At 35.0% G+C, this 71,500-nt stretch overlaps 5 protein-coding genes across 11 annotated transcripts in view; 2 read left to right on the top strand and 3 right to left on the bottom strand.

Moving 5' to 3' along the window:
* Positions 1–29,317: 29,317 nt before the first annotated feature.
* LOC116137286 (probable acyl-activating enzyme 18, peroxisomal) lies at positions 29,318–33,690 on the bottom strand. The gene is made up of 13 exons (XM_031422973.1): positions 33,545–33,690; positions 33,162–33,421; positions 32,849–33,050; positions 32,716–32,756; positions 32,377–32,505; positions 32,136–32,209; positions 31,831–32,051; positions 31,613–31,707; positions 31,319–31,535; positions 30,998–31,123; positions 30,157–30,255; positions 29,739–29,945; positions 29,318–29,431 (listed from the first exon to the last, which is right to left on the bottom strand). The coding sequence occupies exons 1-13, from the start codon at positions 33,638–33,640 to the stop codon at positions 29,318–29,320; spliced, it is 1,881 nt and encodes a 626-aa protein (XP_031278833.1). The 5' UTR covers positions 33,641–33,690.
* Positions 33,691–34,947: 1,257 nt separating this feature from the next.
* Positions 34,948–41,266, bottom strand: LOC116137304 (histone-lysine N-methyltransferase ASHH3). 4 transcript variants are annotated; one of them, XM_031422989.1, is made up of 14 exons: positions 41,134–41,266; positions 40,949–40,974; positions 40,719–40,845; positions 40,099–40,210; positions 39,230–39,329; positions 38,776–38,854; positions 38,499–38,670; positions 38,332–38,412; positions 38,011–38,137; positions 37,127–37,154; positions 36,955–37,036; positions 36,136–36,184; positions 35,973–36,058; positions 34,948–35,419 (listed from the first exon to the last, which is right to left on the bottom strand). In XM_031422989.1, the coding sequence occupies exons 2-13, from the start codon at positions 40,964–40,966 to the stop codon at positions 35,987–35,989; spliced, it is 1,047 nt and encodes a 348-aa protein (XP_031278849.1). In that variant the 5' UTR covers positions 40,967–40,974; positions 41,134–41,266; the 3' UTR covers positions 34,948–35,419; positions 35,973–35,986. The 4 variants fall into 4 exon arrangements, with proteins under 4 accessions (XP_031278849.1, XP_031278852.1, XP_031278850.1 ...); XM_031422992.1 differs by having other exon boundaries at positions 38,011–38,117; positions 38,387–38,412; XM_031422990.1 differs by having other exon boundaries at positions 40,719–40,797.
* Positions 41,267–42,004: 738 nt separating this feature from the next.
* Positions 42,005–47,964, top strand: LOC116137284 (cysteine protease ATG4-like). Of its 3 annotated transcripts, none has more exons than XM_031422967.1 (9): positions 42,005–42,136; positions 42,537–43,070; positions 43,162–43,247; positions 43,352–43,402; positions 43,563–43,945; positions 44,870–45,008; positions 47,096–47,151; positions 47,289–47,359; positions 47,458–47,963. In XM_031422967.1, the coding sequence occupies exons 2-9, from the start codon at positions 42,608–42,610 to the stop codon at positions 47,670–47,672; spliced, it is 1,464 nt and encodes a 487-aa protein (XP_031278827.1). In that variant the 5' UTR covers positions 42,005–42,136; positions 42,537–42,607; the 3' UTR covers positions 47,673–47,963. The 3 variants fall into 3 exon arrangements, with proteins under 3 accessions (XP_031278827.1, XP_031278829.1, XP_031278828.1); XM_031422969.1 differs by having other exon boundaries at positions 43,566–43,945; positions 47,458–47,962; XM_031422968.1 differs by having other exon boundaries at positions 42,039–42,098; positions 47,458–47,964.
* Positions 47,965–48,516: 552 nt separating this feature from the next.
* LOC116137289 (F-box/kelch-repeat protein SKIP20-like) lies at positions 48,517–50,404 on the bottom strand. Its single transcript, XM_031422976.1, has one exon. It carries the CDS (start codon positions 50,212–50,214, stop codon positions 48,784–48,786), a length of 1,431 nt encoding a protein of 476 aa, XP_031278836.1. The 5' UTR covers positions 50,215–50,404; the 3' UTR covers positions 48,517–48,783.
* Positions 50,405–68,270: 17,866 nt separating this feature from the next.
* Positions 68,271–71,500, top strand: part of LOC116137285 (MLO-like protein 1) — a 4,378-nt gene continuing 1,148 nt past the window's right edge. Inside the window, exons 1-10 of one of the 2 annotated variants that reach the window (XM_031422972.1) lie at positions 68,271–68,510; positions 68,642–68,699; positions 68,851–69,089; positions 70,144–70,260; positions 70,341–70,401; positions 70,496–70,587; positions 70,679–70,753; positions 70,849–70,937; positions 71,040–71,089; positions 71,203–71,243. In XM_031422972.1, coding sequence (XP_031278832.1) covers positions 68,394–68,510; positions 68,642–68,699; positions 68,851–69,089; positions 70,144–70,260; positions 70,341–70,401; positions 70,496–70,587; positions 70,679–70,753; positions 70,849–70,937; positions 71,040–71,089; positions 71,203–71,243 — 939 coding nt within the window. In that variant the 5' untranslated portion in view covers positions 68,271–68,393. The remainder of the gene's footprint in view (positions 68,511–68,641; positions 68,700–68,850; positions 69,090–70,143; positions 70,261–70,340; positions 70,402–70,495; positions 70,588–70,678; positions 70,754–70,848; positions 70,938–71,039; positions 71,090–71,202; positions 71,244–71,500) is intronic. The other variant, XM_031422971.1, reaches the window with a different exon arrangement.

The raw sequence follows: 71,500 nt of genomic DNA, 5'->3' as shown, positions 1-71,500 counted from the left end.
AGCTCTGATGATGCTGGCGGACCACTTGGTGGTTTGCTGATTGAAGTGAAAGGGCGTGTGCAGAGAGGTTAGAGACAGAAGCTATTGCCTTATCTGAACAAAGGATTAGAGAAGATAGATTGTTGAAGCAAAGTCAATGAATCAAGTGGTTTAGGAACACCACTTTAAACTCTGACACATTATTATTCTATTATTAATTTAGAACAATAATATAAGCTTCAAGGTCTTATACTACCCGCTGAATGGATATAATATAAAATAAATTACGATATGCCGAATAGATATAATATGGCATGTGAATAGATAAAACAAACGAAGAAAAATAAAGAAAAAAAAAAATTCTTATCGTGATGAGATTTTTTGATTAAAATTGTCAGTCAAAAGGAGTTTCATATCGCCACCCATGTTGTAAGTCGTCGTTGGCAGATGATTGTTAGGGCCCCACGGTGGGCGCCAAACTGTAGATGCAAAAAATCTACTGTCATGAAAATAGGGACTGATCCCGTGAGGTTGAGGCCACTGACAATCCGCTAGACTTGCACACATGAAAGGGCAAGCATGAAGCTTCCGGAAAACATTGGGGTGGTGTTTGCCGTAGGCACTCTGACGCTCAAGTCAGTGAGGCTGAAAGAGATTATTTGATAAGAATTAAGGAGATGAAGAATTACTAGGAGTCTTGTCAGAAGCTAGGACTACAGCGGAGGCGTCGGGTTCTTGGGCGCAAGAACTTTAGAAGCAAATAGATGGTTTTGAGTAGTGTATATTGACTATGGGAGATTACCCATAATGAGAGGGCAAGCCTCTGTTTTTATAGTGAACCCAAGGGGTTGGAATCCTAGTAGGACATTGAGTCCTCTTTTGTGGGAGATAATCCCTATCAAGAAAGAAATATGATTTATTGACCTTATCAGATTAAGTTTAATAGTTTAAATAAGATTTGAAATCTTAGTAGGACACTAAGTCCTATTTTGGGAGATAATCCCTATAATGAAAGATATATGATTTCTTGACCTTATCAGATTAAGTTTAATAGTTTAAATAAGATTTGAAATCTTAGTAGGACACTAAGTCCTATTTTGGGAGATAATCCCTATAATGAAAGAGATATGATTTCTTGACCTTATCAGATTAAGTTTAATAGTTTAAATAAGATTTGGAATCTTAGTAGGACACTAAGTCCTATTTTGGGAGATAATCCCTATCATGAAAGAGATATGATTTCTTGACCTTATCAGATCAAGTTTAATAGTTTGAGTAAGATTTAAAATCTTAGTAGAAGAGTAAATAGAATGAGATTCTGATTTCCTATTTATAGACTGTTGCAGGCTAGTGGGCTAAAACCCAGTTTAGCTTAACTTATAAGATATCCCAACTCATAGAGTGGGTAGTTCGCAAGGTGATTTTAAGTGTAAGCCCAATCGGGATTTGGTTGAGGCCTTGGGCTATGACATGTTTATTTCATTATTGGGTCTCGTCAAGTCCAAGACGATTTTTGGCCCTAACATTAACTAACTAGATTAAAAACAATAATTTCAAGTCTATTTTTATGGCTTATAAATTGCAATATCACACATTTATTTTAATCAAACTTCCATGGAATATTGGATTCTTGTATTCATTCATTTATGAGAACAAAGAATTTCTGGTTTGATTTTCATGCATGAAAAATGCCAATTGATTTGATATCTTTCACTCAATATTAGTTAACGGACTAATTGTTCAAAAAATTAAAATTAAATTCTAACATGTGCTGGCTGCTTTCAGTATCCCTTAAAACTTTTTGACTGGTTCTCTTGTGTATAAATTAATATAAGAATAATGAGATCATGAATTTTTTATACAATAACTCACCACTAATAATAACAAATTCATAAATCTAAGTATTTAATCTTTCAATTTCAAACTCATTTATTAAACTCAACAAAAACCTATTCATAATCTTTCATCAATAAAAAAATAAAAAAATAAAAGCCCCAAATCTTATAACTCTACTAACTTAGTAAAATTTAACTATAAATATTAAGTAATTAACCTATATATCAAAATTAAATCAAATCCCTAAATCTCTACAACTTAAGGTTTCATCAATTCTTTAAACCCTTCAAAATTAACTTAATAATTAACCAAAATTTATCAAACCCAACTTAAAAGAACAATTAATTAACCTACACCTCAACATAAACAAGATTAAATCAAAACCTACATCAAAATCTAAGAATTTAATCTTCCAATTTCAAATTCATTTATTAAACTCAACAAAAACTCATAGCTCATGATCTTTCATTTATTAAAAAAGCCAAAAGAAAATATTTTTAAGCAAAAAAAAGAGTATCATCTTACCTTATAACCTCCAAATGAATAGTCTTTCTTGAGTAATCCAATCAAAGGAAGAAGAAATTATGAAAGAGAATGAGAGGAAATGAAAAAGAGAGAAAAAGTAAAAAAACAAAAAAAATGTTAATTAATTCAAATTTCTGTGAGGTCAAAATTGTAAATTTTATAATACTTAAGGACTTTTTTTGTTTTTTTTCCAAAACTTGAGTAGGTTGAATTGAACTCATAATTGTGTATATGGTCACGTGCCTGAACACAAGAGTCGAAGGTCTTTGATGTTAATTAATTTAAGAAAGGTTTATCACGATTTCAATTATTTAATTGAGTTTTATGAACTTTATATGAGAATTTGATTTGATTATTTAACAAATGAGAAAATTCAACTGCACAAAGAGAAATGAGAGAACCTAAAGGGAAGTTGCTAAAAGATTGTAAAGGGTTTATATATGGTTAATTTATTTGTCTTTATTTTTGGTAGAGAAATGCTAATTTACTAGGGTTAGAATTATCCTCATTATTAATTTTCTATATCACATTTTGTTTATATTTTTATTGATAGCATCATGCTAAAATTAGAGAAGCGGTGTTACATATGATAAAAAAACATAGGGCGAACGACTTATTGATACCCAAGGTTTGTCAAAACGACAAGTTGGTACCTAAAAGGTTTTGAAACGACAAACAGATACCTTCTGTCATGTTCTGTTAGTGATTTTCATTTGATAATAGTGAAAAGACTAAAATGCCCTTAAAAGTTTAATATTTTAGTTTTTTATAAATTTAAAAATTTCTAAAAAACCCCCAGGTTTGCTAATTTGACTAAATACCCCAATATATAAAAAGNATAAAAACTAAGGTACACTTGTGTCTTATATACACGCGAGAGTTTGTAACAAACTCTAGTCAACTTTAAATCTACACCATTAACCAAAATTCAAGAGCTTCAATATACACCATTCGATCATAACAGATAAACACACTTTTTCTGCCGTATGCACGTTGATTGTCAATTTGCATTAACTGCATGCAAGTTGCTCTGCAACTTGCTTTAATAGACTACAACTTGCTTTAACAGACTGCAAATTGCTTTAACAGACTGCAACTTGCATTTAACCAAAAGTATGCAGTTCATATTTTTAACTGATGCACGTGGTCCAACAAGTTTTTGCATGCATGCAGTTCATATTTTTTTTTTTTTTTGCTAAGTTTTGAAGCTTGAACATCTTCTTCTGTCAACATCGTCCCTCAAGCTAAAAAAACTCCAAAAAAAAAAGACTTCGTAGTCACCTTCATCGTCCTTCAAGCATAACAATGAACCCAGTTTTGACTTTAGCGAGCTGATGAAGCGAACAAGACAACAGCGAGCGAACAGGACAATCAGCAAACAAACAAGACAACAGCAAACAAATGAAGCGAACAAGACAACGGCGAGCTAATGAAGCGAACAAGACAACATGCCCCTTTAGTGAGCTGATGAAGCGAACAACCTTCACCCTTCATTGTCTTTAAATTTTGCTCTCACAGCCCCTTTAGCGAGCTGATGAAGCGAACAACCTTCAACCTTCATCGTCTTTAAATTTTGCTCTCACAGCCCCTTTAGCGAGCTGATGAACCAAACAACCTTCAACCTTCATTGTCTTTAAATTTGCTCTCACAGCTAAGTTAACACTAAATTGTCTTTAAATTTGCAGCTTGTTCAAGATGGTCAGTTCGTCCCTTAAGCTCAAATTCAGGAGAGACAGAAAGACGAAACTGATCCCGAAAAGTGCAAAACCAAGAGTTGGAGAGAGGTTTGGTAAGAATATCAGCAACTTGGAAGGTGGAAGCAACATACTGGACTACGAGACGTTTAGCTTGAACCATTTCCCGGACAAAGTGCACATCAATTTCGATGTGTTTGGTGCACGCATGGAAGACGGGGTTGGAAGCAAGAGCTCTTGTGCTTGTATTGTTGCACTAGAGAACTGGGAGGTCAAGAATGGAAATATGAAGTTCCTAAAACAGATTTTGAATCCAAGCAATCTCAGTAGCAGCATGGGCTAAGGCATGATATTCTGCTTTAGTGGAGGATAAGGCAACAACATGCTGTTTTTTGGAGCACCACTGAATCAGATTGGAGCCAGGGAAGATGCAATATCCACTTGTTGATTTTCGGTCAGATTGATTACTTGCCCAGTCAGCATCAGCATATCCTTCAAGCTATAGACTGGAGCCTTTATAAAACGTTAGAGCATGGTGTAAAGTTCCTTTAATATATCGAAGAACATGCTTGCAAACCTGCAATTGATTAATAGTTGGAGCCTTGAGAAATTGACTGAGTTTGTTTACCGTGAAGGAGAGATCAGGTCTGGTCATGGTGAGGTACTGCAGAGCTCCAATAAGACTCCTGTAAATAGAAGGTTGTTCAAACGGAGGGCTATCCTCAAGACAGAGTTTGGAACCAAGCACCATTGGAGTAGAGCAGGGATTGCACTCAGTCATGCCATACTTGAGAAGAATATCCTATGCATATTTTTGCTCTGATTAAGTAATAATCCAGAACTGGTATGAACAACAGAGATGCCGAAAATAGTTAATGGAGCCAAGTATTTTGAGACCAAACATGCTGTCCAAATTGGTGATTACTTGCTGAATGATTGAAGTGTCATTTCCCATTAGTAAGATGTCATCAACGTAAACAAGGATATATATACAACTTTGTTGCTATTATGATAATAGAATAGACTGGAATTAGAGGTTGAATTGCGGAAGTTCTGTTGCAATAATGCAGTCTTTAGCTTGTCATACCATGCACGCGGGGCCTGTTTTAACCCATATAAGGCCTTGTGTAATTTACAAACATATTGAGGCTTGTGTGGATCAACAAATCCTTCTGGTTGTGGCATGTATACTGATTCAGTTAGATCACCATTGAGTAATGTGTTATTAACGTCAACTTGTTGGACCTCCTAACCATGACTTACTGCAAGTGAGAGAATGACTCGAATGGTGGATGCTTTGATGACTGGAGAAAAAGTTTCAAAATAATCTACTCCGAGAATTTGATGAAATCCTTTGGCAACAAGTCTTGCCTTGTAACGTTGAACACTTCCATCTGAATTAAGTTTTACCTTAAAAACCCATTTATTTCCAACAAGAGTCATATCATTTGTATATGGAACTAGAGACCAAGTGTGATTTTGTTGGAGGGCTTCATATTCGGCAGTCATAGCCTGCACCCATAGAAGATTGGTTAAGGCAGATGTTGTACTGGTTGGTTCTTTATGAGATTCAGGAGTGAGAGTTCTAACAAGGGTTGCTGCTTTTCTTCGGGTAATCATAGGGTGTGTGTTCTGGACAATGGTGGTGGTAGGTTGAACTTGAGAAGAAGGGGCTTGAGTGGTATACGAGCTGAGATCAACTTCAAGGGTTAATGGTGGAGCCGAGGATTGATTTTGTATGGACAGATTTTGTGTTGGAGAAGTTGTTGTAGAAGGGGCATGCTAAGTAGGAATGGTAGCAGAAAGCTTCCAAGAGTTAGATGGAAGTGTCAGGGGTGTCTCAGTTGTTGAAGTATGGTGTAGACTCGTCCAAGAGTGTTGAGACATAGATAACCCTTGTGAATAGAGCTATACCCAAGGAGAACACATTCCTCAGAATGAAAGGAAATTTTTTGTTTTTGATAGGGTCGAATAAAAGGAAAACATTGACACCCAAAGATGCGGATAGCCTTGTAGTCTGGTGCTTTGTGAAATAGAAGATAAAAGGGAGTTTGATTTCCCACAACTGAAGGTGGTAATCTGTTAATCAGGTACACAGCAGTATGAAATGCAAACCACCAAAATTGTAGTGGCATGGAAGCTTGTGCTAGTAATGTGAGTACCATTTCAGTAACATGACGGTGTTTGTGTTCAATCCTCCCATTCTGTTGATGTGTATGAGGATAGGGGTGCCGAAAATGGATCCCCTGCTAAGCAAAGAAAACCGCAAGTGGTCTGAACTCACCTCCCCAATCTGACTGAAAAATCTTGATTTTGGCATCAAATTGTTGATCTACTAGCTGTATAAATTGTTTAACAACTGAAGTTACTTTTGATTTCAGTTTGAGGGGGTAAATCCAAGAATACCTGGTATAATCATCAACAAGTAATAGGTCATATCTGAATCCAGTAGCTGAAACTACAGGGGCAGGTCCCCAAACATTTGCATATATCAACTCAAATGGTTTGCTTGCCTGAGAATGTGATGAAGGAAAAGTGTTTTGATAGAGTTTGCCATTGACATGCTTCACAAAATTGAATTTTATTAATGTTGTCCTTTACATGCAACGTTGATACAAGGGAGTTAAGGACTGAAATATGAGCATGGCCTAATCTCCTATGCCATAAGTCTCCTTCACTAATTGATGTGGGAGCTTGGCTGTTATTTCCTTCTTTGGTAAATGTATCACGAGAACCTTGCTGTCCTGCAGAATTTTGTGAACAAGAAAATCCAGAAAAGAAATTTGCAGCTTGTGATTGTTGCTGAAGAGGATGTTGTAATGGGATAGAATTTGTTGTTGGCATACTTCATTTCCACTTGGAATGTCAAGTTGATACAAGCCATTGTGTAAAGTTCCTTTAAGAAGAACAACCTGAGAAGTCTTGTCCTTTATAACATAATCATCAGCAGAGAACTCAACTAGCACATTATTATCTCTTGTAATTTTTTAGATACTCAGCAAATTCTTAGTCACATGTGGAACACATAATATGTTTTTAAGTTGAATAGATTTGTTCATACAAGAGAAGGGTAAAATAGTCAAACCTGTATGTGAGATGTCAAGACATTGTCCATTCCCAACTTGGAGAGATTCAGTTCCAGTATATTGATTTTTGACTGAGAGATTTTGAAGATCAGGTGTTATATGATGAGTTGCACCTGAGTCAATAAACCAGTTGGGATCTGAAACTGTTAGAGGAGTTGCTATCTGATTTGGTTAAATTGTTGTAGTTTGCTTGTTCAATTCATTTTCTCCTGAATATTAATAATGCTGCTGTGACAGATTTCATTCTGAGGAGTTTGCTGGAATGTTGTTCTGAAACAATTGTGGATGATGGGTCACTGGTGAGGAAATTTGGTAAGACTGTCTTGGATAGTAACTTGAGTGAGTAGGTTGAGTTGTTGCAAAGAACACTTGCGCAGGAGTTGTGGATTGAGTATGCTGCTGCGAGGCATTGTATTCTGTCCCAAAATGTGGTCTGTGATTTTGGTTTCCTTGAAAGGAAGTATCAAATCGATGGTAGCATTGCAAGGCCATGTGTCCATTCTTTCCATATAATTGACAAAACAATCTAGGCTTATAAAAGTTTCGACCTCTTCCTCTACCTCTGCTGAAACTTTGATTATAGGGTTGGAAATTTTGAGTAGGTAGATAGGAGTGTTTTGGTTCATGTTGATTTTGGGAGTGAGAGAGATGATGTATAGGTTGATTCGTTTGTGGTCTTGAGGTGTTTGCCATTGGCGTGGTCAGTTGAGAGTTGGAGGGCTGTTTGTTTGCTAAGAAAACAACAGCTTCATGAAAACCAATATAGGCAGAATGTTGTTTCTCCAGTCTCATTTCGTGTTTATGTAACAGGAATTGTGCTTCCTGTAATGATACTTCACTACTCCTAGCAGTTAAAGTAGCCACCATTGCATCATTCTCAGTTCCAAGTCCATCAAGAATGTATAAGAGTAATTCTTCATCTGCTACAACCACACCACTGGTAGTCAAAGAGTCTGCGATTTCCTTCATCTTGAGCACATAATCATTTACTCTAGAGTTGTCTTTCCTAGTCGTTTGTAGTTGATTTCTTAAATGTGGGATCCTAGCCTTAGAGTCTATTAGAAAATGCATCTCTAGTGTGTGCCATATATCAAATGTTGTACCACAGTTAGCAACGTGCCTGAACATAGTTTCGGAGATGGTGGATATCAACCAGCTAAATAACAACTGATCAATTCTTTTCCATGCTAACTATTCTTGATTGATCTTTTGTTTTGATTCATAGGTTTCAGAAATAGTAAAGTGAGGAGGACAAGGTTTGTCACCTGTGACAAAACCTTCTAGCTCATAAGCTTTTAGTGTAGAAAGGACTTGGGATTTCCAGTAGGCATACTTTCGTTCTCCAAGCTTTACGGTAATGGTAGGTAGCGCGCTATTCAGAGTTGAGACTGAAGTTGAATTCATGGCTTTTCCTTCTGTGTTGAGAACTGATGTGAGGGGTGTCTTAGGATCTGCCATTGACGTATGTCAATAGCTCTGATACCATGAACAGAGATAAAAACAAAACAGAGCAGAAGAGAAACAAAAACAAAAAGAAACAGAGCAAAAAAAATTATGGAAGCAAAAGTTTATCTTATTCCATCTTTTTTCAGTGAATAAAAACTAAGGTACACTTGTGTCTTATATACACGCGAGAGTATGTAACAAACTCTAGTCAACTTTAAATCTACACCATTAACCAAAATTCAAGAGCTTCAATATACACCATTCGATCATAACAGATAAACACACTTTTTCTGCCGTATGCAAGTTGATTGTTAACTTGCATTAACTGCATGCAAGTTGCTCTACAACTTGCTTTAACAGACTGTAAATTGCTTTAACATACTGCAAATTGCTTTAATAGACTGCAACTTGCATTTAACCAAAAGCATTCAGTTCATATTTTTAACTGATGCACGTGGTCCAGCAAGTTTTTGCATGCATGCAGTTCATATTTTTTTTTGCTGAGTTTTGAAGCTTAAACATCTTCTTCTGGCAACAGTTAGTATCTTTTTTGAAATGGCTGAAAGTACAAGCGATGATATATTTTGACCAAAGAATAGGTATTTTTATAATACATCAAAGCTAAAATGATAAATTATTTGGCCAAAATTGATTACCGTTTATTTAAATGTCTTTTTTCTTTTCTTAAAACTGGAGAAGAAATATCAAATCTTAGAGGCTAAAATGTAATTAACTTGAGGAAAAATAATGAAGACGTGTATCTGGAACCTCGTAAGCGAAATGGGTTGGTGACAGAATGAAAAAATAGTTCAAAATCAAAATTATTTTCCAAGAGTTGCTTTAATTTAATTTATTTCCCAGTCAAATCCTGCGAATTTGAGAGAGAACAAATTGATATTTTCAATCTCTTTGGGGGCCAAAGAAGGAGCTAAGGAAAATTACTGGGGTAGACACCTATTGAACTCGGAAGACCAAGAATGCACCTTGATGCATGCAATTGCATGTGATAGTTTAAAGTTTTGTTTGGTCCATTTTTGTGTGCTAACTGCTCAAGATAGATTTCAACAACATAATCATAAAAAAGCTTTGAAAATTAATCTTTATTTTCATATTCTCCTTATTTGAGGTGTAACGGCTAAGGTTTCTTGGCCAGATCGCAGGGATATGTTTGTTGGATTGCAAACTTACAAGGACTGATATGTAATTTCTCAAGGATATGTCTTTTAAGTTTCATACTATGGTTTCATGTTGATGTCACCGGTCTGACCAATTGGTCAGACCGGCCACCCCAAGGACCGACCCCTTGATTGTGTCAAGGTTTGGTTCAGGTATAAAGACATTGGTTGTACATATGATGTATATATATAGCTAATCTGACAATGAATTAAGGTTTAGTTGACCCGATCAAGTGTAAAAACATTGGTCATACATATGATGTTTATATAGCTAATCTACAATGAATTAAAGTTTAAGAGTTGTCATACATGAGCAATGCTATACTTAAAATTGAGTTGTACAACTGAGTCATACAAACAGACAAAAAACAAAGGATATAGTAATCATTTTACATAAATTTTGTGTAATTTTTGTCAGTTTTTATGACTCAATTGTAAGTAAAATATTATTGGTCATATATATGAGCATGGGGATGTGCTTGGTGATGTGCTTGGGGATAGGCTTATGCTGCAAGTGGAAGTATGGGTTATGTATATAGACAGCAGACTACTGAACTAAACTGAGGAGAAAGTTCAACCTTGCGAAGGGTCCTGCACTGGACTGGGTCACTCATTTTTGCTGTCACTGTTGTGCTCTCTGTCAAGAATACAGGGAACTTCAATCCAGAGGCTTCGATCCTTCTCTTGATAACTTCTCTTAACTCATAACATGTCATCATCCTATTTATCGACTTAGTATAAGGTATCAAATCTATAACAAAGTATTCAGGGGCAGAGCCAAGATTGTAATTAAGACTTAAGAGGTGGCCAGATGATATATAAAAAAGATTATGTACTATATAAAAAAAATCCAACATCATTTACTTAGTGTTATGTAAATTCCCAACCAATTCATTGCTAATCACACGCACAAACCAACAAATAATACACACAAAAGAAACAAGATCAAACCAATCACAAGAACACCAAATTTACTGTGGTTCACCTTTCACAATGGAAAGAGTACATCCACGTTGAGCTCCAAGAATTTTTGGAGGTTCACTATACTAGGAATCAACTGTTATTACAGATTACAAAACACTCTCAAAGATTCACCCAACTATCAATCTTTAACCCACTCACACAAATCTGAAATCTCTAGAGAATACCTGATCCAGTTTCTCTAAACCTAAAGAAAACATTATCTTCACCCTAAGATTATACAGATTCTCAACCCAAGAGATTGACTACAAACTAACAATGCTAAGAGCAAAAAACTGATTTGTCCTAAAAAGAAAGAGGAGTAGAAAAATCAGTTTTTTCGAAAAAGACTCTCCCTTTATATATTTTGACCTCAAGAGCTAATCCTGGACGTTGGATCTTCTTCATTTCAACGACTGAGATCAGTTCTCATTTGCAGTGAAACGGTTGCGTTTTGATAAGTAAAATTCTGCAGAAACGTTAAAAAAGGTTTTGCGCTTCAGATATTAACACTTAGAATATATAAAATATGAAAAAACATGAAATAATTAATTATATCATTAGTTTAAGACATTTTGAAACATATTTTTTAATAGAAAATCAAATTAATCATGATTGAAGCTTTACATATTGAAATCAATTATATATTTAAGGAACAAAGAACCAAGTTTAGTATTTATTATACGGAAACAGCAACAATTTGTTAAGTATTAAGTTTTAGCGCTGTAAAAAACATATATATATTTTAGCATATTTGAAAGGGCGAACGACAACTTCGCACCCAACTCCCAAGGTTTGGCCTAACAAGAAGTTGCCATCGAAAAGTTTCGAAACAACAGTTTTCCACTAATCCATCCAATTTCTCAGTCAATTTGAACTGTAGAAGGATAGAATGGTAATTTCAAAAAAAAATTAAGGATAATTATATCATTTTATCTCCAATATATAAACTTGAAAAAAAAAAAACCCTTCTTTTTCTTTTCCCCTTTCCTTCTTTCTTCTTTGTTTCTTCTCTTCTTCTCTTTCCTCTCTCAATCGCACTAGGCAGCTTTATGTCTCCCCCTTCTCTTTTCTTTTCTTGCTTCTTTTTCTATCTTCCCTTCCCTTTTCTTCTCTTCTTATCTTTCCTCACTCTGGCAGTGGCCGTTGCTGGCCAGATCTAACCGACACCTGAGGCCCTTGCATTGGCCAAAGGTGCAGCGCAAGAGACACATGCCAGCTTGATCTGTTCGGCCGAGAAGCTTCATTTGCCGACCAAACTGAGTCAAAGCCGAGTTAATCGAGAGAAGACTTGATTATTTGATTGTTTTTTTTATATGATTTTTCTTGATTGATGATTGTTGTGTGTTGTGGTAATTGTGTTGAGAAAGAATTGAAGTTTGGTGGTGTGTTTGGGATGGGTTTTGCTCAGGGGAAGAGGTGACTAAGCGGCCACGTGTACTTCCAGGCGTTGTCAAAACTGTGACTTCGGTGGTGGGGGAGATAATCGGGTTAATTGAGTTGACATTAAGATTGAGAAGGAGATTGAACATGAAGGCTTGAAAAAAGGCAACGTGTCACCCTACACGCCCCGTTCAGTTGATGATGATCATGATGATGATGTGGATCCTTATGGCGGCTTGTTTATGATGAACAGGAAAGATTTCTTGAAAATTGAAATCAAAGAACATCTTGAAGATCCTAACTTGGTTTCTTTAATTTTTTTTTTTTTTTCATTTCAAGTTTTTGGTTTTATGAATTTTATGAGATGAGTTTGATTTTGTTTTTTATTTTCAGTATGAAGATTCTCCGATTGATCTACTTCGAAGTTTGGTAGACATGGTTATAACATTCAAAGCTTTAAAGTTAATTTTTTTATAGGAAAATTTTTGTTCTTGTTTGTTCATTGATTGAAGTTCAGAACTTGATGATAATTTTGGGTTGTAATTACAAGAAACTGATATCGCGCGCCGCGAGGGGGGGAGAGGGGATGGGTTGTGAATCAATTGAGAAAGCATTCATCAAATGATGTCAGAAGATTAGTAAAGCATCTTGTCAGGTTACCAAAATTTTTAAAAGAAAATAAAAAATTAAAATAAACTGAATTTACCGTTTTGTCCTTCTGCAGTTGAAATTAACGGAGAAATTGGATGGATGGGTGGGACTTTGTCATTTTGAAACTTTTTGGGTGAGAACTTGTCGTTAGGCCAAACCTTGGGTGGGAACTTGTCGCTCGCCGTTGTCGAAACTTATATTTGATCAAATATTATTTAATTCCTTCCTAACTTTTTGATTTATATCAACAAAAATCTTTCCATAATTAAAACATAAGATAATGAGTTCAAATAAAAATTACCCAATATCATTCATGAAATAAAATATGGGCTCGCCATTATAGAAAACCTCTATTAATTTTTCTATATTTTTTATATCTTGAAACTATTGCACCCGAGGCCTAAGGGTGGCCTCGGTGGCTTCGGTGCTTTATCTCATGGTTTCAAAAAATAAAATAAAAAATACGCACATACACACACACAAAGATATGTGTGTGTGTTGTGTGCCGCCTTAAAGGTTGGAAGAAGAACGAAGCGAGGAATAGAGCAAAGAATCAGCAACAAACAATGAAGCACGTAGTGAACCAAAGAATGACGAAATGAAGAAATTAAGTTCAATTAAAGTAGGAATTCCAGTGTCTGTATTTCAAAGTTCATCTACTGTATTATTTACGAATGAAGTGTTGTTGCAGCACATTGAGATAATATCGATATCTCATAGCTGAAATAATGTTCTGAATTTGAATAAAAGTTGAATACATCTGAACGTGTGTAAATCTATTCAATTGTTGTAACTTTCCTGCAATAACATCAAAACATTGAGGTTTTTACATGAACACCCCTAGGCTTAGTAAAATGAAACATATACACTCTTATCATTGATAGACACTTTGTGAAAAAGTTAAACACAAAATCTTAGTACAAAGACGAACATACTCTTATTTTGTATTTTCTCCTACAATAATAATATAAAAAAAGCAATATCTAACATTGTCACATAATCAAAATATTAAATAATCAAATGATTTAAAAATGTTAAAGTTTAATAACTTGTTAAGACGTTTGGGAAATAAAAGAACTTGTCTTTTTTTTCTTTTTTTTAATTGCGTTGTCTATTTTACCCTCTGATAGTTATTATTCATAAACATTTCTTAAAAGTGTTGATTAACTTTAAGTTACAGTAAATTATCAAAATCAAGATTAAAAAATACAAACATTAAAATTTTTTCAACATACCAATCAAAAGTTTTCATCACAAAGTTGACGGTGGAGAGTGCTTTGTGTTGGGGCCAGAAATTAACAATGAAAGTATGATATGCATACACTGGCCCCTTCCACTCCATTAAAATCTCACTGTAATTTTTTATTTGAAAGAGCATGGCCACTGAAAGTTTAGTCGAATAATTTTTTAGTGATATTATATAAATAAACTATTTCTTACATATTAATGTAATAATTGTAGACGTAAAAATCTACCTGTACGGAATGGGAGGTCTGATCCCGTGAGGTTGAGGCCACTAGCGATCCGCTGTACATGCACACGTAGAGAAACAAATGCGTGACGCGAACAGAAAACACCGGGGTGGTGTTTGCCCTAGGCACTCCGACGCTCAAGTCAACAAAGCTGAAAGAGGCTAATTTAGTGAGGGCTAGGGAGTAGAGAGGTTACCGGAAGTCTAGTCGGAGATTGTGACTACGACAATGATGTGTAGCTCTCAAGTAGGAGCTTCGGGTGAGAATGTGTAATGTAATGTGTCTTGTGAGAGGGCTGGCCTCTGTTTATATAGTGACTGTCTGGTCTCCCAATCCTGGTGGGAGTACGAGTCCTAGTTTGATTCATATACAAATCCTAGAGGAGTTAGAGAGGTGGTGAGCTATCTTACCAGTGTCTGGATAGGAAGGTGATCCTGAACAGGAAAGTAACTTCGAATAGGAGATTGATTAGGAACAGGAAAGTGATCTGTGGGGGTCGTGGGCTCTGAACTCGCGTATAGGCCTAGGAAGTGAGCTGGAATTGGGAAGCTCGTGCCCAGATGGTTTGGGCCGGCTGTATCTCGCATCAAATGGGCCTAATCCGGCTTGGGCCTTATTGGGATTGGGCCTGCTTTCTTCCTCACTATCGGTCTCATTTTCCTATTTGGGCCAAGGATGATTTTTTGCCCTAACAGTTTGTCCCCCACTTTCTTAAGTCAGATAATAGGAAGCGATCGAGGTGCGCTCGGTCTTCCTTCCTGGACGACCTACTATCGGTGTAGCTGAACAGTTTGATGTAGGTGACTCGTAGTCAAGGGTCGTTCGGTATCCATTACCGATCCAGAGTATGCCATCATCCCAAGAGGACGTGCTCGATCGGTGTGAAGGGCCGAAGGGACTGAGAACGATTTCTGGGATTCATGTGCTCGTTCGGTATGTCCTGCCGACCGGAGAAGTGAGCTAGCATCCCATGGTGGGGGTATCCGCTCGGTATGCCAAATTGAGTGACATAGAGATGGTGTCAGGCTGAAGGCTCGTTCGGTCGGGGTGCTCGGGTGGTCGAGTGGGTGAGATGCAAGAGCTTCGACCTTTGGTTGTCCATTCGTCCACTACGGAAGACCGAATGGGTGAGGCCTCCTGGTTTGATCGACTGGAGTAAGTGCGAGTTGGGCCGTTCCGAGCTGATTGACCAGTCGGGAGGACCTCTTGGGCCTGTGAAGCCTGGGAGCATGTCGGGTCCACTTTGGAAGCAGGGTGCTGAGTCAGTCGGAAGGACAGGGTGGCTGAATATAGCTTCCGTACGGTGCCGTGGATCCCTGCCATGTGTATGGTGGTGATCAGTTCCTTATTTTTTAGGCGGGAAAATGAAAAGTCATTCTGACTATCAGCCAATCGCCAGCCGCCACGTGTCTTCATATATCATATTTTCCTTTTAAAAACGAAAAGGCAGACCGTTCGTCTCCCATTCGCATTTTTCCTCCATTTTTCTGCAAAACAAAAAGTTTTTTCTTTTGCATTTTCAACTTCTTTTTAGCAACGGCAGTTTATCTCGGCAGACTTCGGCTTCTTTCACGGTAAACATTCTATTTTCGCGACATTTCTGTGTTTTTTTGTGCTTATTTTGGTTGTTTTGCTGCGTTTTTAGAAAATAGGCTGAAGTTTGTGTAGTTTTGACTGGGTTTGAGGTGTTTAGAAGTGTTGGAGTTTTGGTTTTCTAGAATAGGCTTGGATTTTTGAGTTTCTGGTGATTTTCCAGCGGTTTTCTCCCTTTTTTTGGTGTTTTCTGGAATTTTGGATGGAAAAAAGGGGAAGAAGAAGTCAGGTTACATTGCATCTTGGTTCGGCTCGGTCGGTCTACCTGATCGAACCAAGTGACTAAGGTGGATCTAGGTTGTAAGAGGCAAGTGGAATAGGTAGGTCACCCGGTCCGTCCAACCGAGTGGGTAGTTGTATGGTCAGTATTCGGATTGGTGAGTTGATGAGCCGGTGGCCAAGGGCGAGTAGACTCATAGGGTTAAGTTTGAAGGTGGGTCGGTCACTTGGGGCGAGCGAAGAAAGTCTCTATTGAACTTAGGATCGGGTCGGTCGGTCGGTCAGTCGGTAGCGAGGTTCGACTAGGGTTTAGGAGTTGACAAGTTGTTGTCGGGTAGGTTGACCAGTGTTGAAGGGCGAGCGATAGCCGGGTGTTGAAGGGCGAGCGATAGCCGGGTGTTGTACCCTGATTCGGTCGGTAGCTCGGGGTGAGCAGTCACTTGACACTCAGATTTTTGGGAGCCCAAGTCGTGAGGTCCAGTCGGTCGGTTAGGTAGGGCGAGTGGCTACTTGACACTTAGGTTTTTGGGGCCCAGGTCATGAGGTCCAGTCGATCGATGAGGTAGGGCGAGCAGGTCGATAGCTCAGACTTAGGGTCGATTAGCTCGAGTGGGTTTTGGCAGATGCTGGAGATGAGTATGAACGCGCCCCAACATAGTGATGATGCCCAAGGGGGGCGTTCCGATGGGCCTACTGACCAGTGTTAGTGTAGCTGTCCCGAGTGCCACCGGTCCGAGTGGTTCGGGCAGGCATGGGAGAAGTGGGGAAGACTCGGAAGAAGCCGGTAGTCTATCGTTGTCTAGTAGCAGTTCTGAGGAAAAACTGAGTCAACAGGGTAGCGGTATCCTAACGAGGGATTATCCGCCCGTTCTTAAAGACAGCGATGTGTGGCGCATCTGGACTTTGTACCATATTCTGAGTTTGGTTGATATTCGGGCGCCACGGTCATACGAATGGGTTGACTGGGAGGCACAAGGTTGGGTTAGTGTTTATGAGAAGTGGTTTCACGATGGGTTGAGGTTGCCTATTCCTCGCATTCTCTAGGAGGTGTTGAACCACTTCATAATTACTCCGTCTCAGCTCATGCCGAACGGTTGGAGGTTGCTTATGGCTCTGGAGGACTTTTGTATCCGAAACCAGGTGATGTTCGGGCTGCATGAGTTGTTGTTCTCATACTTTCTGAAGGAGAATGACGAAGAGAAAAGTCAATAGCTGGTTAATTTGAGGCATGATCGGTCTCACCTGGTGACCGACTTGCGGTCTAGCAACAAGAACTGGTAGGATCGATACTTCTTTGTGAGAGGTCAGGCTATCTTCGGAGAGAGAGGACAGGGCGGCATCCCGAGCAACTGGAGAGCAACTGGTGAGAACTTTGTTGCTTTCTTTGTATTTTGATTACTAAATCTTGATTTTGTTTTTTGCTTGCAGAACTTGAGTACAATTGGGTCGGGCAGAGCGGAGACGGCTTAGATGTGACGACCTAAAGGGTGCTAGCCATTTCGAAGGTGTAGAGGGATTGGCGAGTTGTATTGGCAGAGTCCAACCTCAGGACCAACCATCTTTGGGCGGGAGTAGAGGCGATCCAGCGAGGTATTCCCTTTCTTTCGTTGAAGCAGACTTGGGATGTGCTTCTAGCTTGGTATTCTAATCATATCATTTTTGGTGAGTCAAGGCTGAACCCACTAACTGTTGGAGAGTTTGCACTTGTAGAGACACTGATGAAGAAGTTGACCGTCCCCAACGCGAGCAAGTCCATCACCTGGTATCGGGAGAAGAGGAGGAGGGAATCCTCAACCAGGAGGATAGGAGAGTGGATGATGTGTTGTCGATGCCGCCGAGTCAGCAGCCCGCAACCAGAGCCGGGTCGTCACAGACCACGGTCTTGGATGAGGAGATGGAGACGATTACTTTCAAGATTCCAGCTACTATGTCGACCTACTCTGACGCGACTTCCATGAGCAAGCTGGCCGATTCGTTCCTATTTCTGACAGATGAGGCGCGTTTGAACCAGATGGGTGCAGTTGCTACTGCTGATTGGGGGGTATCCCGCACCTTTCAAGTATGGCGAGAGTTTCTTTCTATTTTGTTCTTGACCTTCATACTGATGATAATGCTTTGTTGTGTAAGCATTCACAAGTAGTCTTCATCTGAGGAAGTTTGTGGTGGCGTAGGAGAAGAGAATACAAGATGTGTCCAAGGCGAACACTAGTTTGCGCCAGAGAGAGGCAGCAGTCCAGAAGGTTGAGCAAGAGAGTCAACAGTAACTAAGGGACGTTGAGCGTGAGTTAGAGAGACTGAAGGGTGACTTGGCCGAGAAGACCGCAGAGGTCGAGTCCCTCAGGGAGCAGTGCCTCTCTATTGCAGATGATGCCATTATCAGGGCCCGGAGAGAGCTCATGCTCGAGTATAAAGCTGGGAACACTTCTGACTGGAATCCAGATGAAGACATCCAGCTTATGAAGGAGATGTTGGAGGAGGGAGCTGAGCATACGGAGGAGCAGATTGATGAGCAGATGCTCAATTTTGCTAGTCTGCCAGGGCCGTCGGTTATTGGGGATGTGAGCAACCAGGCTATAGGGATGGGTATTGGTGTTGGTGATGGAGTGATCAAGTCGAAGATGGGAGGGACGACTCGTATCGACGACACTTAGCTTTATTTCTATTTGTTCATGTATTTTGGGGCCTGCGATGTCCTTTTTCTTGGCGTGTGTGCCTTTTATTATACTCTGAACTGGGCCTTTTGAGGTTGTATGTTGTTAGTGTATATTAGTGTATGCCCTAGAAACCATTCGTGTTGTTAGTTTCAGAGCATTTTGTCTTATATCTATATATATCATAAATAATAGAAGAAAGAGTTCTTCAATTCATATATGTAAATTGCTTCCTTTATTCAGTCATGCATTTAAAATAAAGTATGTATATGAATTGTCCAGATGATTCATTTAATAGGTAAATGAATTATNCTCTTTATTATATTAGGAAGTTTGGGGGTTAGTTTATATTAGGAGTGCAAATAAAAATGAAATCTTCACACAATATAGTGAAAATATTTTTCTCACAATCTATATGCATTATGCATACTCCAACTACTTGAACATAGTGATTTTATGCCATGCAAGAATCCCATTTCATTTTCCTAATATCTTTTATGAAAAACACTATTGAAGATGTGAAATCTTATAATAAATTCAATTAATTAAGCGAAAGCCAAAATGCTAAAATTTCACTGAATAATTGTCATGTAGAAAGTAATATTATGATGAGAAAAAAAAAGAATGTAACTATGTATAATGAGATATTGGAAGAACCCAAAATTTTAATATCTAATTTTGTTACTCTATTGTAAGAGTTTTTGTCAGTTTATGAAGTATGAGTGCACATTTATTCTTATGTTTGCGCCTTTAGTGGTTTAAGCACAATCATGTAGTTAACACATGCCTTGATATATTGCAAATATGTGTGCACATTTCCTTGGTTGTGTAAACATTTTATTGATCAGATCTCTAAGTACAGGTGTCGTTTTTTTCCTTGCTGGTTAAGATATTTTTCATTCATGAAACTTGCGTGAAAGGTTACTTTACAGGTGTCTGTCTGTCTCAAAGTGGTCCAGCAAAGGTTGTTAGAAATTGTAAGTAGTCCAAGAAAAGTTGGAAGAAATTGTCTTCTATGTGTACCATTGAGATTGGTTGAGCAAGGACTATATATTTTCATCATCATTTTCCTTGCTCTTTGAACCTAAATATTCCATTGTTTTGTTCTCTGAAATTCTTGCAGAGTTTGTTCATTCAATCAATTCCTTTATTGGTCATTGCTCAAACATTTTGACAAGTTTATCTTGCTATTGAATATTTGTTGGAACGTGGTTTCATCGGTGAAGCTTGAAGGAAATTCAAGCTAGTGAGTTGAAAGGTGATTTTAGCTGTCCAAGTTTGAGTGGAGCTTGTGCTATCCAAGAGGTAGCTTGGATCCAATTAGATCGTGGCTGGGCGTTTGTTTAATCAAAAGAGTGAAATTAAATTTGTAAACAGGGATGTTTACTTTTTGATGTATTTGATTTCTATCTTGTATTGACATTTGTGCTTGATGCTAGTGGATTTGATTGAGCTAGACTTGGTCTCATAAATGTAGGCTAAAATGGTTTTTAGCTGTACCATGTAAAAATCCTCTATGTGCTTCACATTATGTTGTTTGGATGCTTGATATTGTTTATATTGACTAATCATCCTTCCAAAACAAAAGTAAACACAATCTCACCCATTCCGCGTTGTTTAATGAACACATTAAATAAACTTTCATCATTAATGTGTAAGAGATGATTGACAACAAATTGTTTATAATCAAACAAAAAAACACCACTACTCTATAGCAGTGCTACAGACACCAGAAATGGGTACCGAAAATTTGCACCGAAACACGTGGCCCTGACTCGGACGTCACCACATAGGACACGATAAAAGACTTTCGTAAATGGACGGTTGTCCAACATTTTTGGACGGCCGTCCATACTTCATGGATGGCCATTCATTCAGGAATGGACGACGATCCATAAGAAATATTTAAAAATAAAATGGACCACCATCCAAATACTAGGGACGAGCGTCCCTTTAATATAAACGGCCGTCCAAATTATATGGACAGCCGTCCAAATAAACAAACTAGATGGATGCCAAGGGACAGTCGTCCACAACAGATGAACTGGTGTCTATTTAGTGTTAAATTTAAAAAAAATAAAAATAAAAATAATTAGATGGACGGCAATCCATCTAGTATGAACGGCCGTCCATTTTATAGGGATGGTCGTCCACAATAGATGGACTGGCGTCCATAAGAAATCTAAAATTTTGTTTTTAAAATAAAAACAAAAAATTAGATGGACGGCAGTCCATCTGGTGTGGATGATCGTCCATCTAATTTTCCAAAATTTATTTTTTAAATTAAAAACAAAAAATTAGATAGACAGCAGTCCATCTCATGTGGATGGTTAGTATATTAAAATTTTTAAAATTTCGAAGACTTGACATTTTGTTTAGGGATTTAAAAACTTGCAGAAGAAACACCGAAGAGCGCCGCCGTTGAAGCTACACTATCTGCCGCCGTTGAAGCCACATTATCTGCCGCCATTATTCACTTCTTCATCGTCATTGTCTGGACTCCGGCTATGAGTATTTTCTTGTTTAGGATGATTTGAGAAATTTTTTACTTAATTTCTGATTCAATGAGGAAGAATTGAACAATTGCTCTATAATGATAAAATGTTCTGGCATTGTGTTTACTGTGGTGTTTTATTGAGCCTATCACCTGAAAACTTGGCAATCCGTTACTTATGTTGATGCATTGTTGGGTATTTGTACTCTTGGTATTCTATTGTTTCACAGAAAATGGGTGCTTTAGTGGGTGCTTTAGCGGCTGGTTGTTGTTGGTTTTTGTATGGTTCAGACAGTCTACTAGCCTTAATCATTTCATCCTAAAATGCAGAATACTTTCAGCCCTTCAGTACATGGCCGCTTCAGTTCAAATGTGAAGTTAGTATAACAAATTAGCAGTACATCTTGTTTGTGCCGGCACCAACTTCATCCAAAACAGTGCACTAGATTATGGCTGTTAAATAAGCTAAAACTGAATCTATTTTGAGCTTTTGAGCTCGTCCTTTTTCATTTGAAGCTTTTGAGCTTGTTGACAGCATCTGATGTCAAAATTATAGATGGCTTGATTATGCACCTCCTAGACTTCAGTTGATCATAGTTTTGATCTTTGTCCTCACTCTAGGCTTTCATTATGTGCTCAAACATTTAGGCTTGCCAATCATGACTTCCCAGATCATTGTATGTTAAAATCTCAAGAATTTCATAAAATTATTTATTATTATTATTCTTTATTTGAGGTACGAATTAGCTTTTTTTTTTTTTTTTGGCTAAGCTAGGCTATTGTATTGTTATCTGAAGCAGTGCTTCCAAAACAATGGTTAGATATTCTGATGTCAGAAGATAGTGTTCAATTGCTTGGCACCTTAGGGGAGTTTGGCTATTCAATTTTTGTCTTTCTGAGTGGGGTGAAAATGGACATGAGCATGGTAACCAGAGTGGGAGCAAAGGCTTTGTTATCTAGCTTTTATATCCATTCTAGTGCCGATGATATATGTCTTGTCAAGCATAGTAATGTTGACCAACAACTGGAAAGAATTAAACAACATCATGCGTATTGCACCATTGTTTTATATGACATGCTTTCCAGTCATTCATTGCCTTCTCAGAGAATCTAAATCATTTCATCCTAAAATGCAGAATACTTTCATCCTAAAACCATAAGGGTGTTTTATGAAGGCAGATTTATGTTTGGCAGAGTTGGTGATGTTGTTATGCATGATTGGGATAGGGGGCTTATTGTGGGTTGTTGTGCATGTTTTGGTCTGATTTTCTTGTGATTGTTCTGTTAGTTATTTTTCTATTTTTCATTTTATTATTTGGAAAAAAACAGGAAATATATCACACTATGTTTTCTGGAAACAACTTGTGTGCATTGTTTCAATACAGAGATGAGGGTTCCAACAAGTAGCTCTCATATACGAAGCCATGAGGGAATGGCTATAAAATTTTGTACATTTATAATGAAAAACATATATGCTGTCATAAGAAAGTTTGTATATCACCTCAATGTCTTATCCATGTTTTAGGAAAATGAATATATATTCCCTTTTGAGTGTTTGTAGGAGTTTTGACGTGGGTGTTCATGAGTGTTGTATATGCCAAATTTTTTATAGAAGTGCCCTAAAACTCATAAATTATACAACTTCTGCTGTTCCCTCATTATAGGTTGGCAATGAAGAAGACATGTGAAATAAATAACATGAAGTTGTTTGTGTCTGTTGTCATTATAACATGAAGTTGTTTGTCTTTTTTGAATATCTGTAGAATTACTTATGGACATGTTTTTCCCAAGAAGTTGCTGGTTTTAGAAGAAAGCAGAAAATGGTAATAGCAAAAAACACAACCATTCCTCTTGGAGGCACATCGTCATCTGGAGTCCAATTTCGAGACATGCAACATAAAAAGCAATACAAAGATATGGCGAAAAGAAATATTTGTCTTGGAAGAAGTTTGGATTTAGGATTTATAACAAGTTTGGGTTTAGGTGATGAGATTAACGGTTGGATCCGTAATTTGAAATGGGACCAGTTGGTGAGTATTAGATATGACGGATATAAGCATTTGATTTATGAGTTTTTTAGTAGTTTGGAAGTTGTGGAGACAGGTACTGATGATTTTCCAGCGTATACAATATTTTTTAGATTAAAGAATCAAAATTGTGTAGTGAGGCACAGGAGTTAGCAAACTGGAGAGGGATTGATTTTGAAGGTTTGGATAATGTATCCAGAATATGGGATTCCAAACAAGCTTGGACAGATGTTTCTGGAATAAGGGTTTATCATCCACATAGGTGTAAATCTACAAAGTTACAGAATCCAGCCATGAGAGTTTTTCACAGATTTCTGACTTTCACATTTAATGGTAGGAAAGAGACAAATGGAAATGTGACAGTCAAGGATTTATTGTTGATGGAAGCAGCAATAACAGGGAAGCAAGTAAATTCAGCCAAGTTATTAATTAAGAAGTTGGAAGAGATTAAAGCAGAAAAATGAGAAATTTATGGGGGGATGCTTGTTATGCTAATATGTCAGAAGTTGGGTTTAGAGATCACCTCTTCAGATGAAGCCAATAAGATAACATTTTTTGCAAATAATTTGTTGGGGGATGTCACATTGTGGAAAATGGGTTTGATTAAAAAGAATGTGTCAGGAGAATGGTTTCTGATTAGGGACGAAATAGAGGAAGAGACAACGATTCAGGAAGGTGTCCCTGTTCCAGAAGGGGAAAATGAAGGACGAGTCTATGTGCGCAAAAGAAGAAGAACGAGCATTGAACCTGGATCTTCTCATAATGTAGAAGAAATGTCTTCTCATACCTTAGATGAAATACTAAGTAGATTTGATCGGATCGAAAGGTTTCAAGAGGAGAGTTTTTCACTATTGAGAGGAAAATGCAGGAACAACAGGATCAGTTGCAAAGTGATTTCAACTCGTTCGCATCAAGAATAGAAGAAATGGTTGACATCCTTGGGGAACGCATGACAGAAATATCCAACATGATGAAGAAATTGTCACCAGCCTCCTCCTCCTCCTCCAGTCAGCCTCCACCCCCTACACTAGGATGAAGAACTTCTGAACAACCTCCACCTTCTCAACATCCTTGGGGAAGGCACTATGAATGTTAATTGTCATTATGTGTAGTTCAAATACTAAACTGTATGTACGCAAATATATTAATTAATAAAGTTTGATTTCACAAGATGTTCTCAATTAGCTGAACTTCTCCAATATCATATGAATGTTAATTCTCAATATGAATGTTATGTACGAAGATTATATTTGCCATAGTATCATATCATTAATTATTGTTCTATACATATCTGAATGCTCATGTATATGTAATACTAAACATACCAAAAGACATATCAAAATTAAAATCTCAAATGAAATGTAGAATAATATATACTGAAATGTGACGATAATATATACTGAAAACATTCANTGCCATAGTATCATATCATTAATTATTGTTCTATACATATCTGAATGCTCATGTATATGTAATACTAAACATACCAAAAGACATATCAAAATTAAAATCTCAAATGAAATGTAGAATAATATATACTGAAATGTGACGATAATATATACTGAAAACATTCAGAATAAGGATAATATATACATTTACGTTATTATTATGAATTAAGCACCCTACAACCAACAACCTACTCTTACCCAACCAGCAACAAAAATAATAAAAACAAAACAACTGAATCAGCATATAGCTCAACTGCATTCGTCATAAATTAACCAGAACGCTAATAATTTCTACCAAATACAAATGTATATGCTTCAACTGGTTAACGATATCAAATATCTCCCAACGAAACATGTTCATCATTTACATCCTCCTACCCAGTACATAAATTACTATTTCCTGCAAGATTTTGAACCAGACCAATGGACAACTGTCAATGTTTAATAACCACAATTTAGCACATGTTATAGAAAACTTTAGGTTTTTACAATTATACAACATACATAACACATACCTGAGTAGCAACAACATCATTTGACAACACTTGAGTTTCCGATACATTTTCAGTTATGTTGTCTCTCTTTGCTGATGATTCTTTCCCTATAAAGTAGCATAACACATTAATAATCAAGTAAATATTATTATAAACTTCAAATAAGTAAATAATGTTTCAAAAACAAATATCTTGTCAGAATAGGTGTTTAACTCATACCAAATCTTTGTTTTCGCAATTTTTTATTTTTAGCCCTACATACAATGTCGTCAACCTTCGATTGCTTTCTTTTGCATGGAGGACGACCTTTGCTGCGAGCTACCTGTGGACTAATAATTAGACTATTCCCTTCTTTGGGAGGATTGTCCCCCACTTTACTACCAAGCCCTCCCTCACTTTCCTTCTGCTCCAACTTTTTTCTCATGTCAGTCATCAATTCCATCAACATGTTATAGTCTTCCTCACTGTTTGATACCATATCAGCTACTGTCAGCATTAGATTAGACAACTTCTCAAAATGTTGTCCTTCAACGTTTGTGCTCCACCTATTATAACTTACCTTGATTTTCGTATGACATCTTTTATGTTTTTCCTCCAACGCCGTAGAATGTACTTATCTGGAATGTGTGAAACCCTTTCATGAATCAATACAATAATTGCATGTCTACATAAAATCCCTTTGAACTCAAACAAATGACAATTACAACGAATATCACATGAACTTTCTTCAAAGTATACCAAAAAGGGAACACGTCGATTACTATGTCCAAACCAAGCATCTTCTAAAACTTGATACTCCTTATACGAATCGGACTTTTTCAGAAAAGATAATTCACAATAAATCTTCCTCACAATCTTTTCTTGAAACTCTTTAAATTTTGCAGTTGTGTATGCATTTTGAAATTGTTTCTCAATAGGGTAATTAGTTATGCATGGTATCCAAGACTTGAAAGATCTAAAATCAGCGTCCCTTTCCTTTTCCACTTTATCTCGCAATACATTATCATATTGTTCCACAAATTGTTTCAATGTTGTTTTGGAATTTACATATCCATCGAAAAATGCATGCATACTTTCACTACGTTGGGGAGTAGACATTACCTAGCCCAAAAAAGTATCTTTAAGAAATGTAGGCACCCAACGTGCTCTTTCTTTATACAATCCACATAACCATTCATTTATACACATCAATGAATTTGTTCCACCGTTCTTCGAACTCTTCACGTGTCAACGAATCATACACAATATTTTGTAACGTACACTGTATAGTTTCATATTCCTTATACCCTCTTAACTTCTCAGGTAGTTTCTTCATTATATGCCACAAACACCACCTATGTCTTGTACCTGGGAAAACAATCTCAATTGCATTTTGCATGGCCTTATCTTGATCAGTGATAATTCCATTAGGAGTAAAATCCATGCATTCAAGCCAAGAACGAAATAGCCATACAAATGTCTCTGTGTCCTCATGTGAAATTAACGCACAACCTAACAATGTCGAATGTTCATGATGATCAACCCTCACAAAAGCAGCAAATGTCATATCATACTTGTTCGTCAAATACGTTGTGTCGAAGGTCACAATGTCACCGAAATCTTTATATGCGGCCCTACATCTAGCATCAACCCATAGCACATTCTTTAATCGACTCTCTTCATCTACATCAATCATGTACCAGAAATTTGAATTCTCCTTTCGCATTTTCATAAAATACTCTAATAATGCCGAAGCATCTCCAACTCCAAGTCGTAGCCTTCTAACTTTTTCAATGTAGTTCCTACAATCTTTTTGTAGAAACCTCAAATTTCTACATCTCCTGCTTCAACTGAACATGACTGAAAATTTTTACACGGTCTAATCCCAGCCTAATCATTAACTTCAAGCCTCCTTTTCACAAAAGGTTGTATCGTTCGGTTTACCTTGAAATATCTTATTTTCGTTAGACTTGTAAGATCATGGTTATGTTCAAGCACAACTGATTTAATTTCCCATTTGTATTCACCATTCAAAGCTGCACTAATCCGACTCTTACAATCTATTTTTGCAACAGGTTGTTTTTTCAAGGTATTTCTGCATTTACTTCTCTCCTTCCCAAAACAAGAACACGCCACTGTCACGTATCTCATCTCCCTATCATCTCCTTTCTTTGATGTATGTACCATTGCTTCAAAACCCATTTTATTCCCATACCTTCTGTAATACTTCCCATACCTTCTGTAATACTTCACCAAACTATCAACTGAATCAAACACCATTCCAATATGAGGCTCCACTTCTTCCTCTGCACATCTCGTATCTTCTAATTCATCACATTCATTTTCCTGATTCAATGGTTTTATAATAAACAAAATTAGAATGTGCTAATACAACACATCATAATAAACAATACAATACAGCACATTTAAAAAAGTTTCAAACACAATTTACCTCAGCATCATTGAAACGAGGCAAACTAGACTCTTCCATATTCCGTTATTTCATGCACAACTAATACCAATTTTCGCGTTCACGAATCTAGTTCACAACAGTCGCCAACAAATATTATCTATCAAACATATATTCAATCCAAAATAGAATATGAAACTAAATGAATATATAAAATAATTCAAAAATTCTTTACCTTAACAAAAAATTCTGAGCTTTAAAAGGTTTGAAATCCTTATTTTTGTTTCTTGGTTATCTCTATAAAAAGAGGTCTTGCTGCTGCTGCTTGGCTGTTGAGGAAGAAACCGGCGTCGAAGGAGAAGGATAAGAGAAGGAAAAAAATTTGGCGTTTACAAATGAAGCATATTAGACAAGCCATTCATTAAAGACAAGCCATTCATTAATATTAAACAAAATATTTTTTCAACAAATTAAGTATGGACGCTAGTCCATGTAATGCAGACGGTCATCCATGTACTTTGGGCGGCCGTCCAAAGTACATGGACTGGCGTCTATACACAAGGAACGACTGTCCACACTAGATGGACTGATGTCCATATTATGTACATTATATTTTAAAATAATTTTTTAAAAAATAAAAATTTCACAAACGATGGACAGCAGTCCATCTAGTGTGGACAGCCGTCCCTACAAGATGGACAACTATCCACAACAGATGGATTGTCGTCCCCATTATATTTTAAAACTATTTTTTTTTTTTAATTCACAAACGATGGACGGCAGTCCATCGTTTGAGGACGGCCGTCTCTATAAGATGGATGACTGTCCACAGAAATGGACTGACGTCCATCTACTGTGCTTTATGGACGGCCGTCCATATAATTTGGACGACCTTCCATATTAATTGGACGCCTTTCCATAGAATTTGGACAGGAGTCCATTGTTTTTTTTTTTTTTTAATTATACAACTTTTTATGGACGCTCGTCCATTCCACTATGAACGACCGTCCAAGAAGTATGGACGGCCGTCCGAAACCATTGGATGGCCGTCCATTTATGTCAGTGTTCAATTGTCCAATGTGGCGGCGTCCACGTGTTTTGGTGCAATTGTTCGGTACCAAACTTTCGGTGGATATAGCATTTTTGCTTCACTAATGCACTTCCCATATTTCTCTTTATCAAGTTTTTGCCTTATGGAGTCTTCAGTTAAACAAACTATCTATTTAAAAAGTTGAGATCAAGAAAGTAGTTGAAGAACAATTGGATTTTCATGCAGATAAGAGAACATGATACATGTGCTTTATGTTTTACACGTTTTTCATTTTCCTTAGATTGATTCCTTTTCAGGAAATCTGCTGACAGATTTCCTCTGCTTCCACTTAAACCTTGCAATTATGTTTTAAGCCTTGAATATTTAATATTCAATTGTCCTAATTGAGTCTCTTCTTCTATTAAACTGTAACTTACAAATAAATAAATAAAATTGATATTGATTGTAATTGTTTCTTCATGATCATATTAAATCAAAACTTGTAGCAAACTGCACCCCAAAACCTGAAGCAACGTGAAACTTATTTCCACACCAAAATAACAACATTAATATAGTAATCAATTAGCTCATTCTGTCAATCTATACACATAGCTTCTTTATTTCAATTGTGAATTGTGTATAGTCAATCTGCAACTCTCCAACAACGATCTTATAACAAGATATAGAAACTATATATCAAGAAACATTATAATAACCCTTTCATGCATTATTTTCAAACCAATGGCTACCAATTGCATAGCTTCTCTACATTCTGCTCCTAACAGATAGCTCATGCTTCACTTGGTCCCTTAGAACTCTCCTCAGTAGCTTGTTTGATGCAGTTCGAGGAAACTCTGGGACAATCTTCACAAAGTTTACCTGGTAATGCACCGAAAAAAAAAAGGGAAAAGATCCATATTAGCAACTCAAAGCATAACACAGCCTACTGCTTGTACATAACTTTAATATACAATTTTCATAGCATTGGCATGAGTTTTAATCCAGTCAACCATGATTTATCAGATATCAAGATTTAACAGAGTGTTTTGTAATGAGTGCTCGTTTTAACTTAGAATCTGTGCCTTCAAATGCCATAAAATTACAGTCTAGAATGATTCAGCAGTACTAAAGAAGATATGCATGATATTAACTATAGTAAGAATAAAATATATCCTGAGCATCAAACCTTAAATAGAGGGTTGAGGTTGCTCTGGATGGCTTTCGAGAATGTCATCTTGAGCTTTTCTGGTTGGCGGTTGTATCCTTTCTTTAGTACCACAAATATAACCAACACTTCGGGACCACCACCTACTGGTGCTACACTGATTGCAGCAGTCTCCAAGATACTTTCATCAGCTCGGTCACACACACGCTCAATTTCTACAGAACTTGTCTGCGTGCCAAAAAAATACAATATATTACAATTCATAAATTAATCCAGCCCCACAGATTCAAGAAAAGAGATGGTGGTATAACAAGTTCAAGCCTGTTCAAACATAACCAGTTTTTGACTTCTATTGTCACAAACCTCACCCACAAATTAAACTTTGAATCAGCTTAGAATTGCTTCATCATCTCCCATCTAAGAAAGGAGAATGTAATACCTTTATCCCTCCAAGATTCATGGTGTCATCAGCCCTGCCCTGTACAACGAAATAGCCTCCAACAGTCCTCTTAAGGATGTCTCCGTGTCTCCTGAGGCACTGTCAATAAATAGGCTAAGTTACTTCAAGGTTTCTGTTTCTGGTTAATAGTATTTAGAGATAAAAATCTGATTACGCTCTGACAGCTATACATTATGATAAAGGGAGGGACAAATTTAGAGACCTTTTTTAATTTAACCAAGCTTTTATGCAGAGCTATGACTGAGGTGGATAGACCTAATGCCTCTATACTCCAGACCTAATTGCATCTTGCCCTTGATGCAGAAAAACATCACAAACGAGCAAAGAGGGAAAAAAGAATAGCAACAACTTAATGGCTCAGCAATGGTAATTTATCCCACAAGTTAATGCTTATACTGTGACTTGCTTACTATCAAATTACACTATGACTTGCTTATAATCAAATTTCAGACTTGTTTGCATCTCTATCTTTTTAAACTTCCATAAAGCATAACTAACACCAATGGCATTAATCCAGGCTCCAATAATGCAAATATAATCCAGACTCCAATAATGCATATGTCCAAAAGATAGTATACTTTAAATATTAGCCGCAGAAATACCACTGGCACTTGGAGACTCCAACCTGAGCCCCCAAGAGAATCCCCAGTGGTTAACTCAGCCAATAAATCACATAAAGTATAATCTATAGATGATAAGTTGCCAACATGGTATAAGACACCCCCCAATCCCCAAGTGAAACAAAGAAAAAAGATTGACAGAAATAAGCATTGAACAATGTCTCTATGAAAGTAATTGTGAAAGGCAGGTGTAAGCATACCATTCCTTTATACGTTGGCATTCCCCTGAAGTAAACTTTATCATGATCAGCATTAAGCAATCTATCAGTTGCTCCAAGGTATAGAGGAAACAAAGCCACTTCACCAATACATGGTTGATCATCCGGCTGTCACATAGGTGAAAAAGATCAAATATACTCATATACAAAACAAACCTTCACATCAATCATTCTGACTCCCACTTATTCATTTATAAGATTATGATAATACTTTTACATGTCACCTAGGTCATGAAAATACACTTTGGCTTGCAAGATTTGTAAAAGAAATTCAATTCAGTCCTATTGAGAAGATGTTCTTACATAAGGAACTCCATTTTCATCAAGAATGAGAAATCCAGTTGTCAATGATGCAGTGCTAAAGGTTCCAAATGCTTGTGGCTGCAGCGGACTCCCTTGGATGTAGGATGAAGCGAGCTCTGTGCCTCCACAACATTCAATAATGGGTTTGTAGTAAGCTTTTGAAGAAAGCCAAAGGTCATCATCAACATTTGAAGCTTCTCCAGTGGAGGCAAATGTTCTGCACAATTATTGTAAGTCATCTTTCTTTTGAATTACAAGTACACATTTAAATTTGAAGTTGAAAGAGAAAATTACTTTATCTTTGTCCAGTCTAAGCCTTCCAGACAGTTGGTGTTCTTCCAAGCTTTTACTAAGCTTGGAACTGTACCCAAAACAGTCACTCCAGCATCCTGAATATTCATAGAGAAGATTAAATACGTGAAGCAAGACTAAGAAAGTACAAAAACAGTTCACCGAGCAGTAAGCGATGAGTTTTTAGACCCATAAAAGAATAAGGGAGTATAAAATGTCACCTGAACAAATTTTACAAAACTGCTGCCAAGAGGAGATCCATGAAAGAGTGCAAGAGTTGCACCGCTTAGAAAGCATGAGAATAGTAAAATTGGCCCCATCACCCATCCTAAATTTGTTGGCCAGCAGTAAACATCTCCAACTTTAATATTAATATGAGCCCATGCATCAGAAGCACATCGAATTGGAGAAAGTTGAGTCCACGGAATTGCTTTTGGATCTCCTGCAGATAAACTAGTTAGTAATTGATAAACAGAATCTCAATATATAACCAAACAGTATACATTTGATTAACTGATTTCTCTACCTGTTGTCCCAGATGAAAAAAGGATATTAATCACCGAGTCTACTGGTTGATAAACTGGAGAGTAATGCTTTGGTCTGCCACCAAGAGAACTTCGTTACATTCATTGACATAATCTCAAACAACTTAATTGGTGAAACTATAAAAAGATTTTGGATATTTCTCTTGGAAATTTAATGATGATGATGAACCCTTTCAATATAGTAACACTTGTTTTACGGACAAACATAAGAGTATAGATCACCTTGGAAGGTGACGGACACTGGAAAGGAAATGTGTCCATGATAGATCCTGTTCTCTTAGTTGAATGCCAACATCATGTCCAGTGGCTGGGAGCACAATAGTTTTAACTGGACCAGCTTCTATAACTTTACTGCAAAAAAGAACAAAAATAGCTTTTCTGATGCAACCAGTAAACTTAGAAGACGTGTCAAGTCCTTGATGTAAACAAAGATAGAACTATATAAAAGAAGAGTTGACTTGGAATTTTAAAAGAGAAAGTATTAATTATTAAAAGTGGTAACTTGCTAACAAAAGTTAAAAATGCAACATCTTGTATAGACAGTGAAAGGTATGTCTTTACCTGTATAAAGGAAACTTTCTACCTCCTCTCAATATAAAATCCTGGATATAAATTGAAGGCAGATATCAATTTCATATACTTCAGTAATTCTAATCCTTCGTCTGTTAGGGGATCTATAGTAATGAAGGATCACCTGAGTAAAGATACCCTTTGCTTTTGACACTCGCAAACGAGTAGCAATTTCCTTAGGTGCAAAGCTGTCAGCTATTGATACAACAACAAATCCCGCAAGTACAATTGCTAGATAGATAATAACGGCATAAACTGTCATTGGCATGTCAATTGCAATTGCATCACCCTTCAAAAATGTGGCATCCAATGCATTAGCCACCAACCTGCAACTCATGTTGTAAACATATCAATAAACAGTCTAAAATAACCAAAACAAAGGCCCACATTACAATCAGATAATATAGTCAAACTGCAGATAATACGGGAGAGCATACATTACTTGTTCTCGAAGTTCTTTTAATGTCATACAGTTAACAGGGGAGTCATCACAGCCATCATCTCTCCACACAACGGCCAGACTATCATCCTCTTTTCTCGGATGATTTGTAGGTTGTAAACAGCATTCAGCAATATTCAAAGTTGAACCTGGAAGCCAAACTCCACCGGGTTTCGATTTCTCAGTTCTATCTAGAATGCACTTTGGGGGTTCATGAAATTGAACCGAAAGCTCTTTTAGGACTATAGCCCAATAAGCCTGAAAACCATTACCGGATGCAAAAGTAAGATGACAAAACAGTTTCTTCAACTTGAAAACAAAATATTGCACTTAGTTTACATTTGGATGAAACTATAAATGCATCAATATAAAAGTACTTACCTCAGGGTGTTCAGCTGTGAATTTCTGAAAGAGGCTAAAACTTGTTATAGGATCTTTGTACAATGTGCCTAAAAGTTTTGGACCATAAGCTTCCATCACATGTCCTAAATTAGTAAGTTTTGATTGATTTCTGACATCAGAAGAGCATTCTAATCAGTTAGGAGAAGAGGTACAAACTTTGATGCAGTAGTGAACATACTGAGATAAACATAGCCAAAATGCATGATCAATTTCAAAAATATCCAATTCAAACCACACTCCTGTGCATATCTGCAACAAACACATAATCTACTTCCCTGACAACCCATGTTTGTTCAATCTAAAATCAACACTATAGCAGCAGAGATCAACCACATGCCTTCATTTTTTTTCAAAATTAAAAATCTAAAACAAGCCCCTCGCCGCCTTGGTATAATTAGGATTCGATCTCAANTGAACAAAATTACCCTTGAATTCAAAACAAATTGCAGCCCACCCAAGCCACCACCCCCACCCACCAATCATCGCTTGCTGCCGGAAACCATCGTCACGGCCAGCGGCGACCACCACCGGAACGGCGCACGGAAGGCCGAAAATGGCCGTCATGCACTGATATGGCCATTTTCGACCAGACGGCTAGATCCGTCGATCTGGCTAACAGCCAGTTCAATGATCTGGTCATTGACTGCCAGATCCGTTAACGGCCAGATCCATCAATCTAGCCGTCGACGGCTAGATCTATCAAGTCTGGCCATTTCTAACAAGAAATGGTCATACGACGCACGGAGGTCATTTCTTACCTTCTGTGCGCCATTAGGTTGCTGACTACCAGGGGCCTGCAATGGTTGCCGACAGTGGTTGGGTTGATGGAGGTGCTTTGTTGATTTTTCAAACTTTTATTATGGGGTTATTTTTGCTAAGTTTTTAAATATAGAAGGGTTATAATAATACAAATAATAATCAATAATAATATTTAATTAGAACACAATTCAGTAATTTAAATAACATATCCATAAATTTATTCCTCCCAACCAAACATATTAACATAACATACCCATCAATTAACCAAATATATCAACATTCCTTGAACCAAACGTCCCTATAATTATACATGCATTAAATCAAAATACAAATATAACCCATTAATACAAAGATTGGGTTATGTGTAACCATCTCGTCAGTATCCTGTCTATACTCCGAATCCGAACCGTCCCCACCTCTTTACCAACACCAAACTCCCACCTATAAGTGAAATCTGGGGTGTTAAGAGTTGGGGTGGGTTGGTGGAGTAGGACCCACATACCAACTCTATACCCTCTCCTCGCCCCGATTTAATCGTTGCTTTTGGCCCCACACGTTCCTAAATATAACTTTGTTGAGTGAAGAATTAAGATCCAGGTTCTTACCAACCATAGACATATGAATGAATCAACTGTTAGAAAACTTGATTGAACAAGTAAATGAGGTTCACTTGTTTTTGACTTGTGAGTGTATGTACACCCAACCACCATCCCAATTAATAATACAATACAATACAATACAATACAATACAATACATGAGACAATCAACCGCATCCACTTGCTCACCAAATCAATATCACCCACCTGGCTTCCTACTTTTATCATCACCAGAGGCTCAACCCTTCCTAATCCTCAATTTGTATCAGATAGTGTGAATCCATGAATACAGATCTGTAGTTTCTTTGTTGAAAGAGAGAAAAAAAAAAAAAAAAAAATTGTGAAGAAAAGATTAGATTACATTTGTTACAAACCCTGTTCAAAGATCCCTCATTGTAGAACGGGTTTGAAGATAGGATACAACAATGGTCTATTCACCAAGAACCTATATAAGCAAGAGCCAAGCGAGGAGTCGCCAGCTTCAGCTACTCTTTTTACCTGCAATACAATCAAATATCGTCAGTATACCACCACTGACAGAAAAACTCAAGCTAATAACTTTGAAACATGTTAGTTTGTTGATCAAACTTGACTACATTTATGTTTTAAACAAGCTACTCCAACAAAAATTGCAGAAGACAAGCTCAATTTACATGCAAGACACCTAAACAGCCTGCCTGCCATTCTGCTCAAAGCTAATGACATGAAATACATTGTTGAAAGCATTACCTATCCACATGACTAAGAGAGTGCTATGGTAACAACAATGTGCCATTTACATTTAAAAAGGAAAGAAACAGAAACAGAAAGTTTCAACATGTTTAATTTGAATTACATGGTCTACTACACTGATTTTTCAACACTAAGCTCATCTTATTAGAGTTTAGCAATAACACAAATGAACAAATCATCAAAATATAAAATTGCTTCCACAAAATGCATTGAAACATAGGCCATTAGGTTATATGGTCAAAATTATGCAACTCAAAAAAAAAAAAAAAAAGAGAGAAGGAATGAAAACATATATGAAAAATGAAAAAGTTGTGCTTACCACTTGCAATGACATCAGAAAGTTGCAACTTCCCAAATTTCTTTAGACATGTCTAGAAAGTCTACAGTACCATCTTCAAACATGATCTACAACACCATAAATTCTTATATGATCATTATGCTCTTATAATATATAGTAGTAGCCAGAGGAAAGAGTAACTTACTGTATGTTGTCTGCTATACTTATCAAATCGTCTGATAATCCCAAAGAAACTACAAAATTTGAGTCGAGAAATAGAAAAATCAGTCAAACAATCATGAATAAAGTTGTTTGAACACAAATCTTTTTAGTCAAATTCTAGCAAATGACCCCTTAGGAAAGTATAAAAACAGAAAGCACATAACACCATTCATAGAACTTCAGCCAATGTTACAGTATACTCAACCAACCTGAAGAACCCCTTGATCCTTTCTTCTGCACCCTACCATCCTCTTTCAGCCCAAATAAAGAAATTACAAATGCAGAAGACTCCTAAATATTCTTAAATAAGAAAAACAGGCCTCACAAAAAAGAACTCAAATAATATAAAATCCTGATTTGGAAATGAATCACAATGCTGAAAGGTACAAGTGAAAAATAATCGTATATGAATACACTTTGGAAATATATTCCAACTTAAGAACCCTTAAATTCTATAAAATTAAAGATTTCAATCCAAAACCTCTATTCCCATAATAACCCATCACATGAGAACTTCCAAATTATAATCCTACACAGCAATGGCCTTAGCTTCAAAAATTTAAATGACCAAAATCTTCAGCCCTGTTGGGAATATAACTCCCTTCAGTTTATTGAATTTCCTTCCATATATTGGTTGAATGGGTTTGAAACAGGATAAATTTAAAAAGCACAAGTTAGACACACCCAAAAAACTTGCTACATTCAAAATACAAAGGGATATATCTTAAGCTCCAATATAATTCATTTTCTCAGATGGGAAATGAGCTAATCCAGACAAAGAGAAATAATATTCTGAAAATACCTCTCAGGGGGACGAGATAATCTAATCACTTTGCCAATGCAACATTGTGAGCATACTCGATTTTGAGCAGATCGAGAACTTCCTGAATAGAAACTGGCTAGTGTGAGACATATGATCTATTTCAAGATACAGCAGCTAATATATAAAATAGAAATCAGTAAAGCTCACTAACCTGTATGCAAACCTCCATTCTGATAAATCTAGTGAAACAATAACTGAAAGTCAGTTCAAGTTCACAGAAAAATGCAACACAACAACAATTAAGCAGAAATGATAAAATAACCAGAAGCTATGTACTTGAAATTCTTGTGAAACATATATCAAAAACAAGTAATGGAATTTCAAGACAAAACTCTTTCTAGATGACATTAACATGCAATTTTGACTACTTCATGACAGTTAAACACCTATGTTAGACTCTAACCATTTTGTAATGTAGAATGAAATCCAACATATTTGAACACAATACTCCAAATTATTTATCTTCACAAAAGCAGCCATTGAAACAGCCAAGTCAATATTACTGTTATCAAATCTTGAACCTAACTGTCCAATTATTAGAGTTGACATTTACACTATCACTGGAGATAATGTAAGCAAATCCATTTATTGGATTACTGTTATCAAATCTTGAACCTGTCTAATTATTAGAGTCAACAGTTACACTATCACTGGAGAAAATGTAAGCAAATCCATTTATTGGAATAAAAGACGTAAGAGGGAAAAATATATGCATAAATCTAAAATTTAATTCTACTTGAATTCTGTCTGTTATGTTCTGACAAAGATCCAAAAACTATTACAGTAAGATTGTGGCTAAGAGCTAAGAATGGAAGTATTACATCCTCGTACTCCTTTCCCTCTGTCCTGTCGCATTTCCATTTTATTTTTTCTAAAAAGAACAAGTAAAAAGTTTCTGTACTACATCTTCAACAAACTTCTATACCAAAAACTTCTATAAAAGATGCAATATGTATAAGATATTATCAAACAGCCACCTGTACATACATGCTTTGCAGATAATATTGCTTTCAATTTGGGAGAAGAGATAGCTACCTGGCAGGCTACAAACTTTAATGTTGCATCGGAAGATATCTTGGGCTTGCTAGGTTTTACCCCCAGCTTCCTCCTACAGCCTATAGCTCCACAATGGCAGTCTTGATCTGCACCAAATTGAACAAACCTGCTAAATTTGTTAGATGAGGGAATTGAGTAAAAATATTTTTGAAGTGAATTACGTCTACCAGTAATGACTTGGCATGCAAATATCATTTCTCAGAAAGATATCTAAACGATGCCTGCTTAGAACAAAAGACTAACAATATGCTGAGTAAAATGTCTAACAGTATGCAATAGGACTGATGTAAGTGCTCATACTGATAATCATAGGTCAGATGTTCGCCCTTTTTTATGTCACGGGTTGCAAAGATACCTATTCTTGTTTCACCATCAATTATCCTAGAGAAAAGATAAATTAAGACATAAATGATTAGCAAATGAACAAGTATGACTATAAAATCAGCAATAAGGAGTCAGTAAAGAACCATTTCTGCATCTCGGTATTGGGGCAGCAACTATGGTTAATGTATCTTGACTTGTTTCCTTTGTATGTGGCATCAATTACCATGTCTCTATTGATCTCACACAAATAGAAATTGGTTTCTCCGCGGTGTTTCATTTTCCAAAGTCTTTCCTCACATGTTTTGTCATCAATAACTGCATTGAAGAAACACCTAGCATATATTAATAGCTTACAGAGGTAGTGAAACTTGAAACTACAGAATTTAATTTTAGTATGACAAGAAATGACTAAAATGTCACCTTCTCCAACGTATTCAATTACAAACTCTCCTCGTTTAATATCTTCATCAGCCACAATCCCGGATCCACATTTCTCGGTCTACAAGCAATACCTTATTTAACTTCATATTTTGAAAGTAGATACAAGTAACAACAACAAACATGAAAAGGAATGACACCAAAGAGAATGCAAAACATTAGAAAGTGAATACAATGATGGATATCTTGAGAGGTACATATAAAGAATGTAAAGGCAAATTTGCAACATTTAACACCTTAGTCACAATGACCGAAGTAAACAGGAGATAGGTCACGAGAGACAGAGACAGATTACAAAAAGAATTAGTTTCATAGTCAAACGCTCATCTCACTCCTTCCCTCTTTTTCTTTTTTCTTCAATCAGAAAATCCCACTCCTTTATAGATGATATAAGAACCATGATTCAGAACCTTCAAGAGAAGTCACACATTTGTACCTTTACTAATTTCATTTTCTTCACAGGTCGGTGCTGGAAGGGTTTGTTAAGGCATGAATCCCCACATTTGCAGCCTGAGGAGCAACTAGATAGTAGCATCCTGCATAAAGAGAGTGATAACTCTTTTTTAATATTTTTGTTGATTAGAGACCTATAATTTGTGCATACGAATCTGAGTTAATAAATTGAAATGTAAAGAAGCTAGCATACAATAGCATTTCCAATAAATTCCCAGACAAAACATGTCTTACATAAAGCCACATGGGAACCTTTCACCTTGTACAACCAACTCCAACCCCAAATAATTTAGATAAATCTTCAAGAACCAAAATCATACCATTAAGATATACCATTTTTGCAAAAAGTATAGCATGACGACATAACCCTAAAACTCTATTCACCCAAGCTATAATATTCACTGTAGCCTGTCCTACAACCTGTCCCACATGGAACTACATAACTAATGTCAACCGAATATTGGTTTCCAGGACCCATATCAAGGGCATGTTCAGGGATCAGGATAGTAACTTGGGTAGGGGCATGCTAGCATGTGAACAGGATTAAATGCATGTAACCTGTCATGAAATGGCACCAAAAGAAACAGAAAGTGGCTACCTAGACAAACTAAATACTACAATATCTTCCAATAATGAAAATTTTGAGCAAAGTTGAGGTTCAAAACCTAAATATAAGTCCAAATCTAAAGCATGCTTCTACTGCCATGACAGAGTCAAATTCAAGAGCAATGAATTGAAACCAAAAAAAATTAACAGAGGCAAAGACGAAAACTAATTGCAGCGTTCTTAGAACCTACAAATCACCATCATATAAAGCACAGCAACCATGATTTACCAAGACAAATTTCTTACCCACAATGGCAATCTCTATCACAAACGCCAGAAGAACCTGGCGATGCAGTGCAAGAGCAGAAAATGCCATCATCCTCAAGACGCTTTTTAATCCTCTTTGTGAGATATATATCTTAAATTTGTCAACATCAACAACACCAAAATACTCAAGAAATCCCGTGATGGGTACACTTAGATATATTTATAAGTATTTATAAGTATAAAATTTATAGCATCATTTCAATACAGTTGGTGTTCTCAAGATCCGCAAACACATTTGGTAGTGTTTCCTTCAAATACTATTCTAAATAAGAAAACAGTGAAAACCCATTTGGTGTGGTATCTAAAACAAAAAAACGTACCTCCCTAAGTTCACACAAAATATGACAGCAAGATTTTTAAAAAAGAGAGGGCTGGGAACAATTTGAAACATTTATAAATACAAATTTTATTATATCATTTTTCAATACATTTTGTGTTCTCAAGATCTATGAATACTTCTAATAGTATTATTCTTCAATACATTTTCCAATACACAACACCTAACGAAGCTTTAAGAACAATAACAGCAAGATAGTATGACCCTAAACAGCTTGAAAACATAAAATTGAAGCACAAAAAAGGGAAATTAAAGAGGATACTGCGCTTAATGAAGGTGTAGGGAGTTGGCCTGGACTTGATGAAGTAATCCGGAAGTTCAAACTCAACGGGGTGCCCAATCTGGCACATCAATTTTTCAAAGGCATGGCTAATGATTTCAGTATTAGTCTGATAAAATTCGTCCAAAACAAGAACAAATTTCAGTTGCAAATTTAGTTAGACATCACAAAGAAGCAAGAACAATATAGTCTAAGAAGGAACCAGGACAAACCTTCTTGGTAGTAGGCATCGCCGCAACTGCGTAGAACCGAAATTAGAGGTGAATACATGAAAATTAAACAACTTGTAAACAATAAATTAGAATTCTAAAGAGTCTGTTTCTCGTGAATTTGTGTAAAACAGAGTAGTTTTAGTTAAATTAAGTAAGCAAGAGTAATTAAAGAAAAAGCGGGTTACCTGAACTCCTGAAGAGAGAAGACAGATCTCAGGCTTCTGTGAGCGAGTGAGTTGCGTTTGGGAGGGAAGTTTTTGAGCGTATTAAAATCCCCGATAACTTTTCTCTATCTCACGGCAGCCTCGGGTGGTAGATTTTAGGGTTAATCTCATTTACCTCCTCTGAGGTTTCAAGATATATTTACACCCCAAAGGCATGAAATAACAGTAAAGTAATAGATGACCTCACTTTTTTCATTTGTTAACAAATTGTTATAACTAACCGATAAAGGGTAAACATGTCATTTCTTACTATTTATCTAAAAAGGTTGAGAACAAGTAAACATGTTGCTGATTGTTTGCATATAATCTTCAATATCAATATAATAAACCTACTTCATATATATATTGCATTACATGCATGACTAAAATTTCAAAATATTTTATGTCATTATTTAACATTAACGAGTTGAGGACTTATTGTTGGACCTGTCACCCTTTTATTTGTCTAATTTTAAAATTTACATTGCAACCAAGATTTCAGGTGCATGTCCAAATTCCTATCGTGTTTGCCTATCATCTACTATTAAGGGCAATATCGAAATTTTAGTTAGTGTTGATAGTTAGTTAACAAATGAAAAGGGAGAAAATTATAATTTTTCAAACCTTTGAGGACTAATATTTTTTTCTTCAAACCTGAGGGAAGATTGGTAATTCACCCTAGAATCATTGAGGGGTAGACAAATTAGGAATTTCACTTGAAGTTATGGTTAGGCTGGGCTGGGCTGGGCTGGGCTTCGTGGTAACTAAAAATGGCCCGAAAAACCTCGTTAAACACGTGCAACGGTGCAAGAGTTTAACTCAAAAATCTAAACATCAATTAAAGATCCTCTTTTTTTTATTTCAAGTTTTTGTTCTAGTTTTTGTTGTTTTCGTGTTTCTCTTTCTCTTTCTTTTGCCTTGTAACTTAAAGAAGAAGAATTTTTGAGGTGAGGTTGAACTTCACGCTAATCATTGTTTTGTTCTGGTAACCCATCTCCATCTCTCTCTTTACATATATAATTTGCTTTCTGCTTCAGAAAATTATTTATCTATATACTTATTCATATTCGTTTGTAATTGATTGTTATGACATTAATATATTGATTCAATCGAATAAATATGCCAACTTGTTACGATTATTGCAGATCTTACTTTGTTTATTGTATCTTTTTGCAATTGATTCTTTTTTTTTTTTTTTATGTGGGTAATTGAATATTTCCTGGTTTGCTTTATTCAATTTGTGTAATTATTTATACAATCATGGTATAACTGTAAACTGCTTAATTGGAACAATTTTTTATTGAATTTTTTGTTTTTAATGAGGGTTTTGGTTCTCTTGTTCATTTGATATTTATCTTGGAACTTCGTTGGCTTTTTCGCTGTAGGTGAAATTTTAGAACTTGTGGTTGCTTCTATGAGGCAATTGCTTTTCCATAAAGTGATTCATGACTAGGTAATGAAGGGCTTTCGTGAGAAGGTGGTGGCGTCAAAATGTTCTTCTAAAAGTATAGTTGATACTTCTAATAGAGCTTCGACATCCTCCAGCTTAGAGCCAGGATCTAGTGAGGTTAAAATATCTAAGGGTTCTTTGTTGTCGGGCTTCTTAACATCAGCTTTCTCAATCTTCGAAACTTATAGTGAGTCATTGGCTCCTGAAAAGAAGGCAGGCCATTGTAAAAGTAATGGCTGGGCAGCAGCTGTGAAGAGGGTAGTGACTGCTGGCTCAATGAGGAGAATACACGATCGTGTACTAGGGCCCAGCAAGACTGGAATTATTAGCTCAACTAGTGACATATGGCTTCTTGGTGTTTGCTATAAGATTGCACAGGAAGAGTCCACTAGTAATGTAGCTAATAGCGATGGATTGGTTGCATTCAACCAAGATTTTTCATCAAGGATTCTGATAACATATCGTAAAGGTTTGTATAATGTAGCATCGTCTTTTCTAGGTATGTATGTAATTTATCAACTTTGGTGTATAACAATTGGGTTTGGATGGTTCATCTACAGGTTTTGATGCTATTGGGGATTCAAGGTTTACAAGTGATGGAGGCTGGGGTTGCATGCTTCGAAGCAGTCAGATGCTTGTTGCTCAGGTTCCTTTTCACATGCTACAGAAAATCTTCAGATGATCACTATAATTTGGATTAATAATCACAAACTCATGCTATTATTTCTTGTTGCACTGTGCTGTTTACAGGCATTGCTTTTTCATTGGTTGGGAAGATCTTGGAGAAAGTCTTCTCAGAAGGTAAGAGAAACGGCATTTAATTGTTCAAATTTGTGATTGTAAGTGAGTTATAGATAATTATTAAATCAGACTAGATTCTTCCTGAGATATGATCACATGGTAGTCTTGTCAAGCTTTATAGCGTACTGATTATGTTTGTGCTGTTTCCTTATTTATTTAGCAGCCATTTGATCTTGAATATCTTGAGATCTTGCGCCTTTTTGGTGACTTTGAGTCTTCACCTTTTTCTATTCACAATCTTCTTCAAGCTGGAAAGACTTATGGTCTTGCCGCTGGGTCATGGGTGGGTCCATACGCCATGTGTCGGACATTGGAATCTCTAGCCCGATGTAAGAGAGAGGAAACTGGTCTTGAGTGCCAACCACTTCCCATGGCTGTCTATGTGGTTTCTGGTGATGAAGATGGAGAGCGTGGTGGAGCTCCAGTAGTCTGTATTGAAGATGCCTCTAAACATTGTTTCGAGTTTTCAAAAGGTCAATGTGACTGGACTCCAATTCTTCTTCTTGTTCCTTTGGTTCTTGGACTTGAAAAAGTAAACCCCAGGTTTGTACATTTTTCTGAAACTTATCCATTGCATAACTCATGATCAATTTTATTCTTTGTTTCATCTGCCTTATGTGAGATATTAAAGAACTAATCAGGATTCGCAAATACCTCTTCCAATGTTATCATTAAAATATCCCTAATGACCGTGCTGCTTGTTGCCCTTAGATTGGCCTAAAGTAGGTTACACAAAATCTCGTCTAGAGGTTTATGCTGAGCATGTTATAAGTAGATTGTTGGCTGGAAGGGTCCTTGGAATCGGTGTACTTGTTTCTTTGGTTCAATTTTTGAGGTAGACTCCTTAGGTCAGTGAGCTGTTTTGCTTATTGATACGCTTCTTCTTCAATAGCTTGTATGAGTAAGGATGTTTGATTGAGTTTGCTTTTGGTTAGAATTTGTGTTTTCCTAATTTCCTAAACTTTGTTTTGGAAGTAATTTGTTCTTCATTTACTATACTATGTATTGACGTTGTGATTAGGTTTAGTTTTCTATATATAAAAGCTATGTCCAGAGAACTGCCAAATGGAAATAAGGAAGCTGTGCATAATATCCTTATACAAGGGTCTTATAGCAAGTTGTTCGTCTCCTTATCACTGAATAGAAGTGATGCTGGACCCTATGAATATTATCCTGGCAGTTATTATGAAGTTCTATGAGCTTTATGGACATTGACCCCAATTGCGGAATAACACAGAATCAATCTTTTAAAGACATTTGGATATAATTTTTCCTTATGAACTCTCTGTATTCACATTTTCCTTTTAGCAAATAGTATGACTAAAATTGATTGATTTTAAGGAATCAAATTGTTCTCAGTGGAATATTCTTCACTGAAATAAGTAGGAAAATATAATAATTGGAATTTGGTCTTTTGAGTTTTTTCCACTTCTATTTACCAGTTGGAATTTTTTAATTGCTTTTCAGGTACATTCCATCATTGCGGGTAACATTCACCTTCCCTCAGAGCCTTGGCATTATGGGTGGGAAACCTGGTGCCTCAACCTACATTGTCGGAGTGCAAGAAGATAGTGCTTTATACCTTGATCCCCATGATGTTCAGCCGGTAAAGCTTCTAATTCAGGAGTTGATTAAAATTGATATCTGTGAATGACATTCTTAAATGGTATTATTACATTGGCTCTTACAATGACTTTGTGTCAAGCGATTTATATTCTTCTCTTCTGGCACGGATGAATTTACCATAAGTTAAGCTAATTGCCTCATGTCCCACTAGAAAATCCCGATTGCTTCCGATCACAATCCATGAATTAATGATATTTTTTTATTTTCTTGAGAGCATCTTAAGGAGCAAAAGGTTATCCAGTAAAAAGGGAGATTAAGTGTTGGTGTTTACAGATTTAGTAGCTCCCAATGTATTTAAACTGTTGTGAATGTGTCATTGCTTGGGGAAACAATTTGCTTGAAGTTGGAAACATGTAGAGAAATGCAAGTCAAAATATTAGAAACGAACAACTACTCACGAAGTATTTGTCATGTATTGATGGTCAAATTATCCATTTGAGGCTCACAAACTTGTGTCAACCTTCTCATATACTAAGTATATCTTGCCTTTGGATTTTATTTTTAGTCAGTCTTGGCTATAATCTCATATGCAAGTGCATGACATGTTAACTTTAATTAACTTTTAAACTTTATATATTTAACGAACTATGACAAATCATCAACACAAGAGAGGTAAAAGAAAAAGAAAAAAATACTGAAAGATGAAATCCTTACTTACCTTGAGTGATTACCCAAGTTAAAGGTGAGCTCTCTTTGTGAATTTAATTCTTGATTTTCTTTCTTTGAATGATTTGTTGGTCTAATTACTACATAATTGAAATTGTTAATTGTTTTTAATGCTATTCTATAGGGTAAATCTTGACAAAGCTATAACTCAAGTTAGTTTCAAAATAGCATTTATTGGACCATTTAAAAGTTAACTGTGAGCATTAAATAATTATTGTCATAATTATAATTTTCATGACTTGTTAGTTTCTCTACTCCAATATGTTGCCTTATGGGGACCGCAACCATCCTATTACACCAAGTGCCCCTAAAAAGTTGGATAAGTGTGGGGACGACTAACAGCCACCAGCTTCTTGTGCTGTATGGGTACCATTGTGAACCGCATAGCTGTTTGCTACTTAATGCATAGCTCTATCCTGTTGCTAAGAGATTAAATTTTGTCTCTCCCTAACAGCTCAAGCTTTAGGGGAGTTGGTAAGCATCATTGCTTAAAAAGTAGTGTTACAGTGAGATAATGGGTTTGAGTCCTTTTTTGTCATATGGGGTATAGCAACCACCCTATTCCTCAGAGCACCCCTAAAAAGTTAGATGACTGTAGGGAGGACTAACCGCCTCCGCTCATCAATCTTGTATGGGTAGCATTGCAAAAGTGCCTTATGCTGTCGTGCCACTTGCTGTGGGGCTTTGTGCTACTTTGAAGGATTAAATTGCGCTTCTTTTTGCTACTTAAGCTTTAAGGAAGTTGGTTAGCACAAACTTTCCTTACACAACATGGTGTATCCAATAGTGATTGTTTGTTCAATAGAAGCCCTTAATTTTGCTTATATTGTGTTCTTAATTGATTTTTTTGTTAAAACTTTTGTCATTTCCTTACGTGGTTAATTATCTACAGTATAAGTGATGGTTTAAAATATTGACTTTTCTTAAAATTCAGTACTGTGATATAACTCATTTTGCAATTAACAATGATCAAATAGAGTTGATTTATATTCTCTACCAATTTAGGCACTGAATTAATGGAATAGATTATGGCTGTTATACTGTGAACTTTCCTAAAATTACTTCATGTTGTGCTCTCTTGATTCATGAAGTTTTAATTTTAATTTTACTGTCAGCATGTTAAGCACTTATTTGAAGAAATTCATCAATAAGTATCCTAGTGCGTTTATATTAACTTGAAGAAATTCAGTACTGTGATATAACTCATTTTGCAAAGTGCTAAGGATTTCTGAAAGCATATACTGATATGCATTAGTCTTTATTTCATAGAAAATGTGCATTTGATGTTGGGTTTTTCTGTGGTGGCCGGTCATTGATTGTAATCTTATATTATTTTACTCTGAGTTGATTGTGGTAAATGTCATTCTAACTGCAGTTTTTTTAATTATGGCTGTTTGTCAGGTAGTCAATGTCAGCAGGGATAATTTAGAGGTGGACACTTCATCTTACCACTGCGAGTAAGTGATCTTCTAGACTTTGGCTTCTGAGCTTATTTTCAGATTTTGCTTTCTTTTTTTGCTTTTTTTTTTTTGTTTTTTTTCTCCCTTTAACCTCTTGTTGTTCTTACTTTAACAATTAAATATATCTGCTCCAGTGTTGTGAGGCACATTCATCTGGACTCGATTGATCCATCTTTGGCAATAGGGTTCTATTGTCGAGACAAAGGTTTGCTTCGCTTGACTGAATTTGTATATGTTGTAACTTAGAATTTGGACCAAGTTCTGACTGTCAGCATCTTTTTTCTTCCCCTTTCTGGCTGGCAGATGATTTCGATGATTTTTGCAACCGGGCATCCAAGCTAGCTGATGAATCAGATGGCGCTCCCTTATTCACTGTAACTCAAACCCTTAAAAAACCAGTCAACCACGGTGATGTCTTGGATGATACTGGTGGGGTTGGAGAGGATGATTCCTTGGGTGTAGTGCCCATGAATGATTCGGACGGCAATGCACACGAGGATGACTGGCAAATCCTTTGAGTGGAAATTACTGGAATTTGTACATCTTGTATTGGTGTCACTGCTCATCTTGTATTGGTGGTGGTGGTGGTGGTACACCCAATTCAGCTGGCTCGGGGTTCTGTTCATCATCCTGGAATTTGTTAATTTCATGTGTAGAAAATTATATTTATTATGATTCTTTTCTCTTTTAATTACTTTTCAAGTTGTTCATACAACTCACCAAAAATATTCATGTTGTAAGATAAATGCAAAAGAATTCCAATTTAGATATGGTAGTTCACTTTACTATATTGCTGCTGATCCTTTATAACTATTGTGGTTTTCATCTGATAAATGAAAAAGCATTTGTATCCCATCTCCATCCTGTTCCTGCCATTCCATCAATTTTAGTTGCCTGGCCATTGCAAAACAGAGTTATCTTGTATAGTTGAAGAATATGAGAAAAGTTTCCAGCATCATGTCACAACTTTAATATAATATACTATAATTGATTAGTAATAGATTGGACAAAAGTTTCTCAAAATGCGTTTTTCAGATGTCTTATATTACGACTTTCAGAATGCATAGAAGACTTTTCTCTGTGAATGTCATATCATTACTTCTTTATTCTTCTCTTGTTTCACCTTCCGTTGATCTTGTTGATAAGCTTCCAAGTAGCTTACATTTCTTTGGATAATGTTAAATGAAGCGTTTCCTAGATATTAGTTTATTAGATGTGAAGCAAAAATGCCATTATTATATATGTAACATTTGAACTACTTGAAATATACCCAGCTCAAACTTTACCAAAAGTTAGTATTATTCGGTGTTTTTTTAAACAAAACTAAAGACATTAGCATTGTGGTCACCACCTGACCCAGAATTTATGTCTAATAGCAATAGATAATCAAACTGAGAACGGTCAACTACATGGCTCAATAATTGATAAGAAAAAGTGCCAAAAGAGGCTCCATCTCCGTCTATTATATTTTACTATCCAAAAAGCACAAAACTTTGAAGGCATAATACATCTCCTCATCTCTAATAAAAACACTCAGATGATATAATTAACTGCTAACCTAACTTAACTCTCTCTTAATCTATCTTAATTCTCACTTACTAAAACAAACCAAAATGTCTTTTAAGTTTTTCAGAAAAGGATGTGAGAAGCAGAGTATGGGAAGCCAGAAAAGCCAGCAGGCATGTGCACATGAGTCCACTTTGTGTTACCATTCCTATTATCTCTCTCCATTATGAAAGCCCCTTCTCCTTCACATTCACTGCACGATGATGACGATGATGATGATGATGATGATGATGATGTTCCTCTACTTCCATTTCCAGTCATCACAAACACCCTCTGCTCACCCTTATTATTACCTTTGGCACAATCTTCAAGCCTTGTCACACTAACACATGGAGATGTCCCAACAATAGTATTGGGAAGTCCAACAATTGAACTCACCTTCCTCTCCTTACCTTCATACTCTTTTGCAATCAAATTTACCCCCTCATGTTGTTGCTGCAATATTTGTTGCTCTTTTGACAAGAACCACAGCCACTGACATTGCTTTCCACTGGTACTATTATTAGAAGCAATTGGAGTTGTGGTGCCTCTGGGGCTAATACTAGGAAATGGCCAAACCCCATCAATTTTAGACCAAATCCCAGTTGCAGGATCATAACACTCGGCATCATCCCTGAATCTCCCTTGGCTTTCAGTGCCGTAACCACTCACAACCCAGAATCTATCATCACCATCCAAACACATCCCTTGACACTCATCTCTTTCTTCTTCCATCTCAGGCAACATCCTCCACTCATCAGCCTCCACATCATAAACTTCTGCTGATTTCAAAGCATTCTTCTGATTGTCATGCCCTCCTGCTACAAAAACTTTACTCCCCCCAACCACCGCACACGCAAAGAAAGAACGTGCAACTAACATAGGGGCTGCACGCCTCCAGCTGGGGCCTTTAACCATGTCAAGAACGTACACATCAGGAACTGGTTCAAGAGTTGTAGGGTCCCAACCACCTAAAAGCAATAACTTTCCACAAGATTGAAGTGTAACACACTGACAAAACATTGGAACTCCCCATGTTTTATTATTACCTGAACCAAAGTTTGGCCTTATCCTTTGCCATGTTTGATTGTTGTAGTTGTAGATACTGAGACCATATTGAAGTGGGGTGTTGTTAATCTCTTGAACTTGTTGTTGTTGATGACGGTGGTGGTGGTGGTGGTGGTCTTGTTGCTGTTGGTCTTCATCTTCTTTCTTGATGTTTCCGAGTCTTGGAAACTCAGAAACAACAAGAGTTGAATCTTCTTCTTCTTCTTCTTCTTCTTCCTGAGAGGGTGGAGTGGGAGAAGGAAGAGGTTGGATTTGGCAGACAAGTTGTTCTGCAGTGCCAGATTTGATTCTTTCTTGATAAAATGAAAGGCTAGAGAGCAAGTTTTGCCAAGTGTGGCAAACTGATTTCATATTGGAATGGAATATATAAGGGACTCTTATTAAACACTCCATGGCTATTTCATCAGGAAGGCCTGGAATCAAGTTCCTGACTGCAAGTTCTATCATTTTGAAGAAAGATAATGTATATGTAATGAACAAGAAATTAAGAAGAGAAAAAAGGTTGACTGGTGGTTAAATTGTTAGTGGAAGGAAGAAGGAGGATCATGAATTGAGAATGTTTTAGAAGGGTGAGGGTGGGAACATATGAAGCCATGTATATATAATCACAGAGAGAGGTAGAGGCAATGAGCTTGACCTGTGGTTGGGAATCGGATTAGTACTGGGTTGTGTACAGATCACAGATTTTTTGTTTCTTTGTGTACATATTATTACAGTAACTTTAAGGTTGCCTCATCTTTGCTTAATCATCAGATTTTATGATATTATCACAACCAATGTAATAATAGACTATTTTTATTCCACTAATGTTTTGTTTTTTTGAAAAATTATCTCAAAATTCTCATCTCAAATAATCATCAATGAAAAAGAGTTATTTACCGATGTCAAGACCAAATATCGGTATAATTAAAGTACGTCAAATCGGTATATAAATTTAATATCTCGATATAAATAGCATCGAACAATGATTATTTTCCCCCAATAATGGTGCCCTATGTTTAGAAAACCACATGATAACATAACCCTGTTTATTTTATAAATTTTGTTTTCTCGGGGCAGTAACACTAACATTTACCCCTCGTAATCCCAGGATCAGGGTTTAAACTTTAAAGGAAAACTTGAGCTAAAGGCTGTTACAGTAACGTTACTGGATACTGTAATATAACAAGATTGGTATTATTAAGGTATAATATTACAAAACCTGGTTAATTATAATGTCAGTTAAGACAAAAAAAAAAAAAAAAAAAAAAAAAATGAAGTTCCATTTTGTGCAAGTGGAGAATGAGTTGCAGCCACGCAGGATATATATAACAAGAAGCAGCTGTAACAAGTACTTTACAAAAGCACTTTTTCTATTTAGTTGTGTTGTGTACGTCAATCCTCTTCATCTCTTTATCCAAGCCCAGAAATTCAATTAGGAAAATAATGCCCTTCTCTAACCTGATTTCATTTACGTTATAATACTTAATATTACGATATTGGTCGATCACGCCATAGTTTAAGCCTTTTGTAATGATTTATCACCCTAATCTACACCTGCGTTAACCAAACAAGAACAAGAATCATACAAGAATAATTTTACCGTGGTTCGCCTTTCAAAAAATTGGAAAGATTACATCCACGTTGAGCTCCGAAAACAGAGGAAACTTACTGTATTGTAATGAATCATAATATACAGATTACACATATTTAAAGAATCAAACCCAATAATCCCCTTAATCGCTACCAATCTCGTAATCAAATACTCTAGAGAGACTAATCCTAGAATCCTGAGCAACCGAGAGATTATCAACCCTCCTTGAATGATTAACCCTAACCACTCAACTCCAAATTACAAAGACTTCAATTAAGCTAAAGAGTAAACCCTCCAAACTTGATCTATCATATGAGAGAGATAAATTCTTGCTTGCTTAAATACCGTTAACCAAAACCATAGTGAGATTACAATCGCTGAATCAAGCCAAGATGAATGATCAAGATTGGGTCACTTAACATCAAAACGACTACGTCTCTCTTAAAGTAATACGCCACCGTTTTAGTCTTCACATTTACACCTTTTTTTTCCAACCTCAATCGTTGGATCAAAATCTAGTGTACGATATGAGTCAATCACATGGTAAGGCATAACAAGAGGTTGGAAACATGATGTAAATGTTCTAGAAGGCAAGAAGAATATGCATGTTGTGGGCAACAAGTTGCTTGAATTCCTCACTCAATTCATATTTACTTAAATTTTCATTAATCATGTGACCTCACTCAAGCATATAATAAAGGGCATATGCCTAAAATATTGAATGATTCAAACATATGCATGTTGTTGAATTTGTGGTTCACGGACAATATCTGGATTTGATTTAAACACCTCAACCAAGAAAAATCTACAAAGAGTCTAGAATAAAGTAGTGATAGAGTTTGGCAGCGTGATTGACCTGCAAGTAAACTGAAGAATAATTCGCCCAAGGACAAAACTCCATGAAATTTAATGGTGGTGGCCACAACTCTCACTCACACTCATGTTTTCTTAAAATTAAAATCAAACTAAAAGTTTATTGCATGATGGATTTTGTTATTAAACTAATATACTTAGTGAGGTTGAGAGTAATTGATTTTCTGGGGGGTCATTTCACTACTTATTGTTTTAAATTCCAACTTTAATTTAAATATATTTTTCACGTTCTACATATGTTTGAGAGTGTAAGGTTTAGGATATGAACGTCTTGATTCTCCTGTGATTAAAAAGAAAAAATGAACTCTTATTAACAAGAATTGAGATGTGAATTTTAAATAGTGTTTTAAGTCGGCACCAAATAAATTTAATATATAATTTTATGTATTATTTGGCATAAAATCTAAGTATGGTTAATGAGAAGAGCCCACAAGAAATTGTCTACTTCATAAGTGGCCAACCAAGTAGGGACCAACAATAAAGAAGGAAAAAAGCTAAAGCTGAAAAAGGGTTACCCTTCTAGAACCTTACTTTTAATTTTATATCTATCTACCTGTCTATCTATTTATAATCTTTGTCTTTTCTTTTAAGTGCTTTTTTTTATTATCATGGGGACACACTTTCTATATTTCTTTCTATCACTACTTCATATTAAATAAAAGTAAAAGCATTAGATGTTTACAATAAAGTTTTTTTTATCATAATTTATGCACATTTTAAAGAGATTAAATATTTTTTTGTCTTGTTTTTCACATCGAAATTGATTTAAATTTGTATTTTCCCAAAAAGAAATTGTTTTAAATGAAGTTTAGGATATGAATTATGGAATTAATTATATGAATGTGGTGACACTTTGGGAAACTTTCTATCTTATTAAGAAATAATGAATGGGACCCTTGAAAGTGACATATACCCTTTAACTAAATTTAAAAATATTTGAAATATCAAATCATTTGTGTTGATCCAATTTCCAGAAGCAATAATGTTTCTAGAAACAATTTTGAGTAAAGAGTGGCCCTTAAATTTTCACCATAAAATAAAATAAAATAATTAATTAATTCAGTGGTTGAGATGAGTTGATCTTTAAAAATTCCAAAAGCAAATTGTTCGACCCTTGAAAATGACATATACCCTTTAATTTAATTTAATTTAATTGATGACATGAATCTCGACAAAGATTAATTTTTTTATTATAATAATAATAATAATAAAATTAATTAAATGTAAGAGTCAAATATTCCGATCCACATGGTTTTAGGCCGGAAACACGCAGCAGTGTTTTGCCGCCCCGTGATAATCTGATTATTAGCTAAGAAACATTGATCTCATTAACAAATCTTAATGTTAAAATAATTAAATTAATTAAACTAATTAATTCATCGATAAAGCTTATGTAACGCTAATGTAATGGACAATTTTATGGATGTTAACGTGAAAGCTTGTAGCTTTGTAAGATATCGAAAGAAGACGGCACCGTCTGTCTGATTAATATATTTCATGATTACGACTTAATTAATTAACTAATCACTTTATACATTAATTAAACACTATTTTGTGAATCTTGAGTGGTTATAATCAACTCATTCAATCCAATCAATGTAAGAGATTTATGTTTCCTTTTTAAAACAATATTAGTAACTTAATTGAAGAATTTGGAATCGAACTTGCTAATTATAGTTAATTGATGAATATCAAAATTGATAGGAGTTTATAAAATTTTAACTTGTTGATGTATAATTAATTAATTAATTTTTTTTTACTTTTAAAATAAGAGATAAAAAAAAAAATCTTATGACAACGTATTCAGTAAAAAGGAATCGAAATGTTTTTTAAAACAATTTCGGAATAAATGAAAAACGCATTTGATAATATTAATAAATCGATAAATCATTTAATTACTTCGATAAATGTAATATGCAAAATTATGGTTTGGTTTATTATGATTTATTATAATTACAATTATAAATATGGATGTATAAAATTAATGCAGTCTCATCTCATCGTCTCAACACCTAACAATGACACCGGCCCTCTCATGCTCTTCTAGTCAACTCAATTGTCATCACAAAACTCACTCCTTTTTCTTCAAAGGCCAACATTAATTCTACTACTCCTTAATTCTAATTATTCTTCCATCATCTTCATCTAATGATCTTATAGTATATATATATTCCAAGCTCACATCATATTAAAAGTTTAAAACTTTCTTTAGTGTTTTTTTACACAGCTTTACCTGTTTTTTATGATTTTATCCCAAATTCTTTACTCTCTCTTTCTCTTTCTCATGTTATTCGCTCTTAAAATTTTGAAGACTGAAATTGTTAAATTTTCACTACTTAAGGTGTCATAATTAGCTCCGTTTTCTGTTTTATCAATTTTATGTATGTGTATTGCTCATTTCAATTTAGTTTATTTAAGGATTGAATCATTTTTTTTTTCTTTTTGAGGTTTTTTATTTTAAGTTGAGAGAAAATGATATTAATCTTGTGAGTTTATTTTGTATTTTCTGTCTAAGAATGAATCTGCTTTCTCAAATTAAAACCTTAACTATATTTTAAAGGACGTTATTCTTTATCTTTCACCCACTATTTTTCTATATTTTAAACGTCACTGTTCAGTTGTTCAAAATTATTAAAGAAATTTGAGTTACTATCTATGTTTATACTAAAAAAATTTCCTCTCTTTTATTAATTCATATTAAAAGTCAACATAACGTTGACTTTATTTAAGTTTTGGTTAACTTTAGTTTAATTATGCTAGGTTGATTAACACTATGAAAATTTATATTGTAATATTTAAAAACCAAAAATAAAAATATTAAAAGAAGGTTTTGTTCAAGGTTTGCTCAACACTTTTACTCAAAATTTTGCTTCTTATAGATTTATTCAAGTTAGAAAATATTGTGTTATTGTATATTCTTTTTTCTCAGGTTCTTAATATTGTATTATTTTTTTAATTAAGGTTTAATGATTTTTTAATGTTTTCACTAGTTATTTGGCAAATAATGGCGGAGCCGCGGAGGCCCCCTGAACAAAAATCCTGGATCCGCCACTAGTCTCATGGGTTAAATAGTGTCAACAATGCGGAATGCAATGAATTTTGACAAGGCACTTTGTAAATACGAGGGTTGTCATTTTTTAGCCTTTTTGGGTTGTTTTTAGGGGGGTTTGGACATTTTTATAATTTTTAGGGTTGTTCTGTAACTTTCTGGATGTTTTGATACTGTTTTGATAATTGTTTTATTTTCATTTCCTTTCTTTGTTCGGATTAGGATTTTAAAGGGAACTACTTAAAGACTGTTTCAGCCCTAAAAATGGTAGTTTTTATTTATCTATTTATTTTATTATATATTAATGAAGTAATGAGAAATCTAATGGTTTTTAAACAATCCAGTATCTGAATCTTGATACAATTTGATGACGATTTTTTTGTATCACTTATTGTCTTTGGCTTCAATTATCTCTTACTTGTTTCGGCATCAATCTTTATCTCTGGTATTTATTGCATTAAGTATACAAACACTATCATGACACTATTGTTTGGTATTGGTATTAAGTGTATATAATGACTCATTTAATCCAATCAATGTAAGAGATTTATGTTTCAATTTTACAACAATATCAGTAACTTAATTAAAAATTTTGGAATTGAACTTGTTAATTATAGTTAGTTCATGTATGTCCGTCGTCATAATTGATAGGAGTTTATAAAATTTAATTCAAGGCTTGTTTGATGTATAATTTAAATTTATTTTTTTACTTTTAAAATAAGGGGTACAAAAAAATCTTATGACAACGTGTTTGATAGAAAGGAATCGAAATATTTTTTAAACCAGTTTTTGGATACAGTTTCTATAGGTTTCTTTTATTTTTAATCTTATAAATTAATACCCATTTGATAATATTAATTTAATTATTTCGATAAATGTAATATGCAAAATTGGGGTTTGGTTTATTATGATTTATATGTTTATGAAAAGGGGAGAACGACATTTTCCCACCCAAGGTTTGGCGAAATGACACTTTTCCACCTTTCAAGTTTCAAAATGACACTTTCCCATCCTTTATTAGGTTTGGTTATGTTTTCCATTAAAATTCAACTAAAAAGACAAAAATACCCTTAAATATTTGACTTTATAAATTTTCTATTATTTTTTAATTAGCCAAAAAGTCAAAAAAGAAAAAATAGTTAGTTCCACCTAAAAAGATAGGAGTAATATTACGGAATTGTTTAAAGTTAAATGACCTTAATATTTATTTATTTATAATGTCATCTATATCTTATCACTATTATTCAATAATCTAATAAATTTATAATGTTTTTCATTTTTACCAATTAACATAGAAAATCAATATTCCTAATTAATTAAATAAATAAAGGAAAAAAAAAATCTTTATACTTGAACTAATAAATAATCGAGTAAAGACTTTGACGTAACTAAATTTTAATTTATAATAAACTAATAAGAAAGAAACTATTTAAATGTATTTTTGTCTTTTTAGTTAAATATTAACAGAAAATACTAATAAAACTTGACAAATGGTGGGAAAATGTTATTTTGAAACTTGACGGGTGAGAAATTGTCGTTTCGCCAAACCTTGGGTGGGAAATGTCGTTCTCCCTATGAAAAGCATGATGGAATTGGAAAAATGTGTTTGATGTGGAGAATGGAATGTGATAGTTTTTGACATTTAGACGTGGCGGTGCTATAACGATTCACAAGTGCCTTATTCTTTGGACTATCCAATTCCATTACAATTATAAATATGGATGTATAAAATTGAATGTAATCTCATCTCATCTTCTCTGCACTTTTTTTCTTCAAAGGCTAACATTACTTATACTACTACCTTATTTCTAATTATTCTGCCATCATCTTCATTTAATGGTCTTATAATAAACTTAGATTAAAATAATTTTAGTTCCAAATATCATAATTTTTTTTTTTGAAAAAAATCATAGTTTTACATGTGCACATTGTTCCAATGTGTTAGACTTAGCATTGGGGCAAACATCAATTTGAATATCTTCGAATAGTGTCAACAATGTCGAAATGCGATGAATTTTGACCGGGCACTTTGAAGCAACCAAATGAACAAAATTCATGTTATAACACGAGGGTTGTCATTTTTTAGCTTTTTAGGTTGTTTTTAGGGCCGTTTTTGCGACTTTTTGGATGCTTTTGTACTGTTTTGATAGTTGTTTAATTTTTCCTTCCCTTTGTTTGTTGGATTAGGATTTTAAAGGAAAACTATTTAAATGTTATTTCAATCCTAAGAATGGCAATTTTTTATTATTATATGTTAATGAAGTATTTAGAAACTTGAGGGTTTTAAAACAATCCAATATTTCAATCTTAATACAATTCAATAACAATTTTTTCATACGACGTGTTATCTTTGACTTCAGTCATCTCTTAATTGTTTCGTCATCAATCTTTATCTCTAACATTTATGGCATTGAGTATACAAACACACTATCATGACACTATTGTTTGGTATTGGGATAGATGTTAAATGACAGCGACTAGGATGGGTTCTATGCTGTGTGGATATTTTTTGATGCGATATTAGTCTTATGACACATTCCTTACGTCCGAAAAACATAATTTTTGTGTACTTTGTTAACGTTAAATAAGAAGTCAATGTTTGATTACTTATTTTTTATCTGTTCGCTAAAAATTTAAACTTTGATGGCTTACCAGTCATGATTAATTGGAAAGAAGAAGAACAAGAAGAAGAAGAAGAAATTAATCAAGTTATAACGATCTGATTTGATAGGTTGTTGATTCATGATGAAATTGCTAATTAATTATTAATAAAAATTATTTCTTATAATGCTCATGCATGTCCCATTCATTCTAGATAGTCCTCTCCAATTGCGATCGCCATGTGTCTACCATTTCTACTTTGATTATGTAATGATGTTTAACAATATAAATTTATGCAATTCATTTTTTGACTTATTCATAGGTTTATATACGAGAAAGTTATAAGTTATTAATTATCTCTGAACGGTCAAACGGTTTGATATAGACTTTTAGATATATTGGCTCCGTTTGGTTCACAATTTTGTGTTATTGGGAAAAGTTTTTGAAAAAAGTTAAAAAAAAGTTGAATTGGGCGGGTATTACAATGTAGAATTTACAAATTGATAAAATACCCCCTATGTTTGTTTTTACAAAACACCCCTATAATAAAACATTAAAGTTAACAAAAACACCCCAATCCATCAAATACGGACAGCGGCCACCACGCCGGAGGGTGGCCGGAGTCGCTGTAACAAAAACATTAAAAATATTTAGGGATATTAATTGAATTAACAAATTTAGGGGGTTTAAAAAATGTTGAATAAAGTTGAATAATATTGTGAGTTTTTTGGTTTACTGTTAACTTTTTTGGGAATACTAAAAGTAGTATTCCCAAAACAACCAAACAAAGCCATTATTAAGAGGTTCTGAGTTTGAGTCTCTCCTCGGTTGTTAATAAGGGTAAACATTAGAGTTATTACCCAGTAAATAGTTTCAAGGTCTTTAAAGATTAGTTGAAGTAAACGAAGCTAGTCCAGACATCTCCAATCATTTAAAAAAAAAAGTTATAAATTATGATCCACATGTAAATGTTAATCTAATAAAAACAATTGGGTGTTTTTGGGAAAAGTTTTCTGAAAAAAGTAAAAAAAAGTTGAATTGGGGGTATTACGATGTAGAATTTATAAATTAATAAAATACCCCCTATATTTATTTATTACAAAACACACCCCTATAATAAAATCTTAAAAGTTAACAAAAACACCCCCAATCCAATGTCAAATACGGACAGCGGCCACCACCGCGGAGGGTGGGCGGGTTCACCGTATTGGTGCATGACCGAATGGATCTTGCCGTCGTGCGCGATATGGCCTTTGTCGGCCAGATCTGGTCGTATTTTCTCGTCAACGATGACCAACAAACGGGCGTCGTTGATGGTCAACGACGACCGTTTGTTGGCCGTCGTATAAACGTTACGGCCAAGACTGGCCGTCAACGGCCAGATCTTTGGCCTTAGATCTGGCCTTTTTCCGCCAGATCCACCGTAGATCTGACGGAGGAAAGGCTAGATCGGCGCACTACTGGCCAGATTCAGCCGGTAGTGCGCCATCCTAACAGATTCCGGCCATTTTCGACAGTGGGGGCCGGAATCTGGTAAATATGAATATTGGGGGTGTTTTTTTAATTTTTAAAAAATATTTGGGATATTTAATTAAATTATAAAATTTAAGGGGTTTAAAAAAATTGAATATAATTGGGAGTAGTATTCCAAAAATCAAAATTTTTGTGTATTTTACTGTTTAACTTTTTTGGGAATACTAAAAGTAGTATTTCCAATTGACAACCAAACGGAGCCAATCATTTCTGAATATCTAAATAACGAAGTCTTTTTTGTAGAGGGAAATATTATGTGCAACATAACTAAGAGACTGATTTCAATGTCCGTGAAATACATGACAAAGAATTATATGATTAAACCTTAGACAAAGCAAACTCGTTACAGTAATATTACATTAATTTTGTGTATTATAATATTTTTTTCTTTTTAAACTCAAACATGATAAATCTTCAAGAGTTGAATTTATAAATGATAATACTTCTGTTTCATTCAAATACTGTAAAACATATTCATTGAATATATTGAACTGTAGACCGTCATGCTTGTATAAATTAAGAACAAAGAAATATTATGAGGATATACGTAGCATCCATTAATGGTTTAATATATTTGTGACTGCAAGTTTAGGCAATCTCCCATGCTAATTAATTTTGATTGGAGAAGGAACAAGCAATGACATTTGTCTCTTGGACTAAGCCAAGTTTAATGCCATTTTTATTATTTTGTTAAATTAAGTGTTAGCCACCTCATAAAAGAGCCGTAAACGTCAAGGGTAAAAGATGTTATAAAGGATTATGGCCATTGACACACAAAGGAAGACGCAACAATTAAAACTTAATTTATAATAAATACTGTTTTATGCATTACGGAGTTGACTTTTTCCAAGTCTTCTTTCCTAATTGCAATATATATTAAGGTAATTGGTGATATAACGATGCTCAAAGAAATTAAAAGATATAAGAGAACTATGATGAGATTATGAACGAGTTAACCATCGTAATAATACTTAAATTTAGACTTAAGACACCCAAACCCAAGTTAGAGTTATATATTTTCTTTTATCATAATTTCATTTTAAATAGAGATGCTACTTAGTACTTACATAAACCTAAACAAGATAACTTTTATTATTATTATTATTATTATTATTATTATTATATGATGCAACATTTGTTTTAAACTAATTTTGGTACGTTTAGACTCTGAATCGGATTTGGAACAAAATTTGATACCGAAATGGATTGAATCGACCATTTTTTTTTTTTTTTTGCCCTAAATCCTATAAGGGTTTGGTGACATCAATCGCCATCTCTAGCAACATTTGCACACTTTGTAGTTTGTATCTCTTTGCATTGTCATATAACAAGTTAGATGTATTGACATATTTTGGGGGGAGTAATGTTATGTGCACTAACTAATGTGTACTAATCAAAGTACTAACATTAAAAATTTGACTTTTTCCAAGTCTTCTTTCCTAATTGCAATATATATTAAGGTAATTGGTGATATAACGATGCTCAAAGAAATTAAAAGATATAAGAGAACAATGATGAGATTATGAACGAGTTAATCACCGTAATAATACTTAGAATCAATAAATCTAGAGGGGTTTGGTCTGTTTGAAATAGGTTTGCTTAAATTTAGACTTAAGACACCCAAACCCAAGTTCGAGTTATATATTTTCTTTTATCATAATTTAATTTTAAATAGAGATGCTACTTAGTACTTACGTACACCTAAACAAGATGACTTTTATTATTATTATTATAATATGGTGCAACATTTGTTCTAAACTAATTTTGGTATCTTTAGACTCTGAATTAGATTTGGAACAAAATTTGATACCGAAATGGATTGAATCGACCATTTTTTTTTTCGCCCTAAATCCTATAAGAAACCAAAGTGAGAAATTGAAGTAACGATCGACCCACAAGCATGGCGAGTTAAATTTCACTGTATGTTTGTATCAGCACTCCATTTATGTCACATTTATCAATCTATCACCCGTTCTGCAAAATTAATTGATCAAGCAATGAGGAAGAATGCCATTCCTAGCCTCCTTGTCATATCATATTTCAGTATATATAAGAAACCAAAGTGAGAATTTTTTTAACAGTTTCATGCAAGCTTTTATGTTTTTAAGTTATCCAGCCATGAAATTCTTTGAATTTTGATCCCTTTTTGGCTTGTTCCATATGGCTATTGGTTGATGTGTAATTGCATCCTCCACAATGTCCCAACAAAATCGACTAATGAAAGCACCCCTCTTCCTCTTGCTTTTGCTTAGCCTTTCAGTAAAATTTCCTTATTTCTCTTCTATATAAAAGTTTCTCTTTAGTTTCTTTCTTCTATATGCAAGTTAAAAAATGCTTCTAGTACTAACTATAGCACGCATTAGATGAGTCTTAATAAATAAATGGTGAGACGAACGTACAAAACTGAAATCATGAGACAACATCCAATATAAAGTATTTAGAAGCAGCAATTTACTCTTGATTGAAGAAGCTTCAGACAGGAGTGTTATTGCAGCTTTTAATTACTCGATTTTGGGTATTTGCCGTGTTTATCCATTGGTAATCCTAGAATTAATTGTTCATCCACCACTTGCTGAGACTTTTCCAGTGCGCCTTCATGGCAGATGAATAATCTGGAGCTGGTCAAGGACCAGTCCCAAGCAGGCCCGAGCCTGGGCCCGTTTGGGACTGGTCCCAAATGGGACCAGACAATTTTAGGACCTGGACCGGTCCCTAGGATTGGTCCTATAGGCCCAGGACTGGTCCTATGGACCTAAAAAATTTAATTTTCTCCCTGATCTTTTTTTATATTTTAAAGGCGAAACAAAATTTTGTAAGGGGTTTTTAGTGTTTTTCAGGGATAGATTAGTAAGTTTCTAAAAGTTTAATTAATTTTAAAAAATAAAAAATAAATTAATAGTTAATTTTAACATAAATGTAATATCAATATTCACGCTTCACAAATAAACAATTAAATAATTTTTTTATTAAATTATTCATCTTCATCGTCAACAATATTTACATCATTCAAATCTGTATTCCTAAAGAGTTCGAGTAGTTCGGGATTTTCAGGGTGCTGTTGTAGTATTCTTTCTACATGAGTCCAATCTCGTAAACACGTTATCACTTCAATCATCTCATCGGTTAAAAAACATCTTCTGTCTTCAACAATTCGGCCACTCGTTGAAAATTTTGACTTGGATGCAATTGTAGAAACCAGCACAGATAAAATGTCATATGCCATTTAGGCTACAATGGGGAATCGACTTTCATGTTGGTTCCACCATTGATGAATATCCATGTCACGTTTCTCCTTCATCGTCATAAAGGACATGTCCACTTGTAGGTAATGAGTCAACTCATTTGTTCTATGTATGTACGAGCTGGAGCTTCTACTTCCGCCATGTTCCATATACGTCCACTTGCTTGATCCTTGACGGAGGTCTGTATCAGGGTCCTGATCGTCTCTCCTGAACGTTGCACTTTCACTTCCATTGTACCTGTTCTCATATAAAGGAAAAAGATTATCCAATTTTTGTTTAAAGTCAGTCAAATAAGATGTATAATCATGTCCTAAATGATGGCCTAACTCAGTAATTATACAGTTAACTACGTGTAATTTAAACCTAGGATCTACAACAATGCCTAATCCATATAAGAATGAAATATCTAAGTATCTAACCAATATTTCTCATATTTTTCTTCCATCTTTAAAACAATTTTCCTTAAAACGTTATTATATTTATATTTAGCAAAAGTTTTATGAGATTATAGCAAAAAAAAATTGGAGATTAAAGAGGCAATTATTATATATCTAACAATTAATGTGATTGATAACTAGATTTGTCGAAACGTTTGTGATTAATTGATGGTTTTCGATTTCTTATAAACGTTGCATTATAAGTATTATCAAGCTTGCTTTTACAAATCATAGACATCTTTTTTTAGAAGACAAAATTTTTAAATATCTTAAAACTTTAATTTTTAACATAAATGTCTTAATTTTGTCATGACTATGTTTAAATTCATTTAACTCATCTTTAAATATGATTTCAATACAATGATTATAAACTAGTTATAATAGATAATAACAATAACGAATAATAGATAAATAAATATGATTTTATTTCATTAGTAAGTGTAATAAGTGAAATTAAAAAAAAAAATTCTTTTATTTCATTGGTTTTTACCATTAAAATGAATATAAACTTATTATTAGTTTTAAGTACTAAATTTAAACTACCAATAAATTTATTAATATGAAAATTTTTAATTTAATTTAATTTTTTTAAATAAAATTTGTAAAGTTTTATTTTAACCTCTATAATTTATGTTTATTTTAAAATTTATAAGGGGTTTTACATAATTATACAAAAGACTAAACCGAAAAAGTTTAAAAAAATTTGAGCCTAGGCCTAGGACAGGTCCAGGCCCAGGCCTTGGAGGAGGGCCTAGTGGAGGGATCGGGCCCTCCTCCTTAGGCTTGGTCCCGTTTTGGGACCAAACCTCCTAAGACTGGGCTTTTAGGTTGGGTTTTTGACCTAGTCTCAAATGCCCACCTCTAGAATAATCTAATGCTTGTTGGCCAATCTTTGTTGACACTTCTGTACAATTCTTATTAATTGGTCATGACTCATATTGTCTCTTATCTTCCTAGCTTTAAATAATGTCTCCAATTAAATTATATATATACATATAATCCTCTCTTAAGAATTTTCATATTTTAAATCTACTCCTCATTTTCTCTACCAAATTTCATGTTTTCCTAACTCAAATGGACAAAAAAAAAAAAAAAAAAAAAAAAAAAAAAAAAAAAAAAAAAAAAAAAAAGGGTGGAAAGTCTACGAATGAGATGTTTCTCCATCCAAATTTGTTACCTGGAAATTAAGACTGAGGAGACAAGACTTAGAGTCGATATCAATTGATATTTGACTGATTGATTGGTATCGATTTCGCTACTTATTTCAGCTGACCCCATGGAAATTGAAGAGAAGAAAAAGAAGAGATGGTAATTGGGCTTGCAAAGTTTTCAATAACCTATTCTACAAGCTAGAATTATAATGATGAGCGTGGTCCAGGGACAATGTTGAATCCTTCATATAAGTGATTTAATTAAGAGTAAACAACATTTTCCCACCAAAGGTTTGGCGAATGTCGAAGTTCCCACACTTAGTTTCATTAATTGCAGAATTTTATCCTTAAATTAACGCTGTTATTTGTTTTCCTCAAAATAACTCCTATATCTCAAATTTCTCTCAAATAACCCTCAGAGGATCCCGGCCAAGCCAAGAATCTAACACCATTGGACCTCCCCAGCACCACCATAAACATCACCTTATCCTCTCCACTAAAACCTCTAACTTTTCCACCTGATTGCACATCGGCAAGGTGTCAGAATTTGGCTAGAAAGAGGTGAAAAAATGCAAAAACCTAAGGGAGAGGCAACGGCGATCAGCGGGTAATTGCAGTCGGTGATATTGAGGGTTTTTGTGGGGGGAAGCCGGCGATGCTGTCGGTGATCTTGGGGGTGGTTTTCAATGTCGAAACTTGCCAAAATTTGGATGAAACGCTGATTGACACTAAAAGCGATGGTCGACGATTAGGGGGTTCAATTAGAGGGGGAGGTTAGGGGTTTTGATGTGGGGATTGAGGGGATTGTAATGGTGGTGTCAGGAGGGGTTGATTGTGCCGGAAGCAGGCCGAAATGACTTGAAATCGCCGGTGGGGTGAATTTGAGAAGTGAACGGTTATTTAAAATTTTTATCTATGAAATGACCATTTTATTTTTTTAGCTATTAGATTAAACAATTATCTGTTAATTTAAAGGTAGGAATCTACAATTTATAAAACCAAGGGTGAGAACTTGTAGATTCGCCAAATCTTTGGGTGGGAAAATGTGCGTTTACTCTTTAATTAATTCCTTAGTATATGGATTCAAATTAATCCTCCCATCTCTCCGATTTTGACAGATTAAAGAGAAGATAAAAACACTGTCAGTAAGTTCATGTAATCACTGATGTCATAGCCCATGTGAATGAGCTAAGACATATAAGGGGTGTTAGTCTGAGCTTATGAAAATTAGCTTATAAGCAACAATTGCTTATAAGCTAAAATTAACTTATAAGCATTTGAAATTTTAAGCAATTACGTGTTTGGTTAAAGTACTTATAAGTGACTGATAAGTAATTGACGTATTTGGTAAAATATGGCTTATAAGTACATTTTATTATAAAATTACTAAAAAATGTACTACATTATAGTGCTTATTAGTGCATAGCGATGGAGACTTAGTTTAATTAATTTATATCTCTTCTGGAAATTTATACCAAGTCTATGGGGGTCTTCTTCATACACCATTCTCTATATTTATTTTGAGTGGTATATAGTCACACAAACTCCCTCCTGGGAAGGTATATATGTGAACTACTACTTTAAGGGGGCATTTGGTTTAGGAAATGTTGGATTACTGAGAATGTTAGAGTACTGGAAAGTTAGATTACCTTAAAGATTACTGAGAATCTTTAGAATAATGTGTTTGGTTAATTGGTGGGTATGTTATATTAATATGTTTGGTTGTGAGGAATAAATTGATAGGTATGTTATTTAAATTACTAAATTGTCCTCTAATTAAATATTATTACTATATTATTTTTTAATATTGATTATTATTTGGATTATATAACCCCCCTGCATTTAAAAACTTAGCAAAAACAACCCCATAGTAAAAGTTTGGAAAATCAACAAAGCACCCCCACCAACCTAGCCACTTTCGACCTCTGACAACCACCGTAGGCCGCCGACAGCCGGCAACCTAATGGCGCACTGAAGGCAGGAAATAGCCTTCGTGTGCCATATAGCCATTTCCAGCCAGAGATTTGGCCGAAAATGGCTAGATATGTGGCCGGAAATGACCATATTGATGTACGACGGCCATTTTCGGCCTTTCGCGTGCCTTTCTGGTGGCGGCAGCGGCTGGCCGCTGCAGTGGTTGCCGACGGTAGGTGGGTGGGGGTGGTGGCTTGGATGGGCTGCAATTTGTTTTGAATTCAAGGGTAATTTTGTCCAAAAAGTTAATTAATTGAGGTAAAATAGTAAAAGCAATATTCATGTAAATAAATTTAAAAATAAGGGCATTATTGTCCTAAAATTTTATTAATAAAAGATATAATTGTAACAAAAAAAGATAACTCTGATAATCTTATAATACCTAAGAAAATAGAGGTAATCAGATTACCTTCAATATTATCAATAGTAACCACTATTGATATTTGAAGATTACCAGTATCTTATATTATTTGATAATCAAACATGGTAATCAAGTAATATAAGATGACTTAACCCCAGTAATCCTCCAGAACCCTCGACCAAATGCCCCCTAAGTAATATCGATCATCACTAGTAAAATATTTCAAATAAAAATTATATCCTCATCAACCGTGCATTAAAAACTCTATGCATTGAATATTTCAACACAGACTAGCAACAGTTAGTAAAAATTCCATTTTAAATATCTTTTTTCTTTCTCATTAGCTCTTGTTGGTCCCTTTCCCCATCAAATGAAATTACTAACAACTTGTGATCATGTATGAATGCATATAATGATCTTTAGTTGTCTCTTCCTTGTTTATTAGAGATGAGACTCCCTGAATTATTATTGAACGCATAAAAAGTAGCACCGAATTTAATACTAAAAAAAAAAAAAAAAGAGTAGAGATGATGGAGATCCCAATTCCCAGGTCTTCCTTTCGATTAATTTTATATATATAATAATAATGACTCCATCAAATCACTTTCTCGTTGGTTGGTAACAGAAAATTATAAGCATAAAAAGCAATATTAAAAAAAAAAAAAAACTAAAAAAAGGAAAAGAAGATGCAATGCAGGTCGGCTAAGCTAAGTAAAAAATTGCAGCACTGGTGATATCGTGGCCTCACCATGTGAGAAAAAGAATAAAAAGATGAAGGAAAAAGAAATAGTGCTGTTAATTTAATAGGTTCACTAGGAACGAAAAATGGTTTTTCCAATTTCAGGAAACTAAAATTGTCTTTCCTTATATCTACCTATTTAAATATATTTTGAATAAATTTTTGGTCTTTTTTTAAGTAAAGAATTTTCGCTAAAGGGTTGATCATTTAAGTATTGTTATAAATCTTTAATGTTAAAATGATCATTTGTTGCTATTTGTTTATTTAAAATCTTTTTTACTCCTTATATCGTCACATTTGATTGATAAAACCTTTAGTTGGAGTCATAAAAGCCTTTAATTGGGGTGTTAATGTTAGTTTCCCAGAATCTGAAAGAGAAAATATTTTCGCACCAAATTAATTACGTGTTGATTTAATTAAAAGAGTGTAAACCGCGTAAAAAAGCTGCTGTTTCTTTAAAATAAAGAAATAAGAAGCAAGGAATCAAAGAACTTGCAGTGTCTGTCTTGGGTGAGAGTTGGTAGGAGAAGGTTCCAAATAATAGAACGCGGTTCCTACACAATTTGATGCTGTTTAATTTGTTTTCTTTTGGCAGGTCAAGACTTTGTTCATTACACTTACCAAACAATAACATTTTATTGTTATTTTAAATCATAAATAATACCACATCAGTTATTACTGAATCATAATGAAGATCATAGAAAATTGAAAAACTTGACAATTTTTTTTTATCTAAATCATTATATAATATTTAACTTGTAAAACAAATATTCTTCTAAAAGCTTTAAAAAAATAAAACACTGAAAGCACCGCCCTTTAATTTATTTTTTCTAATAGTATCACTATGTAGGTCCATGGTGTGACCAACGCTTTTCAATCATAATATTTTTAAAAATAAAAAAACATAGGAGAAAATCAAATCTTTATTCATTTATTTATTGGGTTATATATATTTCTCTTGTTCAACACATTGTGGACGATTCAAAACAACCAAAACATAAGAAAACTCACATCCCATAGATACAGAGACTCATAATATTCTTACAAGACAAGAGAGTTAGAACAGTGTTTTTCGCAAAACAGAAGACAACTCATGGCAGAAGGAGGAGCAACATTGGAGTACACTCCGACATGGGTTGTTGCTGTAGTTTGCACTGTCATCGTTGCCATTTCTCTCTTTGTTGAACGCTTTCTCCATTATCTTGGCAAGGTATGTTTATTAATCTCTATCTGATATCTTTCTTCTATATTCATGGCCAAATTTGTTGTATCAATCTTTATCTTTCATGTGCACCTCATTCTCTCCCACAATCACTACATATTTCTTCTTTGTTCTTGCAGTTTTTGAAGAAAAAGAAGCAGAAACCTCTTTTTGAAGCCTTGCAAAAGATTAAAGAAGGTATATATATATATATATATAGTCATTCTCAACTGCAGAGCGAAAGACGGGGAAAATGTTTTATCTGTTGTCAGTTTTTAGTTTTTTTTTCATATATATATATATATATATATATATATATATATAAAATGGTGATGAATGGTGGGTGCAGAGTTGATGCTGTTGGGGTTCATCTCACTGTTACTGGCAGTGTTTCAAGGAAGAATAGCCAAAATCTGCATACCCAAGGACTTGGCCACTAAATGGATGCCTTGCGAGAAAGATGAAGAGAAGAATGCTTCAACTACTGCCCATTTTCAATCCTTCTTCTCCTTCATTTCACCTCATGGCACCGGTCGTCGTCTTCTCGCCGAGGCCTCCAGTTCCGAAGAATACTGCAGCGCCGATGAGGTAACCAAATTATTACATACAATCTTGTTAATAACGACTTCCTATGAAAACATTTTCTATTATGAGGAATTAAGTTTTGTTGGAGTAGTTGACCTCATTTTTAACATATATTATGTTACACATGACATGTTGAAAGAATTAATATTTATTTAAGTAGAATTAATAATTTCGTTTCAAAGATTCTTGAGGATGTTTTTGTGTTCAGATTTCTCAGAATCTGACCACTCACATGGATGGTTTGAAGTTCGCATTTGCCTTTCCACTTTATACATGTGTTTTGAGACAAAGAAATGAAAAAGATTTATTGGTATTCCACCTTAACAGCTTGCTGTTCTTCTTTTTGTAGGCCATGAAAATTAAAATATATAGATGATAATTAAAAGACAGAATGATACTGACAATTTGGCTCTTGACTTTGCGTGGTTGTATGAAAATGCTCTTAATCATGTCAAATTGCTATTGTTGTAATGACTTCAAATGTTTTAAAATAAAACCAATAATTGGTCTATTCTAATCCCAAGTTACCTACCTGTCTTTAATAGGTTTAGCTCATTTTCCAAGAAGAATACAGAAATAGTTTTTTTAAGTTTGTAAGAATGAAGAAAATAACACACAAAATTATCTCAAATGTTGATATATATATATATTAATTAGTTGCACCGAGGTCCCTCACCTTCGCCTCAAAGAACAAATTAAGGTCTTTGACACCAGATCCTCTTAATTTAAATCTGTCATCCCTGGTGTAGTTTTGTGTTGAAGGGCATTATTTCAATGGAAAAGAATGCTGCAAATAGTCTATGATGTAAAGGGCCTGTATATAGAATAATATACTTACATAATTAAGTTTCACCAATTAAACTAAACTTTCAGTGCATTACATCTTTAAGTGATGTATAAATTCTACTCTCATTAGAGCATGAAATCTTGTTTTAACTTGGTGATTTAACTCCATTGTTGGTGGACAACCATTTCAGAATTGCGACATTGTGGGTGGACAACCATTTCAGAATTGCGAAATCTTACAATTTTCTTCTTACTTTGATTTAATTGACAGGGAAAGGCCCCATTGTTATCTACCACAGCGTTGCATCATCTTCACATATTCATCTTTGTCCTAGCTGTTGCACATGTGACTTTCTGTGCTCTAACCATTCTTTTTGGAGGAGCCAAAGTAAGTTTAATTTGTATCCTTATATTGTCAAAGAGCTATAATGATTATTGGCATTAATATTTAAGTCCTCTATGGTTTAGATTCGTCAATGGAAACACTGGGAAGATTCTGTTTCAAAAGAGGAATATGATGCAGAAGAAGGTAAAAAAGCACATTCTAACATACAAGAGCATAAATTATTGGAATTCCTTGTGTGTATTTCTGCTTAATCTGCTAGTTTATATTACTTGTGCAGTTCTTAAAACAAAGTATACCCATGTCCATGAGCATGATTTCATCAAGAATCGCTTTCGGGGTGTTGGCAAAAGTGCTTTTCTAGGTTGGTTGGTAAGTCATCAGAGGTTGATGCAAATTTTTTTGAAAATAACAAGTTATAGAAGGCAGCTTATTGATGCAAAGAATCACTTTTACTTTTCAGCACTCATTTTTCAAGCAGTTTTATGGATCTGTAAACAAATCAGATTATACCACTCTGCGATTAGGCTTCATTATGGTAAGCTAGCTAGCTAAAACTATATGGAATTTTCAAGTATAATTTTCTACTTCCTTTGATGCTGTTTTCTTTAGTTTTAGTTAATTTTTCTGCAGAATCATTGCAGGGGAAACCCAAAATTTGACTTTCACAAGTACCTGATGCGTGCCTTTGATGCCGATTTTAAGAAAGTTGTTGGAATAAGGTTAGCCAAATTCTTTTAAAGCTTTCAACATCAAATGGTTTCAAATTTTATTCTCCTTAGAAGGTGATTCTCACTAATTAATCGTTGATTGCATTCTGGCAGCTGGTATCTTTGGTTGTTTGTAGTCCTTTTCCTGTTGCTGAATGTTCACGGTAAGCTATTTCGTGTATACATATGACTTGTTTATTCTACGTATATGCTTCAAATCATATATATATAGCTGTTGGGCCTGATACATGAGGCACAATTTCAATTATCTATGCAGGTTGGCATGCATATTTCTGGATAGCCTTCATTCCAGTCATTGTAAGTGATCTCCAAATTTAATTCTCTATCATTTCCCGCGACTAACTGACAAATTTTCAAATTCCTATCAACTCTCGCATAGAAGAGTTAACTCTTACTCTTAACAATTCAAGTATAGATTTTCAAGTTCAAATTCTACATCCACACCAAAGATTTTTCACTATTTATGCACATATACTCAGCCATTATTGAGATTCAATCAAAATGATGTGCATATAAACTGTAGACATGTCATTTTGAAGATATAGTCAATCATG

Source organism: Pistacia vera, unplaced genomic scaffold, assembly GCF_008641045.1.
Source record: "Pistacia vera cultivar Batoury unplaced genomic scaffold, PisVer_v2 Contig322, whole genome shotgun sequence".
NCBI lineage: Eukaryota > Viridiplantae > Streptophyta > Magnoliopsida > Sapindales > Anacardiaceae > Pistacia > Pistacia vera.
This window is presented reverse-complemented; position numbering and strand designations above follow the sequence as displayed.

What these genes read in the sequence shown, in the direction of transcription:
- LOC116137284 (XM_031422968.1), top strand. Translation starts at nt 42,608, where the DNA reads ATGAAGGGCTTTCGTGAGAAGGTGGTGGCGTCAAAATGTTCTTCTAAA. An exon ending in GTCAGATGCTTGTTGCTCAG is followed by an intron (nt 43,248 to 43,351) that starts GTTCCTTTTCAC and finishes TGCTGTTTACAG; the next exon opens with GCATTGCTTTTTCATTGGTT. An exon ending in CTTGAAAAAGTAAACCCCAG is followed by an intron (nt 43,946 to 44,869) that starts GTTTGTACATTT and finishes ATTGCTTTTCAG; the next exon opens with GTACATTCCATCATTGCGGG.
- LOC116137304 (XM_031422989.1), bottom strand. An exon ending in TTATCTCGTCCCCCTGAGAG is followed by an intron (nt 36,185 to 36,954) that starts GTATTTTCAGAA and finishes CAAATTTTGTAG; the next exon opens with TTTCTTTGGGATTATCAGAC. An exon ending in AGTATAGCAGACAACATACA is followed by an intron (nt 36,059 to 36,135) that starts GTAAGTTACTCT and finishes ATGGTGTTGTAG; the next exon opens with ATCATGTTTGAAGATGGTAC.
- LOC116137289 (XM_031422976.1), bottom strand. Translation starts at nt 50,214, where the DNA reads ATGATAGAACTTGCAGTCAGGAACTTGATTCCAGGCCTTCCTGATGAA.
- LOC116137286 (XM_031422973.1), bottom strand. Translation starts at nt 33,640, where the DNA reads ATGGAAGCTTATGGTCCAAAACTTTTAGGCACATTGTACAAAGATCCT. An exon ending in CAAAGGGTATCTTTACTCAG is followed by an intron (nt 32,757 to 32,848) that starts GTGATCCTTCAT and finishes ATTTATATCCAG; the next exon opens with GATTTTATATTGAGAGGAGG. An exon ending in TTAGACTGGACAAAGATAAA is followed by an intron (nt 31,536 to 31,612) that starts GTAATTTTCTCT and finishes ATAATTGTGCAG; the next exon opens with AACATTTGCCTCCACTGGAG.